At 40.7% G+C, this 72,089-nt stretch overlaps 1 long non-coding RNA gene across 1 annotated transcript; it reads right to left on the bottom strand.

Annotated features, from left to right (window-relative positions):
* Positions 1–8,436: 8,436 nt before the first annotated feature.
* LOC122457654 lies at positions 8,437–22,259 on the bottom strand. The gene is made up of 3 exons (XR_006277305.1): positions 22,173–22,259; positions 12,594–12,596; positions 8,437–8,446 (listed from the first exon to the last, which is right to left on the bottom strand). It is a non-coding gene; the product is annotated as an uncharacterized LOC122457654 (long non-coding RNA).
* Positions 22,260–72,089: the final 49,830 nt, after the last annotated feature.

Below are 72,089 nucleotides of genomic sequence, written 5' to 3' on the forward strand. Positions count from 1 at the left end.
ACTGTCATGAATAGGTCGGAATATGAACAAGAGGCTACTAGGCAGCTCTCCAACACCACTTTCTACAAGCCATTACCCTCTGATCCCACTGAGGGTTACAAAAGAAACTACACCATTTGCTCAAGAAACTCCCTGAAAAAGCACAAGAACAAATCTGGACAGACACACCCCTGGAACCCTGACCTGGGGTATTCTATCTGCTACCCAAGATCCATAAACCTGGAAATCCTGGACGCCCCATCATCTCAGGCATTGGCACCCTGACAGCAGGATTTTCTGGCTATGTAGACTCCCTCCTCAGGCCCTATGCTACCAGCACTCCCAGCTACCTTCGAGACACCACTAACTTCCTGGGGAAACTACAATCCATCGGTGATCTTCCTAAAAACACCATCCTGGCCACTATGGATGTAGAAGCCCTCTACACCAACATTCCACACAAAGATGGACTACAAGCCGTCAGGAACAGTATCCCTGACAATGTCATGGCTAACATAGTGGCTGAACTTTGTGACTTTGTCCTCACCCATAACTATTTCACATTTGGTGACAATGTATACCTTCAAATCAGTGGCACTGCGATGGGTACCCGCATGGCCCCACAATATGCCAACATTTTTATGGCTGACTTAGAATAATGCTTCCTCAGCTCTCGTCCCCTAATGCCCCTACTCTACCTGGGCTACATTGATGACATCTTCATCATCTGGATCCATGGAAAAGAAGCTCTTGAGGAATTCCACCATGATTTCAGCAATTTCCATCCCACCATCAACCTCAGCCTGGACCAATCCACACAAGAGATCCACTTCCTGGACACTACAGTGCTAATAAGCGATGGTCACATAAACATCACCCTATATCGGAAACCTACTGACCGCTATTCCTACCTACATGCCTCCAGCTTTCACCCAAATCACACCACACAATCCATTGTCTACAGCCAAGCACTACGATACAACCGTGTTTGCTCCAACCCCTCAGACAGAGACAAACTCCTATAAGATCTCTATCAAGCATTCTTACAACTACAATACCCACCTGCTGAAGTGAAGAAACAGATTGACAGAGCCAGAAGAGTACCCAGAAATCACCTACTACAGGACAGGCCCAACAAAGAAAATAGTAGAACGCCACTAGCCATCACCTTCAGCCCCAAACTAAAACCTCTCCAACGCATCATCAAGGATCTAAAACCTATCCTGAAGGACGACCCATCACTCTCACAAATCTTGGGAGACAGGCCAGTCCTTGCTTACAGACAGTCCCCCAATCTGAAGCAAATACTCACCAGCAACCACACACCACACAACAGAACCATTAACCCAGGAACCTATCCTTGCAACAAAGCCCGTTGCCAACTCTGTCCATATATCTATTCAGGGGACACCATCATAGGGCCTAATAACATCAGTCACACTATCAGAGGCTCATTCACCTGCGCATGTACCAATGTGATAAATGCCATCATGTGCCAGCAATGCCCCTCTCCAATGTACATTGGTCAAACTGGGCAGTCTCTACGTAAAAGAATAAATGGACACAAATCAGACGTCAGGAATTATAACATTCAAAAACCAGTCGGAGAACACTTCAATCTTTCTAGCCACTCGATTACAGACCTGAGAGTGGCTATTCTTCAACAAAAAAGCTTCAAAAACAGATTCCAAGGAGAGACTGCTGAATTGGAATTAATTTGCAAACTGGATACAATTAACTTAGGCTTGAATAAAGACTGGGAGTGGATGGGTCATTACACAAAGTAAAATTATTTCCTCCCAACCCCACACTGTTCCTCAGACGTTCTTGTCAACTGATGGAAATGGCCCACCTTGATTATTACTACAAAAGGTTTTCTTCCTCCCACCCCACACACCTGCTGGTAATAGCTCATCTTAAGTGATCACTCTCCTTACAGTGTGTATGATAAAACCCATTGTTTCATGTTCTCTGTGTGTGTATATAAATCTCCCCACTGTATTTTCCACTGAATGCATTTGATGAAGTGAGCTGTAGCTCACGAAAACTTATGCTCAAATAAATTTGTTAGTCTCTAAGGTGCCACAAGTACTCCTTTTCTTTTTGAGGATAAACTCATAAATTGTCCACCCACTGTATCACTGATAGAGAGATATGTACAGCTGTTTGCTCCCCTCAGGTATTAATCACTTACTCTGAGTTTCTTAATAAACAAAAGTAATTTAATTAAATATAAAAAGTAGGATTTAAGTAGTTTCAAGTAATAACAGACAGAACAAAGTAAGTCACCAAGCAAAATAAAGCAAAACCACGCAAATCTAAGCCTAATACATTAAGAAACTGATTACAGGTAATATCTCACACTCAGAGATGTTCCAATAAGCTTCTTTCACAGACTAGACTCTTTCCTAGTCTGGGCCCAATCCTTTCCCCTGGTACAGTCCTTGTTATTTCCAGCAGACATCTGAGGTGGTAAGCAGGGGTTTTCTCATGACTGGCAGCCCTCTTTGTCCTGCTCCACCCCCTTTTATAGCTTTGGCACAAGGGGGGAATCTTTTGTCTGTGCTTGTCCCCACACCCACCTCATGAATGGAAAAGTACAAGGATGGATTCCAGTATCATGTGACATGATCACATGTCACTGTAAGACCGCTTAGTCTCCATTCTTCCTAGGTTGGCCCACACTTACAGAGGAAGGTTTTAACGTAAATAAGCCATTTACAACCAATTGTCCTAGACAATGGCAGCCATCAAGATTTCAAACCACCATTAATAACCCACACTTTGCATAATTACAATAAAATATCAGAGTTATACTTCATATTTCTAACTTCAGATACAAGAATGATACAGGCATACAAATAAGAGGAATATATTCAGTAAGTTATCATCTTTGCTATGAAACCTTACAAGAGACCTTTTGCATAAAGCATATTCCAGTTATATCATATTCACATTCGTAAGCACATTTCCATAAAACATATGGAGTGCAACATCACAGGAGCTACTACTTAAAATGAATAAGGAGATTAGAATTGACACCAAAGAAGTATTTTGACTTCTTAACACTCCAATCCTGCAAAACTTAAACATGTGATTTTATTCACTGAAGGTCAGGCCAATAACTTTTTTTTAAGATACCAAGATCATTATTATACTGTACATAACTTACTAGATGTATTTTTTAAAATAAGAAACAGTCTCTTTGACATGTAGATTATAAATGTTTTTATTCAAACTCATAAATAGCAGATCTTTTTCTTTATCTTAAAATGCTTTCTCTATAAATGTATACTTTGTATAACATATTTTAGCCCTGAGAAAAAATTTACAGACAAGTTATAAACACCAGAAAACAGATATTTATAATGGAATCAGGCTCTCAACCTTAACTATAGAGGTGTGACTTTAGTACTATAATTTAAGGTTATGTTATTTCAAAATGTATTAACCATTTATCCCTAAGGGAAAAGGCTTATGGGGTTAGACAAGGTCCGCAGACAACTATGTAACAGTAATGTTACCATTTTCATAGATTCATAGATTCTTAGATACTAAGGTCAGAAGGGACCATTCTGATCATCTAGTCTGACCTCCTGCACAGCGCAGGCCACAGAATCTCACCCACCCACTCCTATGAAAAACCTCACCCATGTCTGAGCTATTGAAGTCCTTAAATCATGGTTTAAAGACTTCAAGGAGCAGAGAAGCCTCCCTCAAGTCAACCATGCCCCATGCTACAGAGGAAGGCGAAAAACCTCCAGGGCCTCTCCAATCTGCCCTGGAGGAAAATTCCTTCCTGACCCCAAATATGGCAATCAGCTAAACCCTGAGCATATGGGCAAGATTCACCAGCCACAGACTACAGAAAATTCTTTCCTGGGTAACTCAGATCCCATCCATCTAATATCCCATCTCAGGGGATTTGGCCTATTTACCCTGAATATTTAAAGATCAATTACTTACCAAAATCCCATTATCCCATCATACCATCTCCTCCATAAACTTATTGAGTAGAATCTTAAAACCAGATAGATCTTTTGCCCCCACTGCTTCCCTTGGAAGGCTATTCCAAAACTTCACTCCTCTGATGGTTAGAAACCTTCGTCTGATTTCAAGTCTAAACTTCCTGGTGGCCAGTTTATACCCATTTCTTCTTGTGTCCACATTGGTGCTGAGCTGAAATAATTCCTCGCCCTCTCCTGTATTTATCCCTCTGATATATTTATAGAGAGCAAACATATCTCCCCTCAACCTTCTTTTAGTTAGGCTAAACAAGCCAAGCTCCTTAAGTCTCCTTTCATAAGACAAGTTTTCCATTCCTCGGATCATCCTAGTAGCCCTTCTCTGTACCTGCTCCAGTTTGAATTCATCCTTTTTAAACATGGGAGACCAGAACTGCACACAGTATTCTAGGTGAGGTCTCACCAGTGCCTTGTATAACGGTACTAAAACCTCCTTATCCCTACTGGAAATGCCTCTCCTGATGCATCCCAAAACCGCATTAGCTTTTTTCACAGCCATATCACATTGGCAGCTCATAGTCATCCTATGATCAACCAATACTCCAAGGTCCTTCTCCTCTTCCGTTACTTCTAATTGATGCGTCCCCAACTTATAACTAAAATTCTTGTTATTAATCCCTAAATGCATAACCTTACACTTCTTACTATTAAATTTCATCCTATTACTATTAGTCCAGTTTACAAGGTCATCCTGATTTCCTTTTCATTTGAAATCAGCTACTACTGCATTTTAAATTCCAACATCATATAATGCTGCAGACATACAGTATGAGGGTTAAAGGGAACTATCTGGGGATAATAGTTTAAAACTCTATTTTTAAATTCAACATTGACCCTATTCCTAATCCCTACCAAATCCAAATTTGAAAACCAGGGATATGTATTTAAACATAAATATTCCCATATAGTGGTCCCAGTCTCACTTGGGATGCTTGTGCTAACAATATACCACTGATTAATCAAAAGTGCAACAGCTTTCCATTTTAGTGTTGGCTGTTAGTCAGATTCGAAGTAAAAGGCCTTCTAAATGGCCACTGAACATCAATCCACTGGGCAGCATGCCCACAAGAATAATAATTCCGCTCCTGTTGCAGCCAAAACTCCTTTCCTCCACACTGTAGGTATGTTAGATAGGCCTTCTTACCTTTTCATTTTTACTGTTTGCCATAACACTGTCCTCTTATATATATCTCAAGTACAGTCAAGTTGTGGAGTATTCCACAACACATATTAATACAAAAATGTTTATCTTGGCTGTCTTGTAATTTGATCATGATGATGAGTTTTGGGATGTAACTTTTTCTAAAAAGTAAAATATATTTCTCACATACCACTACAATGAAAAATACTCATAAGAGACAGCAAAATTCTGCCTTTCCATCAGTTTTATGTGGCGGTATTAGGTAACAAAGTTTACTCTATGGAACTTATATACAATATTTAATGTTTTAATCAAATCAGCTGTTAAGTGAGTATGATGAAATTTTCCACATGACCCATGTACAATTAAATCAAACACATAAAGATCTCCCTTTTCAGTATAAATATTAAAAGTCCATTGTTTGTATGTAATTGGCATTTCTAATGTTGGGATTTTCATTATTATTATGTAATATATTTTAGCACAGACTTCTCAGATAACCAGCATAACTGAAACAATATTTTAGACATGCCTTCAAGCTCAAAAATAATTGACTCAAACTGATGGTTAAAATTATTATTTTGCTATCAAGTTCATAAAACTCACATAAAAAAGTTGCACTGTCAAAAGTAATTTCTTTTTGTTATCTAATAATTTTAAAAACAGAATCCCATAAGACACTGAACATTGCTTTTTTAATTCTATCTTGAGCTTTTCCCTGAGGTATCAGTAAAGCCAAACTAGGTAGGGATGAGGTGACTCATTATTGAACATTCACCAAGTCTGTTGCCTTTGAACTTTTTGGATGATTTGCAATTGCTTTGAAAGAAATCTGCGCTATTTTTGGAAACATAATGTTCTTTAAACCTCTGATATGTTTCAAGTGCTTACCAATGTTAAAAAGTTGATTTGAAATAGAAAATAGGAAAATATTCAGTGATCAGAGTGGTGCATTGTTTCTTTTAATGTTTTTACTACCGCAAAGACAAATTTTCTCTCAATTATAAGACAGCAATCTATTACATACTTAACAGAGGGGAGGGGTTCTCGGGAGGGAGTGATCAGAGGACAAGGAGCAGGGGAAGTTGGATGGCTGGGGGGTTCTCAGGGGGGCTGTCAGGGAGCAGGAATTGGGAGGGGGCAGATAGGGAGCGGGGCCCAGTCCAAGATGATTTCAGAATTCCCATTGACAAGAAAGAGGAAACTTTATACAAAATTTAAAGCTTCATCAATTTAAATGCTCAGTAGTATAAAGAGTTGAACAAAATAAAATGAATGTGAACAACAAATGATTTATCATATGTGACAAATTGGTATTTCTCAAATTGTCCAGATGAGAAATAATACTTTTCTACTATAGGAGCAATTTATTTTCTGTAATCTCTCCCTCCTACAAAGTATTATTTTTATTATTATAATTATCTTTATTTTGAAAATTTTCCTCTTAGGAGTTGGCTATTTCTCTGAATCTTTTGCCACTTGGCATCCTTTGGATGTGAGATATATAACCTTCAGATAACACATTAAAGAGTGGTTTGGAGCTAATTCCATATAATCACACCAACAATCCACTTGTAAACAACTGGCTAATCCATCTGAGTAAAGCAAACAGGATGATGATATTGTGATATTAAAAGCATGTAGAATCATAGAAAAAAATCATAGAATATCAGGGTTGGAAGGGACCCCAGAAGGTCATCTAGTCCAACCCCCTGCTCAAAGCAGGACCAAGTCCCAGTTAAATCATCCTAGCCAGGGCTTTGTCAAGCCTGACCTTAAAAACCTCCAAGGAAGGAGATTCTACCACCTCCCTAGGTAACGCATTCCAGTGTTTCACCACCCTCTTAGTGAAAAAGTTTTTCCTAATATCCAATCTAAACCTCCCCCATTGCAACTTGAGACCATTACTCCTCGTTCTGTCATCTGCTACCATTGAGAACAGTCTAGAGCCATCCTCTTTGAAACCCCCTTTCAGGTAGTTGAAAGCAGCTATCAAATCCCCCCTCATTCTTCTCTTCTGCAGACTAAACAATCCCAGCTCCCTCAGCCTCTCCTCGTAAGTCATGTGCTCTAGACCCCTAATCATTTTTGTTGCCCTTCGCTGTACTCTTTCCAATTTATCCACATCCTTCTTGTAGTGTGGGGCCCAAAACTGGACACAGTACTCCAGATGAGGCCTCACCAGTGTCGAATAGAGGGGAACGATCACGTCCCTCGATCTGCTCGCTATGCCCCTACTTATACATCCCAAAATGCCATTGGCCTTCTTGGCAACAAGGGCACACTGCTGACTCATATCCAGCTTCTCGTCCACTGTCACCCCTAGGTCCTTTTCCGCAGAACTGCTGCCGAGCCATTCGGTCCCTAGTCTGTAGCGGTGCATTGGATTCTTCCATCCTAAGTGCAGGACCCTGCACTTATCCTTATTGAACCTCATTAGATTTCTTTTGGCCCAATCTTCCAATTTGTCTAGGTCCTTCTGTATCCTATCCCTCCCCTCCAGCGTATCTACCACTCCTCCCAGTTTAGTATCATCCGCAAATTTGCTGAGAGTGCAATCCACACCATCCTCCAGATCATTTATGAAGATATTGAACAAAACGGGCCCCAGGACCGACCCCTGGGGCACTCCACTTGACACCGGCTGCCAACTAGACATGGAGCCATTGATCACTACCCGTTGAGCCCGACAATCTAGCCAGCTTTCTACCCACCTTATAGTGCATTCATCCAGCCCATACTTCCTTAACTTGCTGACAAGAATGCTGTGGGAGACCGTGTCAAAAGCTTTGCTAAAGTCAAGAAACAATACATCCGCTGCTTTCCCTTCATCCACAGAACCAGTAATCTCATCATAAAAGGCGATTAGATTAGTCAGGCATGACCTTCTCTTGGTGAATCCATGCTGACTGTTCCTGATCACTTTCCTCTCCTCTAAGTGCTTCAGGATTGATTCTTTGAGGACCTGCTCCATGATTTTTCCAGGGACTGAGGTGAGGCTGACCGGCCTGTAGTTCCCAGGATCCTCCTTCTTCCCTTTTTTAAAGATGGGCACTACATTAGCCTTTTTCCAGTCATCCGGGACTTCCCCCGTTCGCCACGAGTTTTCAAAGATAATGGCCAAGGGCTCTGCAATCACAGCCGCCAATTCCCTCAGCACTCTCGGATGCAATTCGTCCGGCCCCATGGACTTGTGCACGTCCAGCTTTTCTAAATAGTCCCTAACCACCTCTATCTCTACAGAGGGCTGGCCATCTCTTCCCCATTTTGTGATGCCCAGCACAGCAGTCTGGGAGCTGACCTTGTTAGTGAAAACAGAGGCAAAAAAAGCATTGAGTACATTAGCTTTTTCCACATCCTCTGTCACTAGCTTGCCTCCCTCATTCAGTAAGGGGCCCACACTTTCCTTGGCTTTCTTCTTGTTACCAACATACCTGAAGAAACCCTTCTTGTTACTCTTGACATCTCTTGCTAGCTGCAGCTCCAGGTGCGATTTGGCCCTCCTGATATCTTTCCTACATGCCCGAGCAATATTTTTATACTCTTCCTTGGTCATATGTCCAACCTTCCACTTCTTGTAAGCTTCTTTTTTATGTTTAAGATCCGCTAAGATTTCACCATTAAGCCAAGCTGGTCGCCTGCCATATTTACTATTCTTTCGACTCATCGGGATGGTTTGTCCCTGTAACCTCAACAGGGATTCCTTGAAATACAGCCAGCTCTCCTGGACTCCCTTCCCTTTCATGTTAGTCCCCCAGGGGATCCTGGCCATCTGTTCCCTGAGGGAGTCAAAGTCTGCTTTCCTGAAGTCCAGGGTCCGTATCCTGCTGCTTACCTTTCTTTCCTGCGTCAGGATCCTGAACTCAACCAACTCATGGTCACTGCCTCCCAGATTCCCATCCACTTTTGCTTCCCCCACTAATTCTACCCGGTTTGTGAGCAGCAGGTCAAGAAAAGCGCTCCCCCTAGTTGGCTCCCCTAGCACTTGCACCAGGAAATTGTCCCCTACGCTTTCCAAAAACTTCCTGGATTGTCTATGCACCGCTGTATTGCTCTCCCAGCAGATATCAGGAAAATTAAAGTCACCCATGAGAATCAGGGCATGCGATCTAGTAGCTTCCGTGAGTTGCCGGAAGAAAGCCTCATCCACCTCATCCCCCTGGTCCGGTGGTCTATAGCAGACTCCCACCATGACATCACTCTTGTTGCACACACTTCTAAACTTAATCCAGAGACACTCAGGTTTTTCCACAGTTTCGTACCGGAGCTCTGAGCAGTCATACTGCTCCCTTACATATAGTGCTACTCCCCCACCTTTTCTGCCCTGCCTGTCCTTCCTGAACAGTTTATAACCATCCATGACTGTACTCCAGTCATGTGAGTTATCCCACCAAGTCTCTGTTATTCCAATCACGTCATAATTCCTTGACATCACCAGGACCTCCAGTTCTCCCTGCTTGTTTCCAAGGCTTTGTGCATTTGTATATAAGCACTTGAGATAACCTGTTGATCGCCCCTCATTCCCAGTATGAGGCAGGAGCCCTCCCCTCACAGACATTCCTGCCTGTGCTTCCTCCCGGTATCCCGCTTTCCCACTTACCTCAGGGCTTTGGTCTCCTTCCCCCGGTGAACCTAGTTTAAAGCCCTCCTCACTAGGTTAGCCAGCCTGCTGGCAAAGATGTTCTTCCCTCTCTTCGAAAGATGGAGCCCGTCTCTGCCCAGCACTCCTCCTTCATGGAACACCATCCCATGGTCAAAGAATCCAAAGCCTTCTCTCCGACACCACCTGCGTAGCCATTCGTTGACCTCCACGATTCGACGGTCCCTACCCAGGCCTTTTCCTTCCACGGGGAGGATGGACGAGAACACCACTTGCGCCTCCAACTCCTTTATCCTTCTTCCCAGAGCCACGTAGTCCGCAGTGATCCGCTCAAGGTCATTCTTGGCAGTATCATTGGTGCCCACGTGGAGAAGCAGGAAGGGGTAGCGTATGTATGCATATATGTATGCATACATACGTATGTATGTATGTATGTATGTATGTATGCAACCCCCACAGTGTTCTTGAGGGCATGACTTAGTAGGTTTCTTTTAAGTATGTAACAGATTGCTGTCTTATAATTATGCATTTTATTAATATCTGTAATATCCACAGGCCTCAGTGAAGAGTGCAGCCCCATTGTATTAGATGCTGTACAATGCCATCTACTATAAGTAACATATCCTGTCACAAAAATCAGACAATCTAACTAGCCAAAGAAATGAATAGTGCGAAGGAAACAGGAACAGAGAGGAGAAATGATTTGCCCAAAGTCAAACAGAAGTCAGTTGATGAGCCAGCAGTAGAATCCAGGTCTCCATTCATTTTCTGTTGCTCAAGTTGTTCATGCTAATGACAAAGGGCAAAATCTTGGCCCATTAAAGTCAATGGAAGTTTTAACATTGACTTCAGTGGGGCCAGGATTTATCCAAAAGTATTTTCAGAGCTACTTCAGTCTTTCTCTTGGATGTCCTAACTAGGTACTAGTAAAGATTATTTCAGCATTGGCTTGTGTGTTTTTATGATTTGTCAGTTCTGGAAATTATTCTCTCTCTATGGCCTATTGTAAATATAGATAAGGGACAGGATTTTCAGAATCACTCAGCACTGGTAAAATCACACTCAAATCACACACAAAATCTTCCTGATATTTCTGTAATAAACAGTGCAAAACAATAGTCTATTATGCTAGAACTGCAGGTCCCCTTACTGGTGAACATATGTTGCTTGTAGTGTATATCAAATGTAGTATATAATAAAAGAAGGCCCCGTGTGGTGGCTGCAAGGATAAAATGTGGTTGTAGAGATGGGGATTATAATAGACCAAAAATTAAAATCATAATTCTCCTCTGAATATGATAAAAGGAGGAAGTTCAAACATGAATTACTGATTTATTTAAGGGATATAGAGTCAGAATTAAAACTACTAATATTTAAGAGATATGTTTAGGGAGTGGTCAAAACTATAATGGGTTTCAAAAAAGAATTAAGTAAGTTCATGAGTGTCACTGGCCTCTGACTGCCAGAAGCTGGGAGTGGACAATAAGGAAAGGATCACTCAATGCTTACCTGTTCTGTTTTGGCCACTGTCGGAAGACAGGATATTGGGCTAGATCAGAGGCGGGCAAACTACTGCCCGCAGGCCACATCTGGCCTGCAGAACCATCCTGTCCAGCCCCCGAGCTCCTGGCCCAGGAGGCTAGCCCTTAGCTCCTCCCCAGCTGTCCCCCACAGCCTGGCCACCACGCCGCCAGTGCTCTGGGTGGTGGGGTTGCGCGTTCCTGCAGGGCAGTGCGGCAGTGTGTCTGGCTCTGGCCAGGTGCTGCGGTAGCCAGACATGCTGCTCTGAGCGGCATGGTAGGGGGCCAGGCCGTGAGGTTGGATAAGGGGCAGAGGGTCCCAGAGGGCAGTAAGGGGAAAAGGAGCAGGAGGCGGTTGGATGGGTGGAGGTCCTGGGGTGGTCAGAGGGTGAGGTCCCGGGGGGCAGTTAGGGGAGGGGGCGATCAGAGAACAAGGAGCAGGGGGGAGTTGGATGGCTGGGGGGGTTCTCAGGGGGGTTCTCAGGGGGCGGGAAGTGGGAGGGGGCAGATAGGGAGTGGGGGCCAGGCTATTTGGGGAGGCACAGCCTTCCCTATCCACAGTTTCACACCCCGAAGTGGCCCTCGGGCCAAACATTTGCTCACCCCTGGGATAGATGGATCATTGTTCTGACCCAATATGGCCGTTCTTATCAGAGAAGCAATCGGGGATCTGCAAGAAATTTCCCTTTGAGGATTGAAATATATAAGATAGTTTTAAAGATTAACACTGTACCCACAAGAAAGAATAACATAAATGTTATTGGTTCTTCTCTTCTATCAATTAACCAGGTGAGACAGCCAGAGCTGGACAAACAAATGAAACATTTGGCAATGATTATCCAATGAAAAAATACCAGCATTCAAAAATAATAATTATTATTATTATTCAGCCATTAGCGGAGTTGGTTAAACAGTTTAATAGTATTTTAGAGAATAATTATTTAATGAAAAATTACCAGGAACTGCAAGAAATATTCAGAGAAATCATACAGATGGAGAATCGTAGAATGATAGATCCTCCAACTATACAATTTGTTGTGAATATTTGAAACGACAAATCTATTACATATTATTGATTGTTACCGGTGGGCTAGAGTGTGACATTACAGTCTAGCCCTGAGTAAAGGTCAGTGTATTGTTTCACTACTCTGGAAGGAGTCTAAGAGGGAAATTGTGACTCAGGGAGTCACAGTCCTCTTCTCCTAGTGTCCCACTTTCAAGGGGTGACTAAACTACAACAGGGCTACAGATGTTGTAGACTATGCTCCCCAAATGAGCTGACATAAGTATGCTCTGACCCTTACAGCTCATGGGAGGGAGGGTGTGACTCTCTGGAGCCTGCTTTTTTCTGCGTGCAAGAAGTGGTGTATAGTGGTATACAGAATACCAGAGCAAGGGTGTCAAGGGCACTTTGCACTCCTTTGCCTCACCATGTAGGATGATCCACAGCTGACCCATTCTTATTGTTAATTGCTTCCTTTAGTGCCCACAGTGCATGAATACATATGATGGTATGGTTTCTGCCTGATTAAAATTAGAGTTCAAAAAGGACAAGCAGACAAAGGATAGGCGTGAGAGGTAAAGTAGTCAAGCTAATTATTGCCCATTCTTTGTAAAGCATTCTTCCTCTTGTCAAAGCTAATTCTCCACTTCTGGCGCACTTGAGAATTCCTTCCTGTGGGGTACCCTCAAGCCCTTTTACCCCCACTCTGGGGAAGAGCTGAGAAAAAAAAATCAGCTGTTGCCACAAGCTAATTAAACTTTTGCACAAACCTCTTAAGACACAAAAATCCAATTCTGTTCTTAAAAAAGGTAAATTTTATTAATATAAAAAAAAGAAAGAAAATACATCTGGAAACTCAATCTATTGCTAGATTTTAAAAGAACAACTACAAGAATTAAGCACCAAGAATAGCTTTCTTGAGGTCCAGCTTAAAGATTACAAGCAAAACAAAAGCATCTGGGGTTAGCACAGAGGAATCCACAAGAAATAAAATGGATAAACCTAATTATGTCTTCCTAGATATTTCCTGGTCTACTTACATATTTGGGGTTTTAAATGGGTGGTTTCTAAGTATGATACTGATGATTTTTCATACTTGTCCCAAGCTTCTTACAGCATAGCTTCTCTGTCTGCCTCTCCCCGGGAGAACAACAGCAGACAGAAAAAAGGGGAATTATGTTTCGATTTTAAAAAGTTCTAGCCTTCCCATTGGCTCTTTTGGCCAGGTGCCCACTCACTTCCTTTTCTCTATACGTAGCAGTGAGACTTTTTAACCCTTTATAGGTAGAGCAATTAAAGAACAGCTACTAAGAGGGATTTTATAGCTACTGGCTGGCTGGGTATCCATAAAAGGGAGTTACATCCCCCACCCCCTTCATCTATCGCACCTCTATTTTGACTGTACAATATAATTAAGTATATATGTTATCTTCAATTACTCCTTAACCTTGCCATTATTAGTGCTGTAAATATGAGCCTTTAATTCGCCATTGGCTTAACCATAGATGTGGGTATTCAGGAGAGGTTAGTACTTTAAAAGCATACAGGGTCTGTTTTCAGCGAGGCTGATTGCCTGTAATCCATTCACTACTGTATCATGGGAAATTTGAATTTTCTGAAAATCAGTCTCTAAAAATAAAACATGTGAATGCAGAGAACTAAAAATATGTGATAGAGAACAGCGTTTTTTCTCCATGTTCGTTTAAAGGAGGACAACTGAATTAACTGAAGCATTAGACCTCTGAACACTGGCAGAAGTTACTGAATAAAAAATAAAACCCCTGATAAACAAGAAAGTAAATAAAGTAGAAGCTGGTGTGAATATAACTTAAAAAAAACTCCTAGAAAAATACATTTTATATATATGTCCTGATATCTCTTGTCTTGAGATATATATATATATCAGGACAAGGGAGCAATGAACAATGGTCAAATATGGGCTGTAGGAGAAGTGGTACTGAACATCTCAGAAATGAACATCTGAGAAACTCAGGAAGAACCAGCAGTAGAGTATCCATTTTTAAAAATTAGTCATTAATTAATTAATTTAAATTTATGGCGTAAAAAAAGAGGAAAAGAAACCTCACAGATCAAGTGTCATGCCATGAGTCTGTCTTCTCCTAATGTTTAATTGTTCAGCCATTTACCATTTTCCCTTTCAGACTATCATAAGAACATAAGAATGGCCATACTGGGTCAGACCAAAGGTCCATCCAGCTCAGTATCCTGTCTGCTGACAGTGGCCAATGCCAGGTGCCCCAGAGTGAGTGAACAGGTAGTGATCAAGTGATCTCTCTCCTGCCATCCATCTCCACCCTCTGACAAACAGAGCCTAGGGACACCATTCCTTACCGATCCTGGCTAATAGCCATTAATGGACTTAACCTCCATGAATATATCCAGTTCTCTTTTAAACCCTGTTATAGTCCTAGCCTTCACAACCTCCTCAGTCAAGGAATTCCAAAGGTTGACTGTGAGCTGAGTGAAGAACAACTTTCTTTTATTTATTTTAAATCTGCTGCCCATTAATTTCATTTGGTGGTCACTAGTTCTTATATTATGGGAACAAGTAAATAACTTTTCCTTATTCACTTTTTCCACACCACTCATGATTTTATATACCTCTATCATATGTCCCTTAGTCTTCTCATTTCCAAGGTGAAAAATCCTACCCTCTTTAATCTCTCCTCATATAGGATCCATTCTAAACCCCTAATCATTTTTATTGCCCTTCTCTGAACTTTTTCTAATGCCAGTATATCTTTTGTGAGATGAGGAGACCACATCTGTATGCAGTATTGAAGATGTGGGCATACCATAGATTTATATAAAGTCAATAAGATATTCTCCATCTTATTCTCTATCCCTTTTTTAATGATTCCTAACATCCTGTTTGCTTTTTTGACTCTCACTGCACACTACGTGGACATCTTCAGAGAACTATCCATCATGACTCCAAGATCTCTTTCCGGATTAGTTGTAGCTAAATTATCCCCCATCATATTGTATGTATAGTTGGGGTTATTTTTTCCAATATACATTACTTTACATTTATCCACATTAAATTTCATTTGCCATTTTGTTGCCCAATCACTTAGTTTTGTGAGATCTTTTTGAAGTTCTTCAAAGTCTGCTTTGATCTTAACTATCTTGAGCAGTTTAGTATTGTGTGCAAAGTTTGCCACCTTAGTGTTTACCCCTTTCTCCATTTATGAATAAGTTGAATAGGATTGGTCCTAGGCCTGACCTTGGGGAACACCACTAGTTACCTCTCTCCATTCTGAAAATTTATGATTTATTCCTACCCTTTGTTCCCTGTCTTTTAACCAGTTCTCAGTCATGAAAGGATCTTCCCTCTTATTCCATGACAACTTAATATGTGTTGCCACATAACTGAGTATATTTCACTGGTTAATTCCCGTCTATGAGCCCAATAATGCTCTCCTATGGTAAGGTGTTCTAGGGAGGAAATCTCTTCAAGAGTCCCCTTATGGAGATCTCTGCTTATCTTCCTTTGGCAGGGCTGAGTTTGTTCCTTTTCCAAGTACAAAAAGGTCCATCCTAAAACCTGGAATATCCAAGAGACCATCCACTCTAGATCTTTTTTGAAGGAACGAACTATGCAATCATGTGAATTTGGATGCACTTGTTGGAATGTGGGACTTTATATTATACTCTTTCAAGAGAAGATCAAGCATGTGAAAATATGGCTGGAGAGTATCAATCTGCAACCAGGAGTGAACATTCATACTTTTAAAATTAACAGGAAGTAAAAGCTATTATTTGATTTGTCTGTATAACTTATACACTATGGAATTATTCTTCTTGTATTAACCTTTCTCCTTCTTTTCAGTAAGTATATTTGCCTCTGGATTCTGACCTGTGAAGTTAGCTAGATTGTGACATTATAATTTAGCGCTGAGTAAATACCAGCACACTGCTGCACTGTCCCTGGAGTTAGCCTTTTCCTGTACACTAGTGACCATTAGGATATCCAATTACTCTGGACTGAGAACTTCCAGGAGTGTGACACAAACATTGCAGAGCATATCCATGTAGATGCATGTCAATGCATTTTGTATAACAAGGTACAGCTATTCTTTTCTCTATACATGCAATGTATCTATGTGAAGGTTACACAGTCCTTGTACATATGTGTCTTGCCTTAGTTCTCTTTGGGGGTAGGAATATGAGATGGCTATATAATGGTCTTGTTTCCCCGTGCCACTTCTGCAGTGTATATATTTACATGTATACACACTATCCTAATCCATTTTATTATTACTACTACATTTTATTTGAGCTAGTAAATAACTTACTTCCCAGATTTAACATAACAAAATGACAGCCATAGTCCATGACAAATAGACACTGAAATTAATCTAAGCAGGAGTTTAAAGAAATGTTCTGTATTCAGTAAAGAAAGGCTAAACACATAAGTATGAAAGACATGGAGGAAGAAATGAGCACATTTATTTATATTAATTATGAAGTTGTGACAATATTTGTGACAATTTTTATATGCACAGAACATCGTTGTTTCATCATGTGATCAGATAAGTGTCTTTCAAAAGTGTCAGTGTCATGGTAAATTGATTCGTGGCTCATAGTATACACTGTCAGCATCTACTTTTATCTTTTCTCTTCTTCCTTGTCATTCAGATTAATAACATAAGTAGTAATACATGGTTACGGCTTTCTTCCCCATGTCAGTCACTTCAAAAGTTGCTTTGCACAGGTAATTTCTCTTCTGTAGATTTTAATGTAATATATCTGTGATTAGTTGAAATTGGCAGTAGGAGTACACTGTATTTCTTTCTGACTACTCACACTAATTAAATATTTTTAAAGGTTTCACATTGTAGGGATGTATTCATCAAATGCATGGTTCCATTGTTTTTCTTTTTTATTGCCTTTTGTCTGTCCTTTTTCTCTAACCATACAGTCAGGCAGTTGAAGGCTTTGAGAAAGAAAGTTCATATTACAATACATACAAAATAAGACTTTTAAAGCCCCTTTACTTAAATAATAGAATACAATAAAAATTCATGATTGTAGAAAATATAACATGCTTCATCCAAATCATGTAGCAAGTTATTAAAACGCAATTTTATTTTTCCCCCTTCTTCCAGATACCTCTGACACAATGCTGTCATTTACAGTTCAAGGTGAAATAAAATGATTGCTCTCTACAGCAGGAAATCTTACACAAATGGTGTGATAAAATTGAATCTGCTGAAATGTAGTGAAAGTCCTTTTGAATTGTAAATGTATAATCTCACTTTTAAAAGTTGTGATAGCTTCTGAGCTTACCAGGTTTCCCATAGGGAAGGAAGGGGTTTATTCAGCTAATAATCATAGTAAATTCTTACTAAGCATGCTCAGAAGAATGTTTTCAATTCCTTATTGACATTATTATTCACTAATATTCAAACTTACCAAAACATTCAGTCTTTATTTTTTTATTATTCATCAGCTATGTTGCAGTAGCACCCCAAAGCCCCAATCATTACTAGTGCATTGTGCTGACATAGAAGAAAAGAAAACCCCTGCCCTGGAAAGGTTCCCTCATTTCTACCTCTACAAGCTATTTTTTGTTCACATGAATGTTTGAGTAATGTTGAAGTGGCATAAATATTTGTGCAAATACTTATTGCACAAACTGCTCATTCTGGAAATAACACATGAGTGAAAGTCAATAACTCACTTGCTCAAACCCAACTCCTGTTTATAAACATTTATAAACAATGGGGTTCTGGTCCTTGACTAGGGCTCATTGGTTCTTCCATAATCAATCATCATCATTATCATCAAAGAATCGTACAAATGTAGGACTGCATGGACCTTGAGAGAGTGTTTAGTCCATCCCCCGGTCTGAAGCAGAGCAGCACCAAGTACATAAATCATCCCTGACACATTTGTCTAACCTATTCTTCAAAAAGTTTGAAGGACAGGGATTCTACAACCTCTTTAGAAGCCTATTTCAGTGCTTTACTTATAGTTAGAAAGGTTTTTTTTCCCCAATATCTAGCATGAATCCCCTTTGCAGCAGATTAAGGCAATTTCTTCTTGTCCTCCTTTAAACGGACATGGAGAAAAAACAATCACCTTCCTTTTTATAACAGCCCTTACCATATTAGCAGACTCTTATCAGGTCCCTCCTCAGACTTCATTTCTTAAGACTGAACATGCCCAGTTTCTTTAACCTGTCCTCATAGGTCATGTTTTCTAAACCTTTTATCATTCTTGTTGGTCTTCTCCAGACCATCTCCAATTTTTCATATAATTCCTAAAGTGTTGTGCCCAGGGCTGGACACACAATATTCCAGCTGAGGCCTCATCAGTGCCTAGTAATGTGGAACAATTACCTCTGATGTCTTACATATCACATTCCAATTAATATACATGAATGTTATTAGCCTTTTTCACAACTGCATCGTATTTTTAGCTTGTATTTGGTTAGTGAGCCAATATAACCCCCAGATCCTTTTCTTCAGTACTACTGAGTAGCCAGTTATTCCCCACTTCAAATGTGTGCATTTGATTTTCTCTTCTTAAGTGAAGAAACTTTGCATTTGTCTTTAATTAATTTCATCTTGTTGATTTAAGACCAGTTCTCCAATTTGTTAATGCCATTTTGAATTCTAATAATGCCTTCAAATTTCTAGCCACCACTCTGAGCTTGGTGTCATCCACCAATTCTATAAGTGTATCCTCCACTCTATTGTCCAATTTAATTAAAATATTGAATAGTACCAAACACAGGACAGTCTCTGTGGGTCCCTACTAGACACATCCTCCCAGTTTGACAATGAATAATGGATAACTGCTCTTTGAGTATGGTCTTTCAACCAGTTGTGCAGCCATCATAGTAATTTAATTTAGACCACATTTCTCTAGTTTGCTTATGAGAATGTGATGTGGGACTGCGTCCAAAGCCTTACTAAAGTCAAGATATATGATGTCTACCACTTTCACCCTCCCCGCACCCAGTAAACCAGTAACCCTGACAAACAAGGAAATTTGGGTTGGGTTGGAATGATTTGTTCTTGATAAATCCATGTTGACTATTCTTTATAACACTTTTTTCGTCTAGGTACTCACAAATTCATTGTTGAATAATTTGTTCCAGTATCTTTCCAGGTATCAAAATTAGGGTGACTGGTCTATAATTCCCTGAATCCTCATTGTTCCCCCTTTCAAAGATAGTACCATCTCCAATCCTCTGTGTCTCACCCATCCTCAATTTCTCAAAGATGATTGCTAATGGTTCTGAGATTGCTTCAGCAAGTTCCTTAAGTACTCAAGGATAAATTTCATCAGGCCCTGCTGACTTGAACATCTCTAATTCATCTAAATATAACCTCTTAAAATTTTCTTTCCCTATTTTATGACAGTATATACTATTATGGTCACCACTTTTAGAAGACTATGATAGATTTTGTGCAAAATATGCCTTGTGAGATATCATTTGAAAACTCATAATCTGCTGAATATTGTTGTCTTGGTAAAATGTGTGTATCAACATTGTATAAGAAATTATTAGAAATTATTTTATTATATATCATTGTTATAATATGCTCCAAGGTTAAGACAAGCAGGTCCCAAACTACTTTTTAGAGACAAAGACACACTAACACCACAAACAGGTATTAAAGAGTGATCACCTTCTTATGCACAATTCTTCAACAATGGGAAGGTTTAAACAATTTACATTGCATCACAGGAATGTTTCAAACCTCATGTCCACAAGAGATACCATGAACAGATTGCACCCTGGGTAATATCACAGTTCTGCCCCCCTTGTCAATATTAACAATGCTGAATATCTGGTCACTGTGACGCGTTCCCCACAGCGTGCTACTTGGATCTGGTGTATCACTGAGCCCACCTGACCAACCAGCCTGGATTCCCCTTACACGGTGCTGCTGTGACAGTCTCTCAAGCCCCTTCCAGGACACACACAGGTAAGGACACACCCAGCTGCAGTTATATATACACAGATGCTGAGATCAGCTCTGTATGGGGAGGCTCAGCTAAGGAATTGCCCACTACTCAAGTGCACACCACCCTCTAAAGGATAAACCCAAAATTGTACCATCTTGCGCTGCACAGGGAACTATACAGCATAAGCTCATTGAAATTTGCCTCCTTCCTCAATGTAGAGAGGGATATGCACAGCTTTCTGCTCCAAGTTATTTCAACACACAATGGTTTTAGACAAAACAAAACAAGTTTATTAACTACAAAAGATAGATTTTAAGTGATTATAAGGGATAGCCAACAGATGAAAGTAGATTACCCAGCAAATAAAACAAAAAGAAATCTATGCTTAAGATACTAAAGAAAATAGTTACAAAAAGTAATTTCTCACCTAAAGGTTGTTTTAGCCAGATTTCAGAGGTTCTTGAAGGCCAGCTGCACTCGCCTGCATCTTAAAACTTATTTCTTAAATGATATTTCATTCACAGGCTAGATGATCTTCCAGCCTGGGCTCAGTCCTTCTTCCCTTATTCAGTCTTTATTTCTTAGGCCCTGTCTACACTGGCAAGTTTCTGTGCAGAAAAGCAGCTTTCTGCACTGGAAGTCCTGAGGTGTATACACTGCCAAGCTGCGCAGTTGCAGTGCTTTTAAAAAAACACCCCAATGAGAGGGGTACAGCTTTCTGCACCGGGACTACAGTGCTGCAGTGCCAGTGTAGACACTGTGGTCGATTACAGCACTGTGATTGGCCTCTGGGAGGTGTCCCACAATGCTTGTTCTCACCTCTCCAGTCATCAGTTTGAACTTTCCTGCCCTCAGGTGACCAACTGTCATCTCCACCCCATAAATTCTTTGGAATTTTGAAAATCCCCTTCCTGTTTGCTCGGTGGTGTGTGTAGTGGTCTCAGAACATCTTTCAAGGTGGCCATGCCTGCTCCACGCACCAGGCGATCCCCCTCTTGGAGGAATGTCGAACTGATGGACCTCATCAGCATTTGGGGAGAGGAGTCCATCCAGTTCCAGCTGCACTCCAGCTGTAGTAATTATGATAACTACGGACAGATTTCACAATGCATGACAGAAAGGAGCCATGACCAGGACACATTGCAGTGCAGGGTCAAAGTGAAGGAGCTGTGGAATGGCTATCACAAGGCACGGGAGGTAAACTGCCGCTCTGGTGCTGCGCCCATGAGCTGTCAGTTCTATAAAGAGCTGGATGCGATACTTGGTGGTGACCCCACCTCCATTGAGAAGACCACTAAGTGGATACTTAGGTGGCTCGTGTGCCAATCAAGAGTGGACCAAGCCAGGAGGAGGAAATCTTGGCTGAGGATGTGTGGTGAGGGGGACCCAGAGGCAGAGGATGACTCAGAGGTCAGAGATGCATGGAGCCAGAAGCTCTTTTCTTCTCCAGAGGAGGCTAACCAGTCACAGCTCTCAAAGCTTGGTGAAGCTCAAACTGGAGAGGAGGCCCCTGTTAAGTGGATTTGAATTTGGGAAGCACTAAAGCAAGTTGCTGGGGACAGGTGGGTTGCAGAAAGTAGGCTTGTTGTCATAAACTCAGGGGTTCCCCTGGAAGGCAGATCAGCATTGTATGTGGCTAACACTGTTGCAAGCATCGCAAAGCATTTTGGGGAGGGTCAAAGGTGTGTGAGTGGAGAGTGGAAGTTTCCTTTGCAGAATACGAGAGGCCGTAGTGAGAGAAAGAAGAAGAGCAAAGAACGGGTTAACTCAACACTTCAGCTAGCTCTGTGTAAAGATAAGACACTGGCCCCGGTTCAAGGTCATGGGCTCAACAAGAAATCAGTAGCTGCCCAGCCATAAGAAGAGGAGAACTAAGTTGAGCAGAGCTCCAAAGATAGCAACAAGAACAGTAAAAGCAAATGAGACAACGACAGAGAAGGCCAATAGAAGGGAAAACAATGTCTCTGGAGCTGGGATGTTTTGGGAAACCGAGGAGACCACAGCAAGCCAGTTTGGACTGGCACAAAGAGCACCAGAAGCAGAGATCCCTCAGTTGAATATCCCCCCCCACCTCAAGGAGCCCAGAACTTAAAACCCTCCTGAGAGCTGGAACAACTCAGAGATCAACAGCAGATCCTTGGACGACCTGGGCCCGGGATACCACACCCGTCCACCCTTCCCCCCTTCTTCTTCTGGCATTACACCCAGGCCTGGCCAGTCTGGGTAGTGCGTGTGTGAGTATGAAAGTGGGTTAGGGTTTTGGGCATCTTTCTTACCCTGAATGACATGGGAGCATTCCCAGCACTCTCTACTGTTATTCCATTATTCTATTAATAAACCTTTAAATTTAGACACTTGGTGTGTCTCGTCATCTCCTCCTCAAAATGATCCTGTGCCTCAGCCTGATCAATTGTGGCCCCAGGCAGATTGGTAATAAAAATCTGTCACATTATCTCCCACTGCATGCCTAGTCTGAGCGGTGGAATAGGCTATTGATTGACTCCCTCAGTTCATAGGAATCTCCCTCAGAGATATCCACGAAACTCTCGTGGAGATAATGGGCAATCTGCTGCCGCAGGTTCTTCGGCAGAGCTTTGTTCCTTGCCCCATTAACGGTAATTTTCCAGCACCGCTTTGCCATCATGGGGAGTGAATCATTGTCAGTCTAACATAGTTTTCAGTGAAGACACTTGTCAGACACACTTATCTGTTATCTCTTAACATGGTAATTGCCACAAACAATAGGCAGACACTCACAGAAGCACCCTATGTTTCTAAATTACTGCAAAAGTAGGCAATTAACTTTCTAAGTGCACTCTTGTCCTGCAGACAAGAGACAAAGAAATTTTTTAACAGCTTAGCATTTTAAAGTAGTTTTCAGGATGTGTTTGAGAGTGAAGAGTACCTCTTCATCACATATGTTTGTATATCTCATTTGGGTCTGTTATTTTGGGTCGTTTATTATTGTGATGATGCTGATTATGTGAGGTGGATTTGAGCCAGAAAACTCCTTGACAGCTGTTTTCTTCTAATCTGTACTTGATTTGCCAGTAGTTAACTACAGAGCATTGAAGGCTATGTCTCCTAATTCTAAAATATTCAACCTGAAAATAAACCACACTTTACTGTGTACTTTGCTTCAGGTTGGGGGGCTGTCTGTAAGCAAGGACTGGCATGTCTTCCAAGATCTGTGAGAGTCATGGGCTGTCCTTTAGGATAGGTTGTAGATCCTTGGTGATGCGTTGGAGAGGTTTTAGTTGGGGGCTGAAGGTGATGGCTAGTGGCGTTCTGTTGTTTTCTTTGTTGGGCCTGTCCTGTAGTAGGTGACTTCTGGGTACTCTTCTGGCTCTGTCAATCTGTTTCTTCACTTCAGCAGGTGGGTATTGTAGTTGTAAGAACACTTGATAGAGATCATGTAGGTTTTGTCTCTGTCTGAGGGGTTGGAACAAATGCAGTTGTATCATAGAGCTTGGCTGTAGACAATGGATCATGTGGTGTGGTCTGGATGAAAGCTGGAGGCATGAAGGTAGGCATAGCGGTCGGTAGGTTTCCGGTATAAGGTGGTGTTTATGTGACCATCGCTTATTGGCACTGTAGTGTCCAGGAAGTGGATCTCTTGTGTGGACTGGTCCAGGCTGAGGTTGATGATGGGATGGAAATTGTTGAAATCATGGTGGAATTCCTCAATGATTTCTTTTCCATGGGTCCAGATGATGAAGATGTCATCAATGTAGCGCAAGTAGAGTAGGGGCATTAGGGGACGAGAGCTGAGGAAGCGTTGTTCTAAGTCAGCCATAAAAATGTTGGCATACTGTGGGGCCATGCAGGTACCCATAGCAGTGCCACTGATTTGAAGGTATACATTGTCCCCAAATCTGACATGGTTATTGGTGAGAACAAAGTCACAAATTTCAGCCACCAGGTTTGCTGAAGGCCAGTCCTTGCTTACAGACAGCTCCCCAACCTGAAGCAAATACTCACCAGCAACCACACACCACACAACAGAACCACTAACCTAGGAACCTATCCTTGCAACAAAGCCCGTTGCCAACTCTGTCCATATATCTATTCAGGGGACACCATCATAGGGTCTAATCACATCAGCCACACTATCAGAGGCTCGTTCACCTGCGCAACTACCAATGTGATAAATGCCATCGTGTGCCAGCAATGCCCCTCTGCCATGTTCATTGGTCAAACTGGACAGTCTCTACGTAAAAGAATAAATGGACACAAATGGACGTCAAGAATTATAACATTCAAAAACCAGTCGGAGAACACTTCAATCTCTTTGGTCACTCGAATACAGACTGAAAAGTGACAATTCTTCAACAAAAAAATTTCAAAAACAGACTCCAACGACAGACTGCTGAATTGGAATTAATTTGCAAACTGGATACAATTAACTTAGGCTTGAATAAAGACTGGGAGTGGATGTGTCATTACACAAAGTAAAACTATTTCCCCATGTTTATTTCCTCCCCTCCCCCCGCTGTTCCTCAGATGTTCTTGTCAACTGCTGGAAATGGCCCACCTTGATTATCACTACAAAAGATGCCCCCCCTCTGCTCTCCTGCTGGTATTAGCTCACCTTACCTGATCACCCTCATTGCAGTGTGTATATTAACACCCATTGTTTCATGTTCTCTGTGTATATAAATCTCCCCACTGTATTTTCCACTGAATGCATCCGATGAAGTCAGCAGTAGCTCACGAAAGCTTATGCTCAAATAAATTTGTTAGTCTGTAAGGTGCCACAAGTCCTCCTTTTCTTTTTGCGGATACAGACTAACACGGCTGCCACTCTGAAACCACTAATAACAGTACTTCTGCAGTACCGCACTGGTTAGCCAGAAGCCAAACACAGTCCTCTCTAGGCATTCCACCCTGGGCTCCCACCCAGACAACCAGGTGGAATTACGATGTGTAAATGTACTATTACTATGCATACAGGAAATTCTACAGTATGTGTAGTTTGCACAAATGTTTGCTGAAGGATGCTACTTTGTGTGACTAATAATTAAGGTTTGAAAAGCTGCAGTGGGAGAAAGAATGGAAGACTCAACCACATGACAATAGTTATGCAGCTGGTGACCTGAGACCACTGCCTATCATGCTGATAAAAACTGTCCTCCCATCTGTCTGTATTCATCTGTTGGCTCATTTCTTATTCTTAGATGCTACACTCTTTGGAGTAGGGATCACCTCTTTGTTCTGTGTTTGTACAAAGCCTTAAACTATAAGTCCTGGGTCCATAACTGAGGTTTCAAAATACAAGTACAATCATCATTATCATCCTCATCCAAATACTCTGCAACCACATGGGAGATAATAATTATTCTTGTAGTTCTAGTGGTAGAGGTCTGAGTTGGGGGATCAAATGTTGCTGATGAACCATCTGGGGTAGGATGTAATAACATTTTTCCAGTTTTCTTTTAAAAACCTATTTTATTTAATTGAACTAGTGAGATAACATCCTTTAAATCAGATTTTACTGTCAGAAACATTTTAATCAGTAAGTTCTGGTGTGACATGCAAGAAAACACCAATGTTCCACTTTATGGTCATTGGTCACACATTTTGATTGTTGGTGAGTGTTGATGTGACAATGTATTCGGCCTTTGCAGCTCCCTGCTGAAGGCCCTGTGGTCCTCCTGCACCCCACCCAAAGAAACAGTGAGCTGATAGGAACCGAGCAGTGAAGATGGGTCATCCAAACTTGCCTAGAGAGGACTCTTAGGAGTGGCCATTTTGGAAATCACATACCATCTACAGATGAGAGGCAATGCTTAGGACTCCAGCAGCAGGGAAGGCCAAGCAGCCTCATTGAAAGGGAGGTGGGAGAGGAGCTCTGCCTGAAGCCTGGTGCTTCCTCCCTCCTGGATGCAGGGACACAAAGACAGTGCCACTGGCAGGGGGAGTGATGCCTCCTTGCTGCTGAGAGTCCTGAGAAATCGGAGAGGGGGGAGGATGTTAACCCCCCAGAACCTTTCATTTGGGCCTCCCTACTAGCCACAGAGACATGTCACCTCTGCAGATGGGCTAAAGATAAGCTGAGCTGGGGCTGGAGCCATGCAGAGGTGTGCTTATACTCCGAGTGGTCCCCAGAGCCCACCCCCTGGCCTTGTGCTCCCCACCTCTGAGTGGTCCCCAGACCCCACTCTCCCCAACCCCTGGCTTTCTGCTCCCCACCCCCGAGCAGTCCTCAGAACCCCCGTCCTGGCCTCATCTCATGTCCTCCCAGCCCTGGTCCTTCGGAGTCAGTCCCCAGAACCCTCTCCAGCCCTCCCTTGGTCCACCAGCCTCTTCCCGTCCCCAGTACACTTCTAGTAACCTGCATTTGCCACATCCTGGCCTGCTCCCATCTCCCCAGGGCTGCTATCTGGTGGCTCCTTGGCCCTTCCCATTATCCAGAGTCTCCTTCCTGCCCCTCTGCTATCCCAGCCCCGAAGGGGCATCGCACCCACCAATTGGATCACAGTCCAACAGCTTCACCTCCTGGCTCCCGAAGCAGAAATACCAGGTGGCTCAGGCCCCGTGAGTCCTGTTTTCAGTTTAGGTAAATAAGATCACCTTACTCTCTGGGCAGGGCAGGACAAGCAGGAAGCTGGCAATTGATCAGGGAGTTTGTGGAGGCCAGTTGGGGGATTAGTGGAGGTGATCTGGGTGGGAGTCTGGACCTTAACTATACCTTGACCATGAAATTTGGACCTTGACAAAAAATAATTGACTACCCCGCCCTTAATGCTTTATGGCTAGGTCAAAGGCAAAGTAGAGAATTACTGTGTGAATCCTCTCATGCTGGCAATTTTACCATATAAAGAATGGAATTTTATTAGGTTCTGTGAGACTGGCTTTAGTAAAACAGATATATGTAAAGTATGTAAACAGCTTTATTTCTGTAACTATGATTGAATAAGAGGCATGTTAACTGTAATAAGAAAGTAGTAACAGTAAATAAAAAGAGTAAATTATATTTAGAATGACATATTCTAGCTGGCTTAGCTCTGTTCTTTGGATGTGCAGAATTTGTCAGAAATTAAGTTTGTGATGGGTTCAGTCACAGAGACCACCTTGGGACTGTTACCTGATGTGCTGAAACTACCTCTGAGCCCGTTTTCCCTATCAGCTTGGGACTCCAGAACCAGGGCCATACTTACCCATATGCAAAGTATGCAGCTGCGTAGAACACGAGGAAATTTGGGGCAAATTTTCTGGTGCCCTGTACAGCTGTGTGCTGCTCCAGCCCCTGCTCTGGCTCTTCCCCAGGTCCCCCAACCCTGCTTCACCCCTGCCCTGCCTCTTCCCCACCTCACCCCGACTCCCCTGAGCTCTGCAGCAGGGCCAGGCCTGCAGTCACCAGTGGTGGGAACTGTAGCTACCTGGCCCCAGCCACGCCGCCGGTGAGTGCTGGGGGGTGGTTCCCCACTGCCCCCCAAGCCAGCCCCCTCCCCCCACCCACGGAGGCCTGGCACCAGCCCCCCTGCTCCCCTCCCCGCAGAGGCCTGCTCCCCCCCCCATGGGGGGTGTGTTTAGGGCCCAAGAATAGCTAGAGATGGCTCTGTCCAGAACCCTGCTTGGTTGAGCCAGTCATGCTAATCTGCTGCAACACAGACCCAGCTCTTGTCCATGCCCACAAACCTGCAGACTTTAACCAAAAACTGCTCAGCAAATTGCCTGTCTCCAGCATCCAGATACCCAGTTCACAATGGGATCCAAACCCCAAATAAATCTGTTTTACGCTGTATAAAACTTATCAAGATGCCAAGCCACCATTAATGGCCCATGCTTTGCATAGTTACAATAGGACTTCAGAGTAATACTTCATATTTTTAGCTTCAGATACAAGAATGATATATTCATAAAAATAGGATGACCACACTCAGTAGATTATAAGCTTTGTAATGATACCTTACAAGAAACCTTTTGCATAAAGCATATTCCAGTTACTTTATATTTACCCTCATTAGCATATTTCCATAAAACATATGGAGTGCAATGTCACAAAGTTGTCTGTGTCTTTCAAAACCCACAGTCTCTGTTGTGCAAAACATGTATGGAGATAATAGAGAGTCTGTGGTAGTACAGTGGAATCTCTGGTTTCAGAGTAGCAGCCGTGTTAGTCTGTATTCGCAAAAAGAAAAGGAGTACTTGTGGCACCTTAGAGACTAACAAATTTATTAGAGCATAAGCTTTCGTGAGCTACAGCTCACTTCATCGGATGCTGTAGCTCACGAAAGCTTATGCTCTAATAAATTTGTTAGTCTCTAAGGTGCCACAAGTACTCCTTTTCTTTTAGTGGAATCTCTGTTAGCCAATATTATATACAATACACATTGTTAATACATGTAATATTTTGTATAAGTATGATGCTTTCCCCAAAATACTTATTACTGAGCTGGTTAACAGAAGTGAGCTGTGAAGTGTAGTAAGTTCAGTGTCAAGAACAGATACATTCTAAAAACAGGGAAATATGGATAACCTTTCCCTCTTTACCAAGCTATGGCTTGTGCAGGATGGTTCTATGTTTCCTGACTTCTGGACTAAATTTGAAATAAATTCAAATCAAGATAAGGAGTAAAAGTGAGAGTAAACTTGTGCCTAAAGCTTCAATAATACTGTGTGTTTCCTGTTTAGGTTTCTATAAATGACCAGAATTAAGCCCACTACTTGGGGCAAACTGTTGTTGTCTGTTGTCCTCCAGATTGGTTGGTCATGTATTGACCATTCTGTGTTATGCTGTTTTCTCTTTGACTAATAAACCTGATTGAGCCTGGGTTATTTGATGTTTTACCAATAATCCAAATAAAACCCGGATTCCTTTCCCTGCCTTAAAAAGATAACTAGCATTATCTATGCAGCAAGGCCCCCAATCCCAATCCTACTCTCATGCCAGTGAAGGGAAGGAGAGAGCTTTCCTTCCTTGAACAGAATGGCACCCTGAGTCATGGGAGGGGTTTAAAAGCCCTTCCCTTGGGTATGCAGGAAGGAATAGGCTTATTAGATGCACTCTTCTGTCACACAAATCAGCCTCATAGTTGCCCTTCTCAAGCCTACAAGAAGTTGTCAGTAAAGCCTCCCTGCTTCTGAATCTGTGGAGGATACGGCATGTGTGCATTGTGCTGATAATAAATGTGTTATGTCTGACAATCATAGCTACACGTGCATGGGCAAGACAGGCCCAGGGGTTATTGACATTGCACTTGGTTGAATTGAATAAGAGTTGCTGGATGATGAGCAGTTTTCAATATCATGCTACTTATTTACATGCTTAAATATGGATTTAGTAACTTGCCGTATACAACTATTTATGAAAATATTTGCAAAAATCTATTTAAAGGGTGTCCCCATCAGAGATGGCATAAGGTATTGATAGATTTTAAAGCTCTTTACTAAGAAGGTAAAAATCATATATCCTTGTTTTTCCAATGGGGAAACTGAAGCATGGAGCAGTGCAGTGATTTATATACTGTGGATAAAGTTAAGCATATGTACTAGCCTTACCAGGATCAGGGCCAAACATTTACAGCAGAATTATTCAATGTTCTAAAGCATACAGTTTTAAAATAACATAGTCTTAAAGTTTTGACTATTATATTCAACAAGCTTCTTATTGCAAAAAAACTAACCAGTTGCGTTGGGAGGGAAATATATTGCACAATTACTGAGATCAATCCCAAAAGGCTTTTTATTAATGCTAAATCCCCTTTAAGTGACTAAATCTGCACAGGTATCTGCTAATTAAATGTCTCTTTCAGTGATTATGGTTACCATGAGTCAATCTATGTTCATTTTTATACTATAACACACCTCTTAAAATCAACCCAAAGAAAATCTACCTGATGAAGGAAAACACAGGGAACAGGAGAACAAATGCTCACTAACTGTCCACCAAGAGCATGCATGAAACATGGATCCACACTGGTGCAACTATAGAAGTTCACTACCAATAATTATTAGAAACAAGAGCCCAGAAGTTATGTAATCTTAATTTAAAAATTTGCAATATTTTAGTAGTACTTTGTGAAGATAAACTTCAGTCATTCTGACTTATAATGTACTGTACCTGAGTCTACATTATCTTTTATTCCTACAGAGATTTGCATTCATTATAATTTCAGAATGCCAAAAGATTAAATTCTGAATTTCTTTCAGTGACATGTGCATTTGATAGCATTACAAGTCTGAGATTTAATGGTCTTGGGAAGCTTAAATTGTATTTAACTTTTATTAACTAAGGATTTTCTCTGTGTAATTGAATAGCTCAAAACTCTCAAAGCTTACATGAATTAACGGAGATTAAAACCATGCAACAAGTTACAAAGTCTTAAATTTCACAGCTACTATGTAACTTGAAATAAGTTTGAGTGAAAGCAAAGTTGACAATTCATGGTTAGTTGTTTCGGAGTACATTTTTTCCATCTTCAGTATAGTTTGTCCACAGAGGCTTATATAAGAAACTTCAGTTTTACCTTAAGAGCAGATTATTCTATAAATGTTTATGATTTAGTTTTATGTAGCTATGAACTAGCACTATTTGATATGGAAAACACTTCTTTCTAAGTCAACATATGAATTCATGTACTAATTATGTCTAAAGATTCTATTACAATCGCATTACTACCATGCATATTTAAATTATTTCTATTTTGTGCCAGTTAAGGAGATTTAAATAAAATATCATTTATTTTATGAGGAAAAAAGAACAGGAGTACTTGTGGCACCTTAGAGACTAACAAATTTATTTGAGCATAAGCTTTCGTGAGCTACAGCTCACTTCATCGGATGCATTCAGTGGAAAATACAGTGGAGAGATTTATATACACACACAGAGAACATGAAACAATGGGTTTTATCATACACACTGTAAGGAGAGTGATCACTTAAGATGAGCTATTACCAGCAGGAAGGAGGGGGGAAAGGAGGAAAACCTTTTGTAGTGATAATGAGAAAAGGCTCCAAGAGATGAATTTGTTCAGCCTAGAAGAGAGAAGTGTAAAAGATGTGATCACATGGGATGGTATAAATATAAAGATTGGTCCCATCAGGTGACTGGTGAAGAACTACAGTATTCAGATTAGAAAACAGCAAAATTAGACGTCAGGATCTGAGACTAGTGTAAGATTTCTTTAGAATTTATGCTCCAAAGCAAAACAGAATGTAGAACAGATCATCAGAACAGGTGATTGAAATAGGAATGATAGGAATTTAAGCAAATGATAGACACAAACTGCATTGTTATTACATATTTGTTTTAGAATGACACAAATTGGCCCAAATGCAATAGGTATTGCACTTATAGACAGTTCCATTCTCAAGAAGATCACAATCTAAATATAGACAAAGGGATGGGAGAAGTAAGAGATGCATAGAGAGGTGAAAATGGGACCAAAAAGTATCTTCATCCTTAAACATTTCTAGTGTTTTTGGCCCCAATCTAACACACTATTGTTAGGATATAGATATTCAGGCCTGTCTATACTCTAAGAATGTAGAAAGGCCTATATGTAAGAATGTAGGTGTATTCTTATCACTTGGCTAGTTATAGAGGTAAGAAAGAAAGAATCAAAATCACTGTCTGCCGGTGTAAGGTCCTTCTCTTACTGTGACAGTCTGAGGCCCTGTGCTTAGGCTAAGGCTTTTGGCTAAGCAGCAGAGGCAGCCGTAAGCTGGGAAGCGACCGGTCACATCCTCACATTCCAAACTAGTCACATTGAAATAAGGTGCTATTGGGCCGTTAGGAATACAATCCTATCCTGATAGTGCCTATTGCCTCCAGAGAAAGGGAAGTGCTTAGAAGATGTAAAAGGAAACTTAATTTGATAGCATCCCGTCTGGCAAGAACTCACTTATCAATAGCTGAGATGTGAAATCCTCACTTCTGTGTTTGTTCTATCACTGTAGTCCCCATTTCCCCATTGTTTGTCTGTATAATCTCTGTCTGGTTCTGTGATTGTTTGTGTCGGCTGTATAATTAATTTTTCTGGGTGTAAACTAATTAAGGTGATGGGATATAATTGGTTACATAATCATGTTACAATATATTAGGATTGGTTAGTTAAATTTCAGGAAAATGATTGGTTAAGGTATAGCTAAGCAGAACTCAAGTTTTACTACATAGTCTGCAGTCAATCAGGAAGTGGGTGGGTGTGTGTAGGTGTGGATGGGAAATGGAAACAGGGAATGGGGGGTGGGGAAATTGGAATCATGTTTGGCTAAGGGCAGGAATGGGAATAGGGGCACAGGTGTAAGGCTCTGTGGTGTCAGAGCTGGGAAGGGGGACACTAAGGAAGGAAACTGGAATCATGCTTGCTGGAAGTTCACCCCAATAAACATTGAATTGTTTGCACCTTTGGACTTCGGGTATTGTTGCTCTCTGTTCATGCGAGAAGGACCAGGGAAGTAAGTGGGTGAAGGAATAAGCCCCCTAACAACTATGAAGTCAGTCTGGTTTTTTATTGACTTATTGGGCACTGGGCTATGCTGTTTATCTTCATAACATATGAATATTGAAGGTCTACATAAAGATTCTGACTTCTTTTATGTTACTACCTTAAAACATTTTTGGAGTGGTGTACACAATTAATTCATTGATGTTTGTTTATTCCAGGGATCGGCAACTTTTGTCACGCAGACCGTCAGGGAAATGCGCTGGTGGGCCGGGCCGGTTTGTTTACCTGCAGCGTCCGCAGGTTCGGCTAATCGCAGCTTCCACTGGCCACAGTTCACTGTTCCAGGAGAATGGGGGCTGCAGGAAGCGTTGTGGGCTGAGAGATGTGCTGGCCACTGCTTCCCGCATCCCCCATTTGCCTGGAACGGCAAACTGCGACCAGTGGGAGCTGCGATTGGCCAAACCTGCGGATGCTGCAGATAAACAAACCATCCAGCTGGCCAGTAGATTTCACTGACAGGCTGTGTGCCAAAAGTTTCTACCCTCGTTTATGCCATCATTCTATATCCAACAATTAGTCTGAAAACAAAATTTCCACAGACTTAAATGAGAGTGCATTATAGTTTTCAATGTGACAATATGTCCGTATATTATTAACAATGATGGAAAAAGCTCATTATTATGATTTTCAAATCTTGTATTTGATTTATTTGTAAACATCGAAGTGAAAATTCTTTCAATGGATAGATTTGTTACCTGAGGAAACCTTAAAGAGCTTGATGCAAATCACATTTTAAGGACGTTAGAATCTTCCTGTCCCTTTGAAATGGGCTGTGTTTTCTCATGTATTGTTCCTTTCTTCCCGTTCAATGCACTATGTCTGTGAAAAGCAAATGGGACAGAAGTTTTAGGAAAATAAAATAGCAGGTAAAATTCAAAAGTGAGTTTGGAGTTTCATGGAAACAATGCTGTCTAGTAGAGAGAGATGTGTGTGGGATGCAGTGGGTCTTATTCTGGCTGGACTCTCTTAAACGCATGCTTAACTTTAAATGCATTGGGTGAAATCATGGTCTTCCCAGGATTTCATCCACTGACTTCAATGGGACTTGAGTGCATGCTTAAATTCTTTCCTGAATAGGGATGTTTTCCGCAATCAGGGCTTCTATTACTGGCGTTGATAGTGACTCTGTTTAACGTTAGGCAATTTATATTGGCCAAAATTTTCTAAAGCACCTACATGACTTAAAAGCCCAAGTCCCTTCATGTATCTTAAAAGTCAAAGCTTCTCTTGAAGTGATCTTACATTAAAATACTATTAAGATAATGTTTGAATGGCTTATTTTTAGATATTTTTATTGTAATATATTGTCCAGCTATTACTAATGCCAGGTGCTTCTTGTGGAACTTTGAAGCATTTTAGAACTGGCTATCAATCATTGTTCTCTTTGGGAATTATTTCCATTATCAGTCAGGTAACCCATTTTCATTAGAAATAGAAACACAGGTATCAATGAACTACTAAATGCAAATACATAACTCAATATTAGTGTTGACTCTAGATACTTGCACAATTGAAGATGTAAGATAGGTCTTTGAATTGACAATTTCTTTTCAAATGTATGATCAGCAGTTAGCACTGAAATTAAAGCTAAAATTTTAAAACCTGAGGCATTTATGGTTTTATTGGTTGTCTGAGTTAACAACTCGAGACTTTCAAAATAACAGGCTCAATTGAAATTATTTAATCTAATATTATTAATCAGAGATTAGTACAGCAGTTTACCTGACTCGTGAGAAGGCATGATTATTTACAGCTGAGAGGGCTAACAATTCTTCAAGTTAATACCTCTCAGTATGGCTTTCTTACCCCACAATCATTCTTCCATGTTGATTTTCCCAACAAAAAACATCTGCTATAACAATAATCTCTTATTAGTTTCCGTAGTCTATGTACGCTTATGTTAGCATTTTATATATATGTTAAGGAGATGGTTTCCAAGAATTTCTAGAATTTTATAAACATGAATGTGCCTTAGAATTATTAAATACAGCATAATGAATAAATATAAATGAATCAAATATTCAGAAAGAAAGAACTAAAGGTATTACTATTTACTAACAGGTACTAACAGTTTCCTTTCTTCTTGGCTTGCCAAGGCTGTGTCTTTTAAACTGAAGAGCATCAAAAAGGATATATGAAAAACACTGTCTAGAAGCTTTAGGAGACAGTGAGCTATTATCAGACTCCACTGAAAGAACAAGCAGGAAGATATATTAAACATTTCTTAAATCAACTAGATATTTCCTTTGTTCTGCCCTTCACCCTGTATCCCATTCTGTGGTTTTTGAGAATATATTGTAGAGCTGGCCAGAGAATGACAATTCCATTTTGTAACTTTTGTGGATTCAATTTTTTTGTGAATGTTGATTGAAAACTAAACCTTTCAAATACTTTGATGATTTACTTTCTTATTTTTCAAATCAAAAGTCCAGTGTTCCATTTGAGTCTCTCTATCCATAATTGACCACAGACTTCACCCTGGATCTCAGAAACCTTCCTGTTGAAAACTCATCAAAATTGACACCTCTCCACAAAGCATTTGTGTTCAACAAAACAGCATATTTTGATGGGGAGCAGGGATGTTTTCTCAAATATTTTGACCAGCACTAGTATTTTGTTTATATCTTAGCAATTATACTGGATTTCATAGACTCATAGACATTAATGCCAGAAAAATCCATTTTATCTAATGTGACCTCCTATCTAATACATACTATAGAATTCCACCTTGTGATTCTATCCCAAAAGCTTGTGGTAGCATATATTTTAGGAACACATCCTATCTTGATTTAAAGACTCCAAGACATGGAGGATTTTTCACAGAGCTTAGTAATGTCTTTCAATGGTTAATTTCCTCACTGATATTATTTTTTAAGTGAAATTCTACCTTCATTGAAGTCAATGGGAACTTTGACATTGATTTCAGGGATGCCAGCATTTCAGCCAATGGATTTCATATTCTGTTTAAAATTTTCAGACCTTCAACTTTCAGCTAGTTGGTGTTTTTATTCATTTTCCTGTCAGAGTGCTCAAGTGTGAGAAATAGTTATAATATCAAATTGTATGTTTAAATACAGTCTTTCAATTACATTTGTGTTTTTGTTTACAATATCCATAATTTAGAAAATGTTCATTGTTTCCTTTAGTTGATTGTAATCTAGTGAAAAATCTCTGAATGGTTCAAATGTTTACTGTGTGGCAAGATTTATTTTTAAATGCACTGTGTTCACTTTAGGCTACAAATGCATTTTCAGTTGAGTGGAAAACATGCAGCAAAAAAGAAAAAAAATAAAGTTTGTATAAAACAAATATTTCCACCAATTAATGGAGATATATAAACACGAGAAGTAAATACAATTTTACTTCTTTGGGGTCAGCTCTGCAGCAACTACATATGACTAGAATACAGCTTTCCCTCCCCTTGAGGACATCTAGCCAAACAAAAAGACAAGGCATTAGATGAATAGTTATCGAATTGGTGCCAACACATATACTTTTGTATCACTGTAATATTTAGTAGGGTTATCTTTTCCTCTCCTCTCACAATTTCTTCCCTGTTCGGTAGCGCCTCAAATCCCACTAGTGTGTTTGGTATAACAGTTCAAACAGTCACACAAAAAAGGAAGGTTTCAGAGTAGCAGCCGTGTTAGTCTGTATTCACAAAAAGAAAAGGAGTACTTGTGGCACCTTAGAGACTAACAAATTTATTAGAGCATAAGCTTTCGTGAGCTACAGCTCACTTCATCACGAAAGCTTATGCTCTAATAAATTTGTTAGTCTCTAAGGTGCCACAAGTACTCCTTTTCTTTTTACAAAAAAGGAAATGTTTAAGTTAAAGACTGTTCTATTTTTTAAAAAATGTAAAAGTAGGCAAATGAGGTCTGATTCATTGAAATAAATGGGAGCATGGGAAATTTGGTCTTATTCTAAAATATCTATGTATTTACATATAAGAATTACTTGTAGCAGAATATTTCTCATGAGGGGGAAGCCATAAATCCTATAAATAAGCTATGTTTGCAATAATTGCAAAATGTAGCTGACAGCATGACAAATGTTGTACAATCTGATCAAGGTAATGAAAATGAAAACATAAGGGTGAAGATCCTGGTCCATACTATGGCTCCTATGAGCCACCCTAGTAGCCGGAAGTGATCATGAAGCTGTCTTAAAAGGATGGCATGGAAGAATCTGGAGGTCACTGAACCCTATGTCATGCTCATCCAGCCTTCCCTGCAGAGCAGGGGTCGTGCCAATGCAGGGGAGATAGTGGGCAGGTCCCCTTGATCCAGGTACTCTAGGCAATCAACAGTTGACATAAAAGCACCTTGTTCACTGTTAAAATCTCCACAAAGTTGAGAAGCCCTAAGGCTGCTCTGAATTAAATCAGGGGCCATATCAGCCCAAAGGTACATTTGCACATAAACCCCTGCTGGGTTTAATTGAGCTTTAGAGCAGTTGAGGATCTAGCCTAAAGTGCATCCTGAAGAAGCAGTTATCTGACAAATACTCAATGCCTTTTTCAATGATGGAACTAGTTTAAAATGAAACTATTGGTTCTCCTTATACCGGTTTTATATTTATGTAACTGCATCAAAGTCAATGAAATTACCCCAAATTCACACCGGTTTAAAGAGGAAGATCTAGCCCACTGGTCAAAAATGTTGTGTAAACCTCTACAGCTACAGTGTTCAGCAAGGTAAGCCTCCAAGATTTCAGAAAATTATCTGCACATTTCTTTTAAATTTCCTGTTTTTTTCCTGTTTTTTTATTCACTACATGCTTTGAAAGTTATTCTTATACTCCCTCCTCCCCTCCCACACTAAACTCTGAATAGATACTTCAGAAAGATCTTTTGGATAGTTTGTTTATTTTCTTGATGTTGATCCATTCACAGTGTTTATTGTAGCAGAGCTATACTTTTGTTAAAAAAACACTTACTCTAAATCCTCTAAACTCCACAGGCTGATTTGGGATTGTCTTTAAATTTGTTGTGCCTTATGGAGGTGTAGGGCTCATGGTCTAAATTTGGGGTGATTTGAGAAAAGGGTTCCCACGATACAGCTTCCCTAAAATAAAATCATGTATTTACAAAATCACCTGGTTTTTATAATATTTCTTGCCTGAACCTGATACTAAAACTATTACGTTAATCTTTCCCAAACTGATCTCACACACTCAGGATTTAACTCACACTACTGCATGGCACCCAATGTCCCTGTGGGGATGCAATATTTCAAAAGCTATTGAGAGTTAAGTTTAGAACTCTAGGTCAGCTTCAGCTTAACTGATGAGTCAAAGAATGTGAAATGTGCATGGACCACAAGATGAGGGTTCACATTCTTATAACTCTTTTGGTGCAGATGCATGAATAGGGGGTACTGTAGCAGTTAGGGGGAATATGGAGGAGTGTTTGATCAGGGCAAAGTGTGGAGGTTGGGAGCATACAGGGTGGGGACTCTGTCCCTTTGCCAACCTTCAAACCTCAGTGTAAGGGGACTGTTGCCCCCTTACTAACATTCAGTGGAGATGTTTTGGTTACTAGCTCCCAGGACTAGAAGGGGAACAGTCAATGGGAAATCAGGACCTTGAGACTGACAGACCCCAGGAACAATGGAGAGAGGCCAATGCTCCAGGTCAGCCTGAATGACAGAGCGGGCAGGCTAATCAGGGAGTCAGGAGGCCAGGGGGGTCCCATCCTCCATGTGAGCTGGAATTGCCTGGGTCAGACAGAGTAGGGCCAAGCTAAGGAGAAAGCAGGGGCCCAAGCTGAGCAGGGGAGCAGAGCTGTGCTAGCCAGAGGGGCCAGAAAAGCAGCCCCGAGAGAGCAGACCCTGTCCTGGGAGCAGAGCTGCAGCCCCAAAGCCAGAGGCACAGCCGAGAGAGAGCAGACTTGCCCTGGGAGGAGAGCTGCAGCAACCAGAGCCAGAGGGGCCAGAAAAGCAGCCCACGAAGCAGGTCAGTGCTTGGAGCCGAGTCACAGAAGCAGCCTGCAGAGCAGACCTGTCCTGGGAGCAGAGCTGTAGCAACCAAAGCCAGAGGGGCCAAAGAAGCAACCCAGGGAGCTGGAGGCAGAGCAGCAGCAGCCGTGCTGAGACAGAGTGGTGGAGCTGGGGCTGGAGCAGTCTGGAGCTAGGTGCGGTGAGCAGCTCGGGAGAGCGAGGGGGGCCCTGGGCAGCGGGTCCAGCACAGGGAGATGTCTCAGCCAAGAGGTTCTGCAGGCCAGGCTTGGATCGTAACCCCGACAGGGTGGCTGCAACACTGGGAAGAAGGGTCCTACCACTTAGAGCCTGAGAGTATGTGGCCACCACCAGAGCAAGTGTCCAACTCACAGTATCCCTGCAGCACAGACAGAGCCTGAGAAGGAGGCCTGGGACTTACAAGGAACAGACTATGAACTGCCCTGACATTCCAGAGACACTGTTTGTGAAGTTCCCTGCCACAGAATGGGGTGATGTGTTTCCCTTTAACCTTTCCCATTTTTCCTTATTCCTTTTTAAACTAATTGTTGATTAAATAAATTGTATTTACTTTAAATTGTATGTAGTGATCAGTGGGGTCAGGGAAGTGTCCAGTGCAGAGAGAGTACCCCGGAGTGGGGACACCCTAACCCCTGTCCTAGGTGACTACAGCAAGGTTGGGGGTTGAGCCCCCCAGGAATCCTGGGCCCAGCCTTGTTGGGGTTACAAGGACTCTGCCGGACAGGAGAGTGGGCAGGCAGGCCTCTGGGTAAAGGAAGTGGGAGCGAGGATTCAGATTCTTTCACTAGCCCATTTCACCGGGATAGTGCAGAAGCCAAGAAAGTTCCCAACAAAAGCGGGACCATTCCCCCCGCTTACATTAGGATTGTGCTCTGGCACAGGTACGAGGGGCCAGTACAATCCTAGACAACAGCCCTTATTAGTGCATGTCAGGAATCATCAAAACAATGTATTTTTGAAAACCCATTTCTGGAGCTTTGTGGGATTTCCAATGATGAATAAGGTCTTGTCATCAAAAGGAGCTTTGTTCTCTGGGAGCTCAAGGGTAGGAAAGATGGGGAGGGAAGATCAGGCTGTGCTGAATAGGCAGAGATATGGTAGATGAGGATATGATAGAGGGGCACTGAAGGGGCTAACATGCATTCAGTGCCTTCTATGGCAGGTTTAATCATTACCAAGGAGTAAGAAGCAGTGTCAGGGCAGACTGGGCTGTGGGGGGCTGCTTAGAATTTATTTAAAAACAAAAACACAGGAGAATTAACAGCCCAAAACGTGCTTCTTGTTTACAGAAGAGAAGCAGAGGTAAAGTTGTCGGATTCTGCCTGATACCCTTCCAGAACACTGGGTTCAGCTACATTCAAATATGTGAAAACCAGAAAATAAAGTGGTAAGGTACACACCACTCCTGCAGCAGAACCTTAACTCTGCCCTCTTTGGGTGATGTCCTGACCTACCAATAACACACACACTAGCATGCTATCCTTACAGATGCTTCTCTGTGTGTGTGTGTGTGTGTTACTGGTATGTCAGGGCATCACCCAAAGAGGGCAGAGTTAAGATTCTGCCTCAGGGGTGGTGTGTACCTTACAGATGCTACAGGGCACTCTCAGAAAAGAGCACATGAGCACAGAAAGACAAAGTCTAACACCTTCTCATATTTGAACTGCAGCATTTGCCTGCATGAAGTACATAAGACAAAAGCAAAACTTGGGTAGCAAACAGGCGTTACCTACAGTTGACATACATTCAATCAGTGAGCTTACTCCACACAAACCACACCAAACTTGCAAAATGTGGCCAGAGGATTACTTATGAGACAATTGATTACCCCTCACTAAACTACAGAGACCCTGATCATATATGCTTCTAGACTGCTGAAAGCCCCCAAGGCAAGAAAATGCCTGTGCATTGCTAGTAACAGCTCCAGAACTCAGTGCTGTAATGAGGAATATATGATCCCTTAAGACACATCTGCATTTCTTATCAGATCACAGTGATGATTCTTCCAATCTGCTCCAACTAATCCCTCCATCATTCAATACACCTACACCTACAGATACACAGCTAAAACAGGGAATGCAGCTGTAGTGCATGCTGGCAAATGATACAATTCAAATCTGGAACACAATACAAACGAAGGCACCTTCTCCATGTCTACTGCTTCTTCAGGTCTACTGATTATGACGTACACACTACTCCGAGGGCTGGTGGGGGGCAGAGTAAAGGTTACATTAAAGTTTTACAAAAAGAAAAGGAGTACTTGTGGCACCTTAGAGACTAACAAATTTATTAGAGCATAAGCTTTCGTGAGCTACAGCTCACTTCATCGGATGCATTTGCACCCGATGAAGTGAGCTGTAGCTCACGAAAGCTTATGCTCTAATAAATTTGTTAGTCTCTAAGGTGCCACAAGTACTCCTTTTCTTTTTGCGAATACAGACTAGCACGGCTGCTACTCTGAAACCTGTCATTAAAGTTTTAGCATGCACCTTAACTCTGTATTTTGAGGTTTTCAGAAGATTAAGTTTGTTACTTTTACTCTTCATTCTCTGGTTTTCAGAGGTCTGAATGTAGATGAACTTGGCATTCTGGAGGGCATGAAGGCAACATTAACTCTGCATTAATGAATTTTTGGGGCAGTTAACTGATAGATTGCATTGGCATGATCTGCCTTGAAAACTCCTCTCTCTGTCATTTCCTATGTTAGGTAGGGTACACATGGAAGTAAATAGAAATTAAAAAAAACAAAAACAAACCCAAGTTAGACTACTTGGCCCTGAGCAGCATTCTGGAAATGGAGAAAATAAATTAACAGAGTAATGTGTAAACCTCATGTTCCACAACCTGTAAAACTGGCATACAGATACCTGCTAGGCATTTGCAATAAGTCTGCCTGCTTCTTTCTAAGAGCAATGGGCTTAATACTGGTGTCAGTCATGCATCTTTGGAGATTCTATGCTCTAAAAAAGCAATTGCTGTGCTGGAGCACATAGAGTAACTACAGACCCTTAAAAGACTAACCAGACATATGCAGATAGTAATATAATGCATATCTAATAATGTAATATTTTGCATGGTGCCACATACATTTTATATATAAGTAGGAATATGTTTGATTAGTTGCATAGCTAAGCAACAAGAATGATGTTTTATCCAGTTGGAACTCCTCTTCTACTAAAATTCCTTTATCAGTAATAAAAGGATATTGTGGAAGAGACACTTCAAGTGAAAGAGAGATATTCTAAATACAGTGGAAGCTCTGGGTGCCAAGATTCTCCAAAATCAACACACGTTTATTTAGGTTTCAGAGTAGCAGCCATGTTAGTCTGTATTCGCAAAAAGAAAAGGAGTACTTGTGGCACCTTAGAGACTAACAAATTTATTAGAGCATAAGCTTTCGTGAGCTACAGCTCACTTCATCGGATGCATTAGTTAAATCTCTCCTCTGCTTTTTCCACCAAATGCATCCGATGAAGTGAGCTGTAGCTCACGAAAGCTTATGCTCTAATAAATTTGTTAGTCTCTAAGGTGCCACAAGTACTCCTTTTCTTTTTACACGTTTATTTAGGTTCCTAACTTTACATATCTAAGTTTGGAGGTATAGCCCTTGGTGCAGATACTGTTCAAAGTTTTCCTGCAAAGACAAATACTTGAAGTTATTGATAATGTCGAGTTCTGGTGTCATTCTCTGAGTACTCTGAGAACACTTGGAGAAATCTGAAAAGGTTAATAAGAACAATAACTGAATTGTCAGACAGTTGAACACTTTTATCCCATGATCTACTTTTGTGAATTTCTTTTCAACCATTTAAGATTTTGTTACAGTGCTGTGAGTGTCCTGTTTATTTAACAATTACATATATATTGTAAAATGTTCACATATAAACATATGTGAAACGTTATGCTTGAGTTTAGTCAACAGAATGGGGGGGAATAAGATATATTGTATTATGTAAATGCTCCCCTTCTTGTTTCTTTCAGTTTTATTTTATTTTATCTTATTTTATTTTATTTTATTTTTTTAGAAATTGTGCTGGTGAGCTATTTCAACAATACAAACTACTGGTGAGTTGTTCTTCATATTACTGAAGCTTGAAATTAAAGCACTTTATAATACCATAATGATCCAGAGAGGAGAATCTTTATTAATATTTTGTTAAGAAACAGAATTGTTTATTACTTCAAATGCCACAGTGAAGGCACAGTGGAGGCACAGTGGATTCTACAAAAGAGTTAGTCAGATACCCTTGTGTTGAGCACAGTATGCAAATCAGAATGCAGATTTGTTTTTAAAAGTTTCTCTTCATTAGTGACAATGGGAACAATCTATTGAATGTTTCATTCAAAGAAGAATAAATATCCTAAATAAATCTGGTGAGCTGGTTGGGAATTTTCTGCCAATATTGTTTTTTCAATGAAAATTACAATAGAAATTTTTGATTTTGTTGAAAATTTTTGATTTTCTAATGGGAAAATCAAAGCAAAATATTTCTTTTGGCTTTCATCAACCCCAGCTAAAACATTTTGGATTGTTGAACTGAATCACAAATTGAGTTAAAATGAAAGATTGTCACTGAACTGCATCCAGTGCGAGTTGCCACTTTAGTTTATAGTAGCTTTAATTCAGGTGCCTATTGTCCCCATTCTCTTCTATGGGCTGGGCTTCAGGGCTGTACTACATCTCCCAAGATATGATGCACTCTCTACTCTGGCTGCACTACAGTGGTGGTTCATGGGTGTTCCAATAAAGTTCCTGACAGTGATACATGTTGGAGAAACATAGTAGAGCCTGGGAGCTTGGTCTACAGAGCAGAATCAGGACATAAAGCACCTGAACAACAATTCACATGAAGCACTGTGAGTGCTCAGGTGGACATAGTTTAATACCAAACCAGTCAAAATGAAACATTTCAATTTCCTTTGGCAAACTGAAATGATTTTTTTTGATTCTGGAAGCTCACAACATTTGTTTTGTGTAAAAATGTCTAAGTACAATGTTTCAACATTTCCAAGTAGAAAGTTACCTGAAATCTACATTTCTATAGTTCAATGCTTTGCCCTGATTTGGGATGAAAACAAATATTAGAATTTCCCATGGACACGATACATGATTTTTTACCAGCTCAAAATCTAGTGTTTAATTGTTCAATCGGTTTAATGATCTGATTGTTGGAAAATCTTAAATATTTCTAATGCCTGTGTAAGCAGGGTCTGAATGAGTTCTCCCCTGACATATAGTGGTGATCTGGAAGAAAAGACTTCAGGAGCAGACTGTGTTTGCATAGACAAGCCTACGGACATGGCAGATGGAGCTGCTTTACCAAAATGATCAATTTTGGGTGTTTTTGGATTTACAAATCACTCTAATATTTTAATGCAGGGGTAAGAAATGTTGTTATTCTTATGTAAAGGATAACAGAGTAAAGGGCAACAGAACTGTACTTAGCATGCCCTGATTGAGGGATCACCCTAACCTGAATTTTACGGGATTAGGGGGTAGATTAGAGCATAGATGTTTGTTCATGATGATTTGGTTGCTATGTAAGAGTTCTAGATACTATTTGACCACTTCCTCTCCAGCATTTAATGACAGAGCTGATTAGATTCAACTGAGAGTCCTTATTTACAGTTGGTAATTCCTAGATCCAATATTGCTGCTGAGCAGTTCAGGGGATGGGGGGGGGCTAAGACTTTAACAGAGAAAAACAAACTTAGACAGAGATTGGACTGGTTGTGCAGTCACTGAAAACTGTAATCAGAAAGAGTCATGTTAAGTGGTGAAATCTCAGAAGCTGATGCTGTGGGAGCTCTTGAGAGGCAGTAGCCAGTGGCAGCAGAAAAACAGTGACAGCTGTGAGCTAGTTGCAGATGTATAGCTCAGTATTGGCCCACTCCCCAGGGTTGGAGGTTTGTTCCCGCGAATGCACCTCGGAACTCTGGGTCTTCACTAATCAAGAACAGCCAACTGTAAGTGGGGTGCAGTGGAGTGAGAGTGAACTGATGTGTTAAAGGAATATCAGTTCATCAGGGAAACTGAGGCAAAATGACACTGCCCAATGCACTGTAGGGTCAGATTTGCTTCTGGCCACATGCTGATTAATGTGTTTGTGGTGTTTCCCAAATTAATGCTTGCTTACCTTTCCCTTTTAATAAAACTTCTCTTTTGTTATACACAGACTCAGAGCTTGTGCAAGGGGAAGCATTACCTCTTAGAAGCGCCTAGGGATGGAGTTTAATTTTCCCAGTTTACTGGATGTTGACTCAAAACAGTTCTGATTTCTATTGTTACATGGAGCCTCTAGATATTGAACCAGGCCCTTGTTGCTGCTGAGTCCACCAGGCAAAGGGTTACCTATGCAAGAATTTCAGCAATGTGATGAAAGATGAGGGTATTTTTATTACCTTATATTTATATCTCCGCTCAACGTGCTCTAGTGATACCATTGCACATACTAATCCTCCATGTCAATTGGGAGGACAGGGTTAGAGTTCATAATAACCTTGATAAATTGTAGAATTGGTCTGAAATCAACAAGATGAAATTCAATAAACTTAAATGCAAAATACCACACTTACGAAGGAAAACAAATACAAAATGAAGAAATACAAAATGGAGAATAACTGGGTGGGCAATAGTACTACAGAAATAGATCCGGGGGTTATAGTGGATCACAAATTGAATGAGCCAACAGTATGATGTAGTTGCAACAAAGGCTAATATCATTCTGGGGAATATTAATAGAAGTGTCATAGGCAAGATATGGGAGTTAATTGATTTGGTCTACTGAGCACTGGTGAGGCCTCAGCTTGACTAATATGTTCAGTTCTGGGCACCACACTTTAAGATAGCAGTAGACAAATTAGAGACAGTCCAGAGGAGACTAACAAAAATGACAGAGTTTAGAAAACCTGACCTATGAGGAAAATTTAAATAAATGAAGGAGGACCTGAGAACAGTTTTCAAATATGGTAAGTTCTGTTTTTAAGAGGATGGTGGACAATTGTTTTCCATGACCAATGAAGTTAGGACAAAAAGTAATAGATTTATTATGCTGCAAGGGAAATCGAGGTTATATGTTGGAAAGAACTTTCTAATTCTAAGGATAGCTAAGCTCTGAAATAAGTTACCAAGGGTGGTTGTAAAATAGCTATCCTTGGAAGTTTTAAGAAAAGAGTAGACAAACACTTTTGCATAATGGTCAAGGTTTACTTGGTCCTGCCTCAGTGCAGGTGACTGTACTAGATGACCTCTCAAGGTCTCCTCCAGTCCTACATTTCTAGGATCCTATGATGTCATTTGCTTTTTGGAAACATCTAATGACTGAGGAGTGAATTCTGAACCAGATTGTGCCACTCTTACTCATACTGGTGAATGCCTTACTTCACAACCAGTTCCAATGGATTTAAGTGGCAGTTTAGAGAGTAACGTTAGTCCACATGAGTGAGGATGACAGAATCAGGCCCTCTGTTAGCAGAAATGAACATTTGGATTAAACTATCTCTATTTGAGAAGATGGGGTATATTTCTGCATAGGTAGAAGAGCATTGTTACTCCATATCATATATTAGGTTTGTCTTGCACAAGAGATAACTGGGGTCTATGGAAAGTGGAAAGAAGAATAAATGCATTGGTCTCTTAGCTGAATGTATCCTTTTTATCAAATACAGCACAGAATCTGCAAGGTTTGAGGAATGCCCTACTGCTTCCATCATGGAGTGGGACAAACTCACTTTTGGCTTCTGGGGGCCTATCTCCCACCTAAGCCCCAGCGAAGTCCAAAAATTGGTGGAAGATAGGCATCTCTCTATCTATGTCACTACTGGGCCTGGCCCAGTATGCGTCCTCAGAGGTCTCCTTCCAGATTTAGTCCCATTCAAAATGCAGGCAGAGGAAGAGGTTTTGCCCACCTTATAACTTTTATAAGGTGCTCTCTTTAGAGCATTCACCAGGGATGTGGGAGATCCAGGTTTAAATAAAGAGTCACTGGAGCAGGGAAACTGGACCCTGGGTTTTCCATTTCCCAAGTGGGTGTCCTAATCACCAGCCTACAAAGCCATTCTTTCTTTCTCTTTCTGGTCCAGCGTCTCTGGTCCAATGATATAGGAATAGCTTCAATGGGAGAGGTTAAGAGAGCCCTATATCAGAATATCCCATTGTTCAGTTCTTAGCTTCCTCTCCCTTCTCCCAAACAGACAAAAGCGAGTAGAATTAAACCTGAGTTTCCCATATTCCAGGTGAATGCTCTAATCACTAAGCTAAAAGTTATAAGGTGGACATCACCACCCTTTCCTAGCTTTCTAGCTGCAATGGAATCACTGAAATAATCACCAACAGAGACACGACTGGAAATGTGGCTAGAAATACTTGCCAAGTATGTCAAATTCACATTGACATTGCCAAATGCTTTTCTGCAGGCTCAGAGAAGGGTTGGTTGACCTGGAAATGTTTAACAGTTGGCAGGTCAAAAGTCAATATTCGGAAGTGGGGCAACTCCAGGGACCCAGACACATTTGACTGCAGTGGAACACAGACTATGGAACATCAGTTGGTCTTCCAGCTCCTTGAGCATGGAAGATCTTGCCATTGCCATAGACAGGGCCATATCACGTACCCAACACTAGAAAAGTCTATTATTGTGATAAAGGACACAAGAAGTACCTCTTCCTCTAGCCATTTTCTGTGAAGTGCAGCAGGCACCCAACTCATTATTTCAAGAAACTGTGTAGGTACGTGAGCCACAGGACTCCAGGGCAGGGATTTCCAGCTGTGGTTCACAAGAAGATATAGGTGCTTCCCTGCAGCCCAGAACTAGGTGCCTACCTCCAAGAGAGTGGTAGGTCTTAGGATGTCCCCACTTGTTGATACCTCCCATCAACTACCTTTGGATGCTCCCCACTTAGCATGCTGACTTTTGTGGATCATATTCTAAGCTCCTTTCTCTTCCCTTTTATTGTACAGGGAGCCTTGGCATCTAAGTCAGTTTTATGGCTTGTAGTGTGGTTCTTGTGATTTTCTAGATGCCTTAAAACTGAGGATTGCAATGCCTAGATGCTTTGTTTTCTAATATAATCAGTGCAGGAAAAAAGACCCTGCATCTAGAATGCCACTCCAGACTGTTCTGTGCCAAAGGTTAAAATATTACCTGGTCTTTTAAAAGTTAAAATAGTGTTATAGTTACTACTCATAATGGGTGAAATTCACCTCCTGTGCACAGTACTGTGCACAGTAATGGCAACAATAGTGCCGTGGTGCTGGGCCTACACTCAAAAGGTGCTGCTTCTTTGTACGAGCAGTAGATGGGGCCTTCGGGGCAAGAGGCTGAGTGGAGGTGGCACCACCGTAGAGGTTCTAAGGCCCACAAAAGATTAATCTGGCCCTGCCTGTGCAGACAGCCAGTGCAAGCCTTGCGCACGACTAAGGGCTAGAATAGAATTTAAGTGATGCATGGGCCTTGCACCGGCCTTTTGAAAAGTGTGAATTTCACCCACAAGTGCTTATGATTAAAAGTGTATTACAGTGTCCACTAGCATGAGAATCCACGTGTTCTCACTGTTGTCATTAGCAATCCCTGTCATTCAACATGTTGGGCATATGTTTAATCAAATATAGTGGACAGTGTTCTTACATATGCAAAATGTGGCTAATAGCATGGTCTTAAAAGCTGTAGATACTTTTCATACATATTAAAATTAATTAAAATTCCATTGTGTATCTGTGTAAGAATATAAAATATTTTAATACTGCTATATTTGATTCAGTACTTGGGAATGAATGCCCATACTAAATTCCTGACAAAACTCTCATTGACATAATTGTACGTAGAAAAGCCCTCTTAGAGAACACAATATATCCCTGCCATTCCCTGACTGTTTCCTCTGCATTAGTGCATATTTCCAGTATTCTGTCCAGGATAGTTTTAAACATATCTAGTGATGGATATTCTTTTATTTTTCTATTCCAACTGTCTATTCTATCATTTTCCTATTCCACGGGTCTTCACTGTTAGGAAGTTGGGCTTGTTTTATTTAGTTAGGCTGTTTTTTTTTGTTTTTACAATCATTGCCTAATATTTCCCATTCCTGATTTTATCTCATTACTCCTTGTTATACCTCCATTACTTCATAGGCATGAGTACCCCTAAATGCAATAGAAGTTGTGCATTCTCACGTGTGGGGAGCAGGATGTCTGTAGCCCGATGGAGTTGTGCTCCATGAGTGCTCCTTTTTTACTTTGTAAAGGGGGTTTGGATCTGGGCTGGTCCAGACAGAGATGTGGGGAATTCTACAATAATTCCCCCTTGGAGAAGGAGGAGCACAGGCTATGTGAGTGCTACTTCAGCTCTAGGGCTGCAATGGTGGCTGTAGAGTGGCTCTGACATGGCTCCATGCCCTGAAAGAGAAGATTTCCTCTTTCTGGAATCCATAGTGCAGCCCCATACCAAATCTGTACTTTTAGGATTCTTATTGGGAGCACAATTTGCTTTTAAGTGAAAGCAAAATGACCCCTCTGAAAGTGCTGTGCTGGCATGCACTTATTGTGCCTGTTTGTTTATGTAGAACTTAGCGATAAACTCTCATATGCATCTGTCTTGGTTGTCAGCACCATATGTTTAATTTTGATGAGATGATAAGGATGAGGGTGACCGGGAGTGGAAAAACTGCTATATGCTATGTATTCTTGAGGAGCAGATGGTACAAATACAATTCCAAAAGTTCTGTCCTAGGAAGCACTAGGGTCAGTGTAAAACCTGGAGTGGATTTTCTGAAGGCAGATATTAATTTGACAGATCCACAGTGCTAGTCAAGAATTTGGATGACCTATCCTCAGGGTATTACAGAATCATAGCTTTTCATAGGTTGTAAAGTTCCAGGCCATGAACATTTATGATGCTATTTAAATAATAGTAATATAATACGGAGGCCAATGGGAGCCCAGAAGCTCCTTCATTATAGCCTTGTGCATGTTCCACTAGAATGTGTGGCTTTTAGGAAAACTGGTTCTGCTTTTTATTTTTCAAAATTAATAAGACATACATTTTGTAAAAAAAAAATCCTTTTTTTCCAAAAACTATGAGAGAGCAAAATATACTTCACTAATTTTCATTTAATTTCATAAAATTGCTTGACTTTTACATAAATTTGGCAAATGCTAAAACATGCAAAGGCCGATTTAAAATAGACTTTTTAATCTGAACAACTCTTCCAGTTACAGTAAAGACTAAACGCTTAATTATTGCCCAAATCTTTAAGTGTGCTATAGTAGTCCCTACACACACCTACCTCTCTGCAAATGGAATGAGGGTGACTCATACTTCAACCCATGAGAGAAGAATTTGGGAGAAGGGTCTTATAGTCTTATCATCTACCATCAGTTCATCCTCTAGGATTTCCACTGGGAGGGTATGATCTGGGGTTAAAAGACTTCAATGATATATCACATTTTGTGGATTTACAAGTAGTTCTTTCCTTAGAACTTTTCCTTTATATTACAAACTTAACTGAAACTTATATAAATTGTAAGTATAGTTTTTATCATGATACACCTGGAAAAAATCCATAATTTTGTGAGCTAAAATATTTCAGGGTAAGCAAAATGATGTGATAGTGGTGTGTAAAGTGTACTAAAAAAATGACATTGATATTGGATCTCTTTCAACAATGAACATTTTTACTCCTCCTATACAAGACTGCATTTAATCTTCTACTCCCCACTTTTAGCCTGTTGGATAATGGCAATCCAAAATACAGTGCTCCACTCTAAAGAGGTCTTTTTCTTTAAGATGAAGCAAGACTTGTCAGTGATTAATGCATTGCCCATATGTCAACAAACTGAAATTTTGTACACTGAGCTGTAAAATCTATTACCGTACAAGAATCAATAAACTAAAAACATAGTGGTATGCTGATTGGTCTTAGAGGTTTCAAACTGATTGTTAATTAATTGCCTGCAGAGTGACAGACTGATGTTTACTAAATATATTTTATTAATACATTAAATTCTCAAACCATGCCAAGTAGGAATAAAAATAATAAATAAGAGTATCCATGTCAGCATAAACATTTATCAGCAAGATTTTTTAAAGACAAAATACTGTAGTCAGCAGTGTATAAACTATGCTTGTGAATTATCTTGATGCTTTTAAACTAAGGCTAGTCCCATTAAATTAACTTTAATCCTAAATACCCCCCATCCTCATCTTGAGTTAAGCTTAAAGCTGATCAGGAATTTGTTGGTGTTCTTGTCAGAAAATTGGATTTGTTATAAATGAAAGGTTTTTAGGAATGTGTTGGTTTTGACTAAACTTTCTGTGGGAAAATTTCTTAGGTCTAGGATGAAATTTCTGGTCAAAATCCGAGAGAGAAAGAGAGAGAAAGAGAGAGAGAGACTAATCCCAGAATAGTAAGTCGTCCTGTCGTTGGGGCATTTACAGACAGTATATGAAACAGAGATTCAAGTCCATATTCTGTCTGAGTGAGAGTAGGGACTGTAGCTTGTCCCCTACATCTCAGGTGAGTACCCAAACCACCAGGCTGTAGTGTCAGTTGCTCTTTGGCCCCTCAAATATTTCATTATTTATACAGAGTGGAATAGCTCCAACAGGAGAGACTGAGAGGAAGAAACAGTCCTAGTCTGGATGTCTTTCTCTTTCTCTAGTCTAGTTTATGTCTTGATTGTGTGCAGAATCTTAATGACCTTTTGGATGCACAATAAATTTAAGTCCATTATTGTTTCCAGTGGCAAGCTGTGTTTTAGGTATTGCAGCTTTGTAAATGGTTACAGCAGACAGATAATTATATGGTTCCTTTAAATATATTACTTCCAATGCTGTTTCCACATTCAGAATCTCATTATTTGAGCTACTTTCAGCCTCTAAAATCTACAAGTTCTTGAGTTAGAAACATAGATTCACTCTCTAGTTTCAAATTGCCATGGAAAATGATATTAAAAGGTTTCAGAGTAGCAGCCGTGTTAGTCTGTATTCGCAAAAAGAAAAGGAGTACTTGTGGCACCTTAGAGACTAACAAATTTATTAGAGCATAAGCTTTCGTGAGCTACAGCTCACTTCATCGGATGCATTAAGCTTATGCTCTAATAAATTTGTTAGTCTCTAAGGTGCCACAAGTACTCCTTTTCTTTTTGCGATATTAAAAGGATAATTCTTCAGAATGCTGAATGGACTGGGACCATTCCATATTCACTATTTTGCACACAGGATCTATTAAACTTTCAGCCACATCTACAATATGGTATACTGCCTGATAGTAAATGTTGGCAATATTGATTAATATTTTCACCTTGAGAAGGTTATATTCATGCATCAGCATGCATGTGTTTCATATTTATATTGCCAGTTCACTAGGATATTTCTAAACATGTATGAAGATAAGTTCCCTTCCCAGATGGGTGTAAGGTATTAATATACTAATAATTCTATTTGGCTTGCTCTAGGAGATTATTTTATGGATGTGTTTTTATAAAAATTGCAAGGTAATTGGAAAGTTAGATAAGCATCTATGATAACCACTCACAGGTAACCTTTAAAAAAATGCCATTATGGATACCCTGAATAAAACGTAAGTATTGTGAACTAAGTGTCCTTATGGCTCCCACCCCCTAACTTACTATGGTACATCAAAATATTAAAAACAAACCTTTATTAAAAATGAATTTACCAAGTGTGATGTTGCACTCCATATGTTTATGGAAATATGCTTATGAATATGACATAACTGGAATATGTTTTACATTAAGTACCCCTTGTATAGTGTCATTAGAAATCTTGAATTCTACTAAGTGCATTCATCCTATTTGTTTGCACATATTATTTCTATATCTGGAGTTAGAAGAATAAGATACAAACTTTTATCACTGATGTAAACATATTAAGTGGAAGCCATTAAGGGTGCTTCAGAATCAATGAACTATAAATGGCTCTGTTTATTTGCAAACTTTCCTGTGTATGTGTGGGCCAGCCTAGGAAGACTGAAGGCTGGGATCTTACAGTGACATGTGATCATGTCACTGGATAATGAAATCCATCTTAAATCTGGTACTTTTCCTTTTAGAAGAAGGGGTGGGGACCCAGAGAGACAAAAGATTCCCCCCTTGTCCAAAAGCTATAAAAAGGGGTGGAGCAGGACAAAGGGGTGGCCAGTCATGAGAAAACCCCTAGTTACCACCTGAGCTGGCTGCTGGAACTAACAAGGACTATACTGGGGAAAGGATTGGGCCTAGACTAGGAAGGAGTCTAGTCTATGAAAGAAGCTTATCTGAGGGTGAGATACTACCTGTAAACAGTTTCTTAATGTATTAGGCTTACACTTGCGTGTTTTTGCTTTATTTTCCTTGGTAACTTATTTTGTTCTGTCTGTTATTATTTGAAACCACTTAAAGCCTACATTTTATGCTTAATAAAATCACTTCTGTTTATTAATAAACCCAGAGTAAGTGATTAATACCTGGGGGAGCAAATAGCTGTGCATATCTCTCTATCAATACTATAGAGGGAGGACATTTTATGAGTTTACCCTGTATAAGCTTTATACTTAGTAAAACAGATTTATTTGGGGTTTGGATCCTATTGGGAGCTTGGTGTCTGGGTGCTGGAGTCAGGTAACCTGCAGAGCTGTTTTCACTTAAAGCCTGCAGCAGGGTCTGTGTTGCAGCAGGCTAGTGTGTCTCACTCAACAAGGCAGGGTTCTGGAAGTCCCAAGCTGGCAGGGAAAATGGGCTCAGAGGTAATTTCAGTCATGTGACTGTCCCAAGGGGGTCTCTGTGACCGAACCTGTCACACTAAGTTCTATAGCAAAGTCAATAGAGTTTCTTAATCTAATTAATAAATCTTCTCTTTTTTATTACATTTTAAGTCTTCTAGACGGAATACTTAGTGATAGCTATGGCACATCTCTTTGGAATAAATGTTTTTCCCCCACAAAGACTAGATTAATATATCACTAGAGTGACAGCTCTTATCACAGGTATTCTGATGATGTATTAGTGTAGTCTATGATCATATGCTGTCATTGTGATGATTTATTAGCACGATACTTCATCAGATTGATAGTGAGAACAACATTCCCAAGAAAGAATGATGAGAAGTTTTATTACAGGAATGGCTTATCTATATGTATGTGTTTATAGGTATGTGTATATACTTATAGAAAGAAAACTGCTATGGTGTGGTAGCAAGATGGTATAGCCAAATTACTCAAGTGACAAAGCATGAGTGAACTATACAGAAGATTCATAGATTCATAGATACTAAGGTCAGAAGGGACCATTCTGATCATCTAGTCCGACCTCCTGCACAGCGCAGGCCACAGAACGTCACCCACCCACTCCTATGAAAAACCTCACCCATGTCTGAGCTATTGAAGTCCTTAAATCATGGTTCAAAACTTCAAGGAGCAGAGAAGCCTCCCTCCAGTCAACCATGCCCCATGCTACAGAGGAAGGCAAAAAAACCTCCAGGGCCTCTCCAATCTGCCCTGGAGGAAAATTCCTTCCCGACCCCAAATATGGCAATCAGCTAAACCCTGAGCACATGGGCAAGATTCACCAGCCAGATACCCAGGAAAGAATTTTCTATTGTAAATCAGATCCCATCCATCTAATATCCCATCTCAGGGGATTTGGCCTATTTACCCTGAATATTTAAAGATCAATTACTTACCAAAATCCCATTATCCCATCATACCATCTCCTCCATAAACTTATTGAGTAGAATCTTAAAACCAGATAGATGTTTTGCCCCCTCTGCTTCCCTTGGAAGGTTATTCCAAAACTTCACTCCTCTGATGGTTAAAAACCTTCGTCTGATTTCAAGTCTAAACTTCCTGGTGGCCAGTTTATACCCATTTCTTCTTGTGTCCACATTGGTGCTGAGCTTAAATAATTCCTCTCCCTCTCCTATATTTATCCCTCTGATATATTTATAGAGAGCAATCATATCTCCCCTCAACCTTCTTTTAGTTAGGCTAAACAAATCAAGCTCCTTAAGTCTCCTTTCATAAGACAAGTTTTCCATTCCTCGGATCATCCTAGTAGCCCTTCTCTGTACCTGCTCCAGTTTGAATTCATCCTTTTTAAACATGGGAGACCAGAACTGCACACAGTATTCTAGGTGAGGTCTCACCAGTGCCTTGTATAACGCTACTAAAACCTCCTTATCCCTACTGGAAATGCCTCTCCTGATGCATCCCAAAACCACATTAGCTTTTTTCACAGCCATATCACATTGGCAGCTCATAGTCATCCTATGATCAACCAATACTCCAAGGTCCTTCTCCTCTTCCGTTACTTCTAATTGATGCGTCCCCAACTTATAGCTAAAATTCTTGTTATTAATCCCTAAATGCATAACCTTACACTTCTCACTATTAAATTTCATCCTATTACTATTACTCCAGTTTACAAGGTCATCCAGATCCTCCTGTATAATATCCCGATCCTTCTCCGAATTGGCAATACCTCCCAGCTTTGTATCATCAGCAAACTTTATTAGCACACTCCCACTTCTTGTGCCAAGGTCAGTAATAAAAAGATTAAATAAGATTGGTCCCAAAACTGATCCCTGAGGAACTCCACTGGTAACCTCCCTCCAACCTGACAGTTCGCCTTTCAGTAGGACCCGTTGCAGTCTCCCCTTTAACCAATTCCTTATCCACCTTTTGATGTTCATATTGATCCCCATCTTCTCCAATTTAACTAATAATTCCCCATGTGGCACGGTATCAAACGCCTTACTGAAATCTAGGTAAATTAGATCCACTGCATTTCCTTTATCTAAAAAGTCTGTTATTTTTTCAAAAAAGGAGATTAGGTTGGTTTGGCACGATCTACCTTTTGTAAAACCATGTTGTATTTTGTCACATTTACCATTGACTTCAATGTCCTTAACTAATTTCTCCTTCAAAATTTTTTCCAGGATCTTGCATACTACAGATGTCAAACTAACTGGCTGTAGTTACCCGGATCACTTTTTTTTCCTTTCTTAAAAATAGGAACTATATTAGCAATTCTCCAATCATTCGGTACTATTCCTGAGTTTACAGATGCATTAAAAATTCTTGCTAATGGGCTTGCAATTTCAGGTGCCAATTCCTTTAATATTCTTGGATGAAGATTATCTGGGCCCCCCGATTTAGTCCCATTAAGCTGTTTCAGTTTCGCTTCTACCTCTGATATGGTAATATCTACCTCTATATCCTCCTTCCCATTTGTCATGCTACCATTATCCCCAAGATCCTCTTTAGCCTTATTAAAGACTGAGGCAAAGTATTTGTTTAGATATTGGGCCATGCCTAGATTATCTGAGTTCAAGGGAGAGCAAAAAGAACCAACTCCCTCTAGCTCACCACCAACAGGGATCAGGGCTGGAGGTCTCTGCCAGCCAGCCAGCTCAAAACTAGCAGCCAGTATGTCACAGCCTGACCCTGACCCTTCACCACCACCGTGGTTTTGGAGGACAGCTGTGCCTGTAACAGGGGGCACTTCCGAGGTAGCTTGGACCCAACTCTGGGTACAGGAGCAGAACTTCCTTGGGGTCCTATTTTGTTTACTCATGTCCATCTGTCATTTATGCATAGCTCTCATCACACCTTCCTTCTGCATCATAGCATCTGTCCTCTTATTTCTCCTCCTTTTCCTTCCCTCTCCATTCCCTTCACTGGCTTCACCTCCCCTTCATGGTTAATCTCCCCCCTCCACAGTTCCCACGATCTCTATGTGTCTTCCCCCTCTATCCCAATCCCCTGCCTCCTCCCACCACCACACATCCAAATCCCACACTGCATCCTTATCCCTTCTGGAGACATTTGCTCCAATGCTGACTCTCCCTCCATCTCTGCCTTCTCCACCTCCTATACCCATCCCCACAACAGGTCTGTCTCCTCATGCCCCCATTCCTAACCTCACACCCATTCCCTTTTATCCTGTCTCCCTTCTTCCCCTTATCTTGCTGTGTCTGGAATGCCCACTCCATCTCTAAAAAGATCACAGCCATCCACAACCTCTTCACATCTTGTTCCCTTCAACTCCTAGTTCTCACAGAGATATCTTCATCTGACACTGTCCCTGCAACACCTCTCTCCTATGGAGGCCTCTCCCACTCTCACATTCCCTGTCCTGAGGATGTAGGGATTTTTTCTCCTATTTCTGCCACTTCCAACTCTTCTATACTCCTCTTCCCATTCTTCCTCCTCTTTTGAACAGCACTGTATCCAACTCTTCTCTCCCATCCCCTTCCATATTATTGTCATACACTGTGCACCCAACTCCTCCTCATCAGCCTTCTTCTTTGATTTCAGCTCCTAGCTCTTTTCTTCCCCTCACAGTATCCGACATTCCTCGTCAGACCAGTGACTTCAACTCAGTGGAATCTATGCCCGGAAATTTGAGGACTTGTTTCCCCCCATTACACTGAACTAAATAATCTCTTTTCTGATTGAAACCATCCATACTTTTTACAAAACAAACTAAAAAACCGAAAGGTTCTGGCCTTCCAATACAAGACAAAACACCTCCGTTATTTTAAATGCATATTAAATAATATTTTAGTGGATAAATACTTATATTTAAGATATAAAAATGTGGTGAGTGCTTTTAAATAAAACATCTTCCTCAATGCTAAACACAGCCGTTATCTAAAGGATAAATTCATTTATACAAAAGCTTCAGGTCATGAACAAAAAATAAAGCAGTATTAATCATTAATAGCAGTTGATGCCAATCACTTTTCCTATAGAAATAATCACTATTAGAACAATTTTTCATGTAATTAATTATGAAGTCATGGTGTTTTTAAAAGCCCAAACTGAGCTGTAAACTTTGGCTAAAATGCATAGCCAACTTCATTTTTTTTTAAAAAAGGCACCATAATTCTTGATTAATCATCATCAGAATAAATCAGATAAAAGTCACAAGGCAAAAAACACCTACTGAACAGTCACAATTGAACAACAAAATTAATTCAATGGAGGTAAAGTGGAAAGAGAGAAAGAAGGGATATTTTACAAATATATTTACATTGTTTTCTAAGGGGCATTCAGGCAATATCATTGCCAGTGCAACCAGGCTGAGCAAATGAAAAGAGTTCTGAAATCACAATTCATAATCAACCATAATAATTTGCATAAAAAACCAATCACTTAAAAGAAAGAACCAACATTGGTCAGGGGGGAAATACGCAAATATTGACCACAGTTTAGGCTATATCACACCTATTGTCTCCACCAATGCTGGTTCTGTGCAGGACTATTGCCTCTCATCATATGTAACCACTGTTTCCTCAAAAAAGGAGCTCAAATTACAATCTTCATTCAATCCACAACGCAACAATAAAAGTAAATGATCCCCAAAGCCTCCCTTTTATGAAGTGTGTTAATTTCCTCTCCTCTTTTCCAAGACCATCTAGCTTAGTGCCGAATTTACATCCTCCATCTAGAAGAATTGTTAGATCTTCAGTAACCTCTCAATTACTTGTCTGAACATCCCAGGAATAAATGTTTCTGACTCCAAGACCTGCACAAACAACATAATGAAGTGGAGATTTTGTTCAGAATCTTGATGCCTGAAAAGGAGGGGAGGCGCTTCACAAACTAGTTATATAATTATAGGTTTATCAGGGTCAAAGGCTAACTGTTCCAAGACATTAGTAGTTACTCTTGGGGCTAAAGAAAACTCTAAGTATGGATTTCCCTGCCCCCTAAATGTAGGGAAAGTTCAGAGTCAGACTCAAACTTTGTTTCTGAGGAACTTCTCCACTGCACACAGAAAAGTGATTTAATTACTTGAAATTAATTGGTTATGGTCTGCTCTTAGGTAAAAGCTCCGAAGAAGAAGAAGAAGTGGTGTCTATGTTTGAGCTGGGGGAGGAGAAGGGGGAAGTGCAAGGGAAAGAATGGGGTCCAAAAACAGGAGCATGTGACTCTTTTTACCAGATGTATACAGACTTGTGCTAGCTATGCTGGAGATAGTACACTAAAAATAGCAGTATGGACATTGAGGCATGGGTGGTGGATAAGGCTAGTAGCCCAAGTCCAAGCCCATCTGACCCCCTGGGTCTGAGCTCAGATAATTAGTGCAAGCTACAGCCCATACTGCAATGTTTAGCATGCTAGCTCCAGCAGATCTAGTGAAAGTCTGTCTACCTGTGATGGGAATCACCCCTCCCATTTGCACTGTACATATAACATGATGCTTGTAGTCATTTAGATCTCTTTCTGGAGGGAGTTTCAGAGGCGTAGGCCAGGCACTGACAAACCTCCATTCTTCTACTCACTCAAATTTCATCCTGAAGAATGTGCTATTTTTCCTTAGATAATAAGGTGACTCCTGAGGCTTTGGACCATCTTTATAATCTTAAGGAGGATGTCCTTAATCAAAGGATTAAGCCTTAATGAAAGCTTATGTTATAATGGCAATTTATCTGAACTGCTTCTTCCCTCTCACCAGCATTAACCTCAGGCTTTTGATAATTCATTTCCACCCAGCTCTCTTCATCCACTTCCTGATCTTAACCAGGCCCTTGTCTAGCTGGAAGATGCTTTTCTTTGTGTCGTATGAAAAGAGGATGTAGAACTACCCTCCTGTCTTCAAATACACATTGACCAGGATGGAGGAGAGGATTGATCCTTGTGGAGTTTTTGAGGCTCTGGAACCTGATAATCAGGTTATCATCATGAACATGGTTGGATAAAAATGAATGAAGGAACCTCAGTGCAATCCAACCAACATCTGCCACGGCTCTGAGTCTGGTCAGCACCACATCATAGCCAACTGTATCAAATGTACAGAGTGGCCAGTGATAAAAGTATGGATATATATTTGTTGGGTAAAAGAATGGATGTATGTGGTCCAAAGCCAAGAAGATATCATCCATCATTGCCACCAATACTGTCTCTTTTCCATGTCCAGGCCTAAAGCCTGAATGGGAGAGGTCCAGGATGTTACTAACATGTAGGTTATGCAGGAGAGTGTCATTTGTGATATCAGTTAGCTTGCTTAGGAACAGGACATTAGATGATGGACAGTATGTGGTAAGATCAGTTGAACTGAGCAGATTTTTGAGCACTGGTTGGAGTATGGCAGATATACTTCCCCCAAAAAAACTGTTGTTGATATGAGTTACGGAAGGGCGTCTGATGCTCATAACTCCCTTTCCAGGGCCAAAAAGCACCTAGATTGGAGTCACAGATAGATTCTGGGTTATGCCACAGAATTTCCAGGACACCCAGTTATGTGAACATGAGTTATGAAGTACAGGTGTTCAGCTCTTCTAAGTGCAGGGGCGCAGCCTTTATTTTTGTTTTTAATTAATTAATTAATTAATTTAATTAATCAGAAGAAACTAATTAGACATCACATTCTTTAATCAAAATGACCATCTCAGATCTGCTGTCTACTACAAATAGTACATTACTAATTGATTACAATAGGAATTCCCAATATTGAGTGTCTCGCAGGATTTGACCCACAGAATTTAAAAGCAAAATCATATGAAAAACAATATGGTAGTGCTATCTAAACTGACAGACTAAATTAAATGCATGTTTTGACCTTCCTTGGTAGGTAAATATGTATTTTGTGAATGAGCCAATTGTATGACAGCATTAACATTTCTCATTATGTCTCTCTGGAGGCGTGGGAGGGGGAGGATGATAAAAAGTTTTCAAAGGGGGAAGATAGTGTCACTGTCATTAACATGAAAATCAAAGTAAGGCAATGAAAGCTGATGTGATGATTGTGCAGAGGAAGACCTATTTTAAATCAAGTGAGCTGCTGTGCTTCAATGAGGATGGCCAGCCATCTGCCACTAAATGGAAAATATTCTTAGTAGTATAGAGAAGAGTAAAAAAAGAATGGATCTTACATTATGAAAGAGTCTAGGATAAAGGGTTAGACTCAGTAGACTGCTTTCATCAAAGAGATAGTTTCCTAATGATAGCCTCTAATTGTGTCTATTTCTACAAATTTAAAATAGGTATTAGTGCTGTCTATAGCAGGATAGTTAAATATTTATGAATAATATTAAGTGAATAATTTATTTTTCAGTTCGGCGACGGAACCGAAAAAGAAAAAAAAAGTGCATTTTGAACCAAAAGTGTTTTTCCCCCCATTTTTTATTGCTAAAACAAACAAACAAACAAAAATGAGAAGACTATCATTGAAATCCCCTACTTCTTAGTTATATTAGAAAGAGAGTATAGTACTGTCATGGATGGCTCTAAACTGTTCAGGAAGGACAGGCAGGGCAGAAAAGGTGGGGGAGTTGCATTGTATGTAAGGGAGGAGTATAACTGCTCAGAGCTCCATTATGAAACTGCAGAAAAATCTGAGAGTTTCTGGATTAAGTTTAGAAGTGTGAGCAACAAGGGTGACGTTGCGGTGGGAGTCTGCAATAGACCATCAGACCAGGGGGATGAGGTGGACGAGGCTTTCTTCAGGCAACTAGCAGAAGTTACTAGATCACAGGCCCTGGTTCTCATGGGAGACTTCAATCACCCTGATATCTGCTGGGAGAGCAATTCAGATGTGCACAGACAAGCCAGGAAGTTTTTGGAAAGTATAGGGGACAATTTCCTGATGCAAGTGCTGGAGGAACCAACTAGGGGAACAGCTTTTCTTGACTTGCTGCTCACAAACAGGGATGAATTAGTTGGGGAAGCAAAAGTGAATGGGAACCTTTGAGGCAGTGACCATGAGATGGTCGAGTTCAGGATCCTGACACAAGGAAGAAAGGAGAGCAGCAGAATACGGACCCTGGTCTTCAGAAAAGCAGACTGACTCCCTCAGGGAACTGATAGGCAGGATCCCCCTGGGAGAATAACATGAGGGGGAAAAAGAAAAGGAGTACTTGTGGCACCTTAGAGACTAACAAATTTATTAGAGCATAAGCTTTCGTGAGCTACAGCTCACTTCATCGGATGCATTCGATGAAGTGAGCTGTAGCTCACGAAAGCTTATGCTCTAATAAATTTGTTAGTCTCTAAGGTGCCACAAGTACTCCTTTTCTTTTTGCAAATACAGACTAACACGGCTGCTACTCTGAAACCTATGAGGGGAAAGGAGTCCAGGAGAGCTGTATTTTTAAGAATCCTTAGTGAGGCTGCAGGAACAAACGATCCCGATGTGTAGAAAGAATAGTAAATATTGCAGGCAACCAGCTTGGCTTAACAGTGAAATCCTCACTGATCTTAAACACAAAAAAGAAGCTTACAAGAAGTGGAAGATTGGACAAATGACCAGGGAGGAGAATAAAAATATTGCTCGAGCATGCAGGAGTGAGATCAGGAAGGCCAAATCACACTTGGAGTTGCAGCTAACAAGGGATGTTAAGGGTAACAAGAAGGGTTTCTACATATATGTTAGCAACAAGAAGAAGGTCAAGGAAAGTGTGGGCCCCTTACTGAATGACAGAGGCAACCTAGTGACAGAGGATGTGGAAAAAGCTAATGTACTCAATGCTTTTTTTTGCCTCTGTCTTCACAAAAAAGGTCAGCTCCCAGACTATAGCACGGGCAGCACTGAATGGGGCGGTTATGGTCTGCTCTTAGGTAAAAGCTCCGAAGAAGAAGAAGAAGAAGAAGAAGAAGAAGAAGAAGAAGTGGTTTCTATGTTTGGGCTGGGGGAGGAGAAGGGGGAATTGCATGGGAAAGAATGGGGTCCAAAAACAGGAGCATGAGACTCTTTTTACCAGATGTATACAGACTTGTGCTAGCTATGCTGGAGATAGTACACTAAAAATAGCAGTATGGACATTGAGGCATGGGTGGTGGATAACCAGCCCTCTGTGGAGAAAGAAGTGGTTCAGGACTATTTAGAAAAGCTGGACGAGCACAAGTCCATGGGGCCGGATGCACTGCATTCGAGGGTGCTAAAGGAGTTGGCAGATGTGATTGCAGAGCCATTGGCCATTATCTTTGAAAACACATGTCATTTGGGGGAGGTCCCCAGATGACTGAAAAAAGGCTAATGTAGTGCCCATCTTTAAAAAAGGGAAGAAGGAGCTGGTCCAGTCAGTCCATTCAGCCTCGCCTCAGTCCCTGGAAAAATCATGGAGCAGGTCTTCAAGCCATCAATTTTGAAACACTCAGAGGAGAGGAAAGTGATCAGGAACAGTCAGCATGGATTCACCAAGGGAAAGTCATGCTAACCTAATTGCCTTCTATAATGAGATAACTGGCTCTGTGGATGAGGGGAAAGCAGTGGACATGTTTTTCCTTGACTTTAGCAAAGCTTTTGATATGGTTTCCCACAGTATTCTTGCCAGCAAGTTAAAGAAGTATGGTCTGGATGACTGGACTATAAGGTGGATAGAAAGCTGCCTGGATCATCAGGCTCAAAGGGTAGTGAGCAATGGCTCTATGTCTAGTTGGCAGCCGGTGTCAAGTGGATTGCCATAAGAGCTGGTCCTGGGGCCGGTTTTGTTCAGTCTTCATTAATGATCTTCGTTAGTGATCTGGAGGATAGCGTGGATTGCACCCTCAGCAAGTTTGCAGATGACACTAAACTGGCAGGAGTGGTAGATACGCTGGAGGGTAGGGATAGGATACAGAGGGACCTAGACAAATTAGAGGGTAGGGCCAAAATATCTGATGAGGTTCAACAAGGACAAGTGCAGAGTCCTGCACTTAGGACAGAAGAATCCCATGCACTGCTACAGACTAGGGACTGAGCGGTTAGGCAGCAGTTCTGCAGAAAAGGATCTAGGAGTTACAGTGGACGAGAAGCTAGATATGAGTCAACAGTGTGCCCTTGTTGCCAAAAAGGCTAATGGCATTTTGGGCTGTATAAGTAGGAGCATTGCCAGCAGATCGAGGGACATGATCATTCCCCTATATTTGGCATTGGTGAGGCCTCATCTGGAGTACTTTGTCCAGTTTTGGGCTCCAAACTCTACAAGAAGGATGTGGAAAAATTGGAAAGAGTCCAGCGGAGGGCAACAAAAATTATTAGGGGGCTAGAGCACATGATTTATGAGGAGAGACTGAGGGAACTGGGATTAGTTAGTCTGCAGAAGAGAAGAATGAGGGGGTATTTGATAGCTGCTTTCAACTATCTGAAAGGGGGTTCCAAAGAGGATGGATCTATACTGTTCTCAATGGTAGCAGATGTCAGAATAAGAAGTAATAGTCTCAAGTTACAAGTTGGGGAGATTTAGGTTGGATATTAGGAAAAACTTTTTCAATAGGAGGGTGGCAAAGAACTGGAATGGGTTACCTAGGGAGGTTGTGAAATATCCTTCCTTGAAGGTTTTTAAGGTCAGGCTTGACAAAGCCCTGGCTGGGATGATTTAGTTGGGGATTGGTCGTGCTTTGAGCAGGGGTTTGGACTAGATGATCTCCTGAGGTCCTTTCCAACCCTGATATTCTATGATTCTAATCTATCAGAAATGCAAATACAGGCTGTCAGATAAGGTATAAAGTCTGCATTTTTATATTTTGAGTTACAGTATTTTTTAAAAATGTTTGCAGTTAAATTTATCTGGGAGGAAGGGAGGTGGGACTGAACAAGGGTAAAATGTGTCATGTTATCTACCATTTCTCATTTTTAGTTTGATGTTGTCTTTCCTTTGCCCTTGGTATTGTGAACGGAGGTACAATGAAGGTTGTGAAGACAAGATTATGCTCTTTTACTGCTTTTCCTCGCTACAGTTGAGAACGTCCAAATAATGGTCAATTATTTTTTCCATTATGCCAATTAGTTTTGGAGAACGTACGGTACTACTCTGGGAGATGTATGCAGTGTAGTTGCACCAGACCCTGACAAAAGAATAGATGCAAAACCTCCATTGCTACAGTGATCAACACCGCCCCGCCCCAACTAAAGACCTTTCAAGATCCATAGATCCTACACATGACAATCACAACATGTGATATACTTCATCCAGTGCACTAAATACCCCAATAACAACTATTTGGGTAAAACCAGATAATCATTATGCTCTCAAATGAACTAACATGGAAAATAATAAAAGACAAAACACATATCACTAATGGCTGAACACTTTTCACAAAGTGATCACTCTATATCTGAACTATCAGTCCTCATCCTCAAAGGAAACCTGCACAACACTTTCAAAAGACAAACCTCGGAGTTTCAATTCCTTACTCTTCTAGACACTAAATATCATGCACTGACCAAAGACACTGGATTAATGTTTTTTTTATAACAATAATCTCTAACCCATTCACTCCCTCTTTTTGTCCTATGACTGCAGAGGTGTTAACAGACAACTTTACCTTGAATGGTCCTTTTGAATATGTTCTAACTACTTATGATAAAGCGTCTGTTCCACCTTGCACTTTGCTGTCATTTTGAGAGTACCTTTCCCAGACCTGAAAAAGAGCTCTTTATGGCTTGAAAACTAGTCTCCCTCACCAACAGAAGTTGGTCCAATAAGAGAGATTACCTCATCCACCTTGTCTATTCTGGGAGATGTCTTTCTTTTATTTTGTTGATGTATATAGATTTTTTTCTCCTCACTTTATTATTGCATGCACCAACATAATAGTAATAAAAATGCAGCAAGATAGCTTCAACATAGTCTATGTTAGTAGGTTCTGAAATAAATCTTTATCTGTGGATAAAATGATAGCTCACTAAAGGTTTATATACACAGAAAGAACTAGTATTCTTGCATGTACCTTTAGTTGAAGCAGTACTAAGGAAAATACTGGGAAATATGCACAAGATCTACCATAAATACAAGATCTATATTGCACCATGTCCCAGGCCTGATTCGTTACCCAAATAAGTAGCTTGTAAGCTAGGAACATTTTCAGTGGGTTAGAAAACCAATGTATTGAGGGATTAATTATGCAATACACGTAGTTATGGAACTGTTCCTGCTTCCTTTGACCCCTTCCCTCCCTAATAAAATCTATGCTGAGGTATAAGGATTCGCTGTGGAAAGTATGTGGGGTGGGGGAAGTGCACAAATGCATGCAGCATCCTCCTCTCCCATAGTGCACAGCTGTACTCTTTAACTAAGGCTATGTCTAAATTACAGATTACGTTGGCATAATTTATATTGCTCAGGGGTGTGAATAAACCACTCCCCTGAGTAACATAAGAAGAGCTCTTCCACCGTCATAGTTACCGCTGCTCTCTCTGTATCTGTAGACAAGCCCTAAGAAGCGGACATCCAATGCTCCTGTAAGGATAAGTGAACATAGCTCTTTCCTCTCATTTGATAGAACACATTAAAGCTAGAAGCCCATATAGGACCTCCTCAGAGAGTGACTTACACAAGCTGAGGATTTGACTGCCATCCTTAATAACAGATTTATCATACACTTAAAACTAACCTCTTTACCTCAAGTACTTTTATGTCCCCCCTCACCATCGTATCTGAGGCAGGTGAGTATTGTTAACTCCGTTTTACACATGAGCATACAGAGACTGAAGAAGTTGCCCAAGATCACACAGGAAGTTTGTGGGAGAGCAAAGAATAGACCCCTAGTTTTCTAAGCCCTGGTCTACACTATGGGGGGGATCGATCTAAGTTATGCAACTTCAGCTACATGAATAACGTAGCTGAAGTTGACGTACTTAGATCGACTTACCATGGTGCCTTCATCACAGTGAGTCAACTGCTGCCTCTCCCCCATCAACTCTGCCTGCACCTCTTCTGGCACTGGTGTGACAGATTTCTGTTACCAATCTGCCTGAGGCATCAGATGATCAGGCTGAAGCCGCAGGATCGTTTGGGGAGGAAATGACGAAACATACCAAGTGTCTGAATTTTAAAGCTTTATTGATAAAATAATAAAATAACAGCAGAGAGTGATGGGTGCTCCCCACGTCAGTCAGAGGAAGGAAGAAAGTGTTAGTGCCTCAAACCCTAACTTATTTTCATACTCACACATGCACTACCCGAGGCTGGCCAAGCCTGGGTATAACGTAAGCAGAAGAGGGGGAAGAGTGAACGGGAGTTCTGTCCTGGGCCCAGGTCGTCCAGCATCCACTGTGATCTCTGAATTACTCCAGCTCTCAGGAGGGTTTTAAATCCTGGGTTTCTTTGGGGGGTATTCCATTCCGCGACCACTGTTCCTGGTGCTCTTTGTGCCAGTCAAACTGGCTTTCTGTGGTCTTCTTCACTTTCCAAAAACACAACAGCTGCAGGGACCCGAAGCTCTGCTCCCCCACTCATTGTCTCACCGGTGTTTTCTGTCTCTGCAGCCCTGGTTTTCTCATGGCTGGCTGTGGCTGGATGAGAGATAAACTTCTCATCTAGCGTCATGACCTTGGACTGGGGCCAGCATCTTATTGTTGGACTGAGCTTGCTAGCTGCAGTGTTGAGTTAACCCGTTCTCTGCTCTCATTCTCCTTCCTCTTTGGCCTCTTGCAGCCTACAAAAGAATCTTCCACTCCCCACTCACACCTTTGACCTCCGCAAAATGCTTTGCAATTCTTGCAACAGTGTTAGCAATATGTAGTGCTGATCTGCCTTCCCCAGGGGAACCACTGAGGTTGTGACACTGGAGTACAGGAGTCAACTGGAGAGTGCTTGGGGGTTGATTGATCACGTCTAGACTAGACGCGATAAATCAATCCCTGCTGGATTGATCGCTGCCCGCCGTTCTAGCAGGTAGTGAATACATACCCTAAGTGTTAGGTAGTTGCCGGAACCGCTGGATCATCAACATTGTTTCCTAGTGTCAAAGGTGTTTGATCTTTTCCTACAAATTGTTACCATTGTACAATTTTATTAATAATTTTGCCTTATATTTCAAAGTAACTTTTTAAAAAAGATGAACACTGGGTATTTGAATCCTAGTGCTTTCTATTTTTAATATGATTAAAAAAACATTTTTTAACCTTGAAAAATATGAAGTTAGATGATTATTCCATTTTAACCTCCCTATCAGATGACAAACAATATTGATTCTTAGCACTTTCATTATTTAAAAGTCTATTTATCTTAGAAGAATTGACTCAAGTTTCCAGTAACTGAGGCTGGTTCTATTTTTACATACTCAAAATTAAATATCAGTTTAGAATTGGCATTGTGAAAGAATGTTGCAATATGATTAATTTGGTAATAACCCATTTACATTAAGCAATTTTCATGGTAAGCTTGTATAGAGAAGTTGTTGAGATTTTATCCGTATAGTCACATCACATTTGCATTCATAGGACCTGATTCACTGTTGCCATACACACCGTGAAGTCATTTACACCAGTACAAAGTGCTATCAGATCAGAATGGTAGCATGTTACCCCCAATTTGCACAGGTGTAAATGATTACCCAAGGTGCATGGACCTAAAGCAAAAGCTATAAAAACTTCACTGCCTGCAATATTATTGAACATGAAACACTGCACAATAATTTTTGAGTTTTTTGGGACAGAATCTTAACTGTTATAAACCAGAATAGCCTGGTTTATAATATCTTTATATTTGGAACTCCATGGAGTTTTGAGGAAGGATAATCCACATCCTCTCAAACCCTGCCCTAGCCAACCTACTCCTTTCTCTATTTCCCCTCCCCACCACCACACACACACACACACTTCTTGGCCCTCCAGAATACTTCTGGAACAAAATTAGGTCAGATAACAATAGCAGTGAAGTTTGTGGCAGGATGGATGGTGACACTACCTAGCCACACCCATCTGGGGCCTTGGGTATATATTCCAGCAGCAGTGTAGACATATCCTGAGATACACACGCACCTCTATATGTCCATGAAAATCATTTATATGAAAGCTATAAAAGCATATGTACAAAACACAGTACAAATGTGATATAGGTTATGTCAACACTGGAGCCAGAAGTGTAATTTCCAGCTTGGGTAGACATATCTATTTTAAGCTCTGATTGAGCCAAGCCTACTAAAAATAGTAGTGCAGCTGGAACTTCATGGGCAGCAGGATGGGCTAGCTCCCACAAGTACATACCTAGGGTCTCAGACAAGAATTGCAGTCAGGGCTGCTAGTCCTTCCTGCAACCCATGCTATACTACTATTTTTAGCATGCTATTGCAACCATAACTAGCAGATGTATGTCTAACCAAGCTGGAAGGCATATCCAGTATAGACCTATCCATAGTGAATACAGCTATGTGTTGCTATATATTGTTCAAGGGTTCAAAAGGCTATTAACTCTTTCATCAATACATCAATCAGCTGTCTATTACTTATATTACTTTAAATATACTAATACCATTTAATACAATACAATAATTAACCATTAAAAAGAGTTAAATTGTATTTCTTCTTCAGGAAAAAAAAGTTACAGTTCACTAGGTTTAACTTTGGAGGTTGGAAGCACTATTCAACTTTGAAACCAGTGACTTGCAGTTATGAATTTTACATACAACAAATTTGTACATGAATGTAAAGAAACTCTTACAGAATATTTTAAGGGAAGTGCATTTATTATTGTCTTGTGTACTCTTTGTAATCCTCAGATTGTGAGAGGCCCTTGTATGAACATGGAAGGGCAGACAGGTGTGCACGTAGCCTCCCTCTTTTTTCATGACTGCACAAGGATAGTAACTCTCTCACAGTAGCTCTAAGGATCACATGGACTTCTCAGTGCTGCTCTTCTCCCTAGGAACAACATGCTGATAAGAAATATGATAGCGACTGGGAGGATACAGTGTAAGGCCCTCCTTCCCCTCATGTATACACACATTAACAATTTGCACCAACATTATGAGATGGTGAAAAAGTGCTCACCTGCCATGTACATGGAAAATCCCCAGGAGAAATGGTGCCTGCCCAAGGCACAGGTTTCAGAGTAGCAGCCGTGTTAGTCTGTATTCGCAAAAAGAAAAGGAGTACCCGTGGCACCTTAGAGACTAACAAATTTATTAGAGCATAAGCTTTCGTGAGCTACAGCTCACTTCATCGGATGCATTTGGTGGAAAAAACAGAGGGGAGATTTATATACACACACAGAGAACATGAAACAATGGGTTTATCATACACACTGTAAGGAGAGTGATCACTTAAGATAAGCCATCACCAGCAGCGGCGGGGGAAAGGAGGAAAACCTTTCATGGTGACAAGCAAGGTAGGCTATTTCCAGCAGTTAACAAGAATATCTGAGGAACAGTGGGGGGTGGGGTGGAGGGGAGAAATAACATGGGGAAATAGTTTTACTTTGTGTAATGACTCATCCATTCCCAGTCTCTATTCAAGCCTAAGTTAATTGTATCCAGTTTGCAAATTAATTCCAATTCAGCAGTCTCTCATTGGAGTCTGGTTTTGAAGCTTTTTTGTTGAAGGATAGCCACTTTTAGGTCTGTAATCGAGTGACCAGAGAGATTGAAGTGTTCTCCAACTGGTTTTTGAATGTTATAACAGACAGCCCCCCAATCTGAAGCAAATACTCACCAGCAACCACACACCACACAACAGAACCCCTAACCCAGGAACCTATCATTGCAACAAAGCCCGTTGCCAACTCTGTCCACATATCTATTCAGGGGATACCATCATAGGGCCTAATCACATCAGCCACACTAATGCATCCGATGAAGTGAGCTGTAGCTCACGAAAGCTTATGCTCTAATAAATTTGTTAGTCTCTAAGGTGACACAAGTACTGCTTTTCTTTTTGCAAATACAGACTAACACGGCTGCTACTCTGAAACCTATCAGAGGCTCGTTCACCTGCGCATCTACCAATGTGATATATGCCATCATGTGCCAGCAATGCCCCTCTGACATGTACATTGGCCAAACTGGACAGTCTCTACGTAAAAGAATGAATGGACACAAATCAGACGTCAAGAATTATAACATTCAAAAACCAGTTGGAGAACACTTCAGTCTCTCTGGTCACTCGATCACAGACCTAAGAGTGGCTATACTTCAACAAAAAAGCTTCAAAAACAGACTACAACGAGAGATTGCTGAATTGGAATTAATTTGCAAACTGGATACAATTAACTTAGGCTTGAATAGAGACTGGGAATGGATGAGTCATTACACAAAGTAAAACTATTTCCCCATGGTATTTCTCCCTCCCACCCCACCCCCCACTGTTCCTCAGATATTCTTGTTAACTGCTGGAAATAGCCTACCTTGCTTGTCACCATAAAAGGTTTTCCTCCGTTCCCCCCCCCTGCTGCTGGTGATGGCTTATCTTAAGTGATCACTCTCCTTACAGTGTGTATGATAAACCCATTGTTTCATGTTTTCTGTGTGTGTATATAAATCTCCCCTCTGTTTTTTCCACCAAATGCATCCGATGAAGTGAGCTGTAGCTCACGAAAGCTTATGCTCTAATAAATTTGTTAGTCTCTAAGGTGCCACGGGTACTCCTTTTCTTTTTGCCCAAGGCACAGTCATTCTAATGCTTAACCTGTGGTAATCGATTCTTATGAAAACAGCATGATAACTTTATTAAGACAGTTTGCTGAGATGTCACAGAAGAAGAAAGGCAAACTGGATAAAGAGCAACTGTCAAAAACATTGTGCAGTAATGCATTCTAGAAAATTCACATTGCTAATCCAACTTGTACGGGTAATTTCTTAGCATTTATGAGTTACAGTATTGCAATTACAAAAATTACTACTACTCAGAAGTGTAAAGAAAAAAATCACTCTGTTAATATGAATGCAATCACAAAGTCAATGCAAGTTCATAAGAAAAGATAAGTAATAGATATTGAACTTATATTTGTATTGAAGGTTGAGGGAAAATATCACCTAGATTCTAATTTATTATTGGAGAAATGGTTTGGAATCCTTTCAGTAAAGACAGTACACAAGGGGAAAGGAATACTTGGGGCACCTTAGAGACTAACAAATTTATTTGAGCATAAGCTTTAGTGAGCTACAGCTCACTTCATCGGAAGATGAAGTGAGCTATAGCTCACGAAAGCAAGTACTCCTTCTCTTTTTGCGAATACAGATTAACACGGCTGCTACTCTGAAACCTGTCAGTTCACAAGGGGTTAGAGTTAAGATAGTATATTCAACCTTTGTTTTTTCCTGACTTTTGTGGGGACTTTTTTGTTACTAACATAATATTTATGCATTAAATGTTATGTCTTGGTGTAAAATATACTCTGAGTGCTTTAATTTACTCTTTCTTTAAGGGCTTTGGGATGTATGACCACTGGGAGGCATTCACGGACAGAGGTCAGTTCTCTCGGGATGGACTTCATCTCAGTAGGGAAGGAAATAGACTTCTAGGATCGAGGCTGGCACAACTGATAAAGAGAGCTTTAAACTAGGAATTGGGGGGAGATGGATGAGAGATGTCCAGAAAATCTCCACGCCAGATTTTAGCATTGAGAGGGAAGAAGATGAAGTAAGAATGGATACAGCCGTGGGTAGGAGAATGTATATAAGCAGTGAGGGCGGTGTGGATACTAGTCTGATAGGTTATACTGGATGTAGAATGACTGTGCCTAATAGGGTACAAAATGTGAGCGAGGCCAAACAGCAAAAATTAAGATGTTTGTACACCAATGC

Source organism: Dermochelys coriacea, chromosome 1, assembly GCF_009764565.3.
Source record: "Dermochelys coriacea isolate rDerCor1 chromosome 1, rDerCor1.pri.v4, whole genome shotgun sequence".
NCBI lineage: Eukaryota > Metazoa > Chordata > Testudines > Dermochelyidae > Dermochelys > Dermochelys coriacea.